At 41.7% G+C, this 72,089-nt stretch overlaps 1 protein-coding gene across 4 annotated transcripts; it reads left to right on the forward strand.

Moving 5' to 3' along the window:
• Window positions 1-19,511: 19,511 nt before the first annotated feature.
• CBFA2T2 (CBFA2/RUNX1 partner transcriptional co-repressor 2) lies at window positions 19,512-48,640 on the forward strand. 4 transcript variants are annotated; one of them, XM_075846725.1, is made up of 11 exons: window positions 19,512-19,690; window positions 39,255-39,398; window positions 41,435-41,676; window positions 42,061-42,150; window positions 42,241-42,419; window positions 42,522-42,784; window positions 42,878-42,975; window positions 43,769-43,961; window positions 45,010-45,078; window positions 45,241-45,470; window positions 46,185-48,640. In XM_075846725.1, exons 1-11 carry the CDS (start codon window positions 19,663-19,665, stop codon window positions 46,458-46,460), a joined length of 1,812 nt encoding a protein of 603 aa, XP_075702840.1. In that variant the 5' UTR covers window positions 19,512-19,662; the 3' UTR covers window positions 46,461-48,640. The 4 variants fall into 4 exon arrangements, with proteins under 4 accessions (XP_075702840.1, XP_075702842.1, XP_075702841.1 ...); XM_075846726.1 differs by having other exon boundaries at window positions 19,513-19,690; window positions 45,241-45,431; XM_075846728.1 differs by lacking the exon at window positions 19,512-19,690 and adding an exon at window positions 33,004-33,247.
• Window positions 48,641-72,089: the final 23,449 nt, after the last annotated feature.

Genomic DNA, 72,089 nt, shown 5'->3' on the forward strand with positions numbered 1-72,089 from the left:
AAATTCAACTGATCGCAAAATTGCCTCAAAAACGCCACAAACCAAAACGCAGTTGTGTGTAGTGCTTTTGATATTTTACTACAGACTTTACTGTAACATCTGGCCGCACGTAAAACTGCTTGAAAAAACACTGCAAAAAAAACACACACAGCGTTTTGGTGCATCCAGCCTGACAAAGTTACTTAATTTTTTTTATTTTACATGTATTAAAGCAATAAAAGAATATTGCAAAAGTATATATAACCTAGGGATGAATTCACACCTGCTAATTTGCTGCAAATTTTCAGTGCACATATCGTCAAAGTGACAGTACACAAAACAAGAAGCAGCGTTTCTTATTGAACCGATGCAAAGATGGATGTGGAAGTCTTTATTGCTGAAAGTCCAGTAAAAATGGGACTATACGTAACTTTTCGCATCCATAAATCCTGAAAAATGTCTGCACCACCAGTTTGATCACATGCACAAAACAGTACACAAACATACAGTGAAGGAAATAAGTATTTGATCCCTTGCTGATTTTGTAAGTTTGCCCACTGTCAAAGACATGAACAGTCTAGAATTTTTAGGCTAGGTTAATTTTACCAGTGAGAGATAGATTATATAAAAAAAAACACAGAAAATCACATAGTCAAAATTATATATATTTATTTGCATTGTGCACAGAGAAATAAGTATTTGATCCCTTTGGCAAACAAGACTTAATACTTGGTGGCTAAACCCTTGTTGGCAAGCACAGCAGTCAGATGATTTTTGTAGTTGATGATGAGGTTTGCACACATGTTAGATGGAATTTTGGCCCACTCCTCTTTGCAGATCATCTGTAAATCATTAAGATTTCGAGGCTGTCACTTGGCAACTCGGATCTTCAGCTCCCTCCATAAGTTTTTGATGGGATTAAGGTCTGGAGACTGGCTAGGCCACTCCATGACCTTAATGTGCTTCTTTTTGAGCCACTCCTTTGTTGCCTTGGCTGTATGTTTCGGGTAATTGTCGTGCTGGAAGACCGAGCCACGAGCCATTTTTAATGTCCTGGTGGAGGGAAGGAGGTTGTCACTCAGGATTTGACGGTACATGGCTCCATCCATTCTCCCATTGATGCGGTGAAGTAGTCCTGTGCCCTTAGCAGAGAAACACCCCCAAAACATAATGTTTCCATCTCCATGCTTGACAGTGGGGACGGTGTTCTTTGGGTCATAGGCAGCATTTCTCTTCCTCCAAACACGGCTGGTTGAGTTAATGTCAATTTTACTCTCATCTGACCACAGCACCTTCTCCCAAGCACTCTCAGAATCATCCAGATGTTCATTTGCAAACTTCAGATGGGCCCGTACATGTGCCTTCTTGAGCAGCGGGACCTTGCGGGCACTGCAGGATTTTAATCCATTATGGCGTAATGTGTTACCAATGGTTTTCTTGGTGACTGTGGTCCCAGCTGCCTTGAGATCATTAACAAGTTCCCCCCGTGTAGTTTTTGGCTGAGCTCTCACCTTCCTCAGGATCAAGGATATCCCACGAGGTGAGATTTTGCATGGAGCCCCAGATCGATGTCGATTGACAGTCATTTTGTATGTCTTCCATTTTCTTACTATTGCACCAACAGTTGTCTCCTTCTCACCCAGCGTCTTACTTATAGTTTTGTAGCCCATTCCAGCCTTGTGCAGGTCTATGATCTTGTCCCTGACATCCTTAGAAAGCTCTTTGGTCTTGCCCATGTTGTAGAGGTTAGAGTCAGACGGATTCATTGAGTCTGTGGACAGGAGTCTTTTATACAGGTGACCATGTAAGACAGCTGTCTTTAATGCAGGCACCAAGTTGATTTGGAGCGTGTAACTGGTCTGGAGGAGGCTGAACTCTTAATGGTTGGTAGGGGATCAAATACTTATTTCTCTGTGCACAATGCAAATAAATATATAGAATTTTGACTATGTGATTTTCTTTTTTTTTTTTTATATAATCTATCTCTCACTGGTAAAATTAACCTAGCCTAAAAATTCTAGACTGTTCATGACTTTGACAGTGGGTAAACTTACATAATCAGCAAGGGATCAAATACTTATTTCCTTCACTGTATACTGTAATGTACCCTTAGGCTTCTAGAAGTAAAACAAACCAAAAAGTGCCCTTTTTTGGTACATTTTTACAGTATATTTATAGAATAATGCAAAAAAAAAATACATTTTTTGGAGTGTAGACACGGCTGCAATGTCCATGTATGCTCTTAGGTTGCTGTATCTCAGACTGCATTCCCTCATGGAAGCACTGAATACGTCTCTTCTAGGAGAGAATATGGTCTGACATATGCACCCTGTTTAACAATACACACCACAAAATGTGTGAATATCTCCATAGAAATAAAGTGGCTGCACATACTGCACCTACTCCACATGTAAAGGATATAGATTCAACATTTACAAGTCTTCATGAGGCTCAAGAATCTCCTGGTCTATCAATGTTTTTTAGGGTAAAGTTTTTATTGAAGTCAAAGAAGTGGCAGAACAAATGTCAATAAGCGTCCATTGCAAAAAAAAGTTCACTAATGGGAAGAGAGCAGTACATCAGCCAAGGTGACAAAGTGACAATAGTTTCAGACCTATCTAGAGCCTGTGAAACAAGCTCCTCCATACAATAGATATTATTGAACTCTGCTACAAATTTACAGGTCTGTGGAGTAGTTGTTGATTTCTAATTCCTGGGAATAAATCTCTTTGCTGCTGACAGAAATGTGTCAGCAAGCCCTACTTAAAGCACAGTGGAAGAGAAGAGTAGTAGTCATGGAAGGAGATACATCAGAATGGGGGACTTTATTGTAAAGGTCAAACACAGCCAACCATAAAGGTTGGACCCATGTGAAATCCCACAAAATGTGAGCATATGTACCAATAGCCACATTCAATGCCAGCATAGCATAGAGCTTGTCTGGACATCTATAACACCTGAGAGAATCCTATAACTCTTGTCCTGAGTAAAACAAGGAATAGAGGATTTGTAAGTAAGACACAATATCTTTGAGCGATCCTCCACGGAAAGAGATCTATGAAGATCTTCCGATTCATAGAAGAATGGGACATCATGAGCGGAAGTCTGCCCTCCCTGAAACAGACCATAGAGAATTGACATGGAGGATTCTTTTGAAGACACAGACATTCAAATGGCGTATTCTATCTATTGTAACGTCCACGGCCGCGAACAGTCAATCTGACTCACCTCTCGATGGACGCGGCCAGAGGGTCTGTAAGTGCTGGCCCGCATCTCCTCCCCAGGAGACGTCAGCACTCACTTCCGCCCCGCTCTGCAGTGTCCCGTATGGTGCGCACGCACGCTCGTGCCCGGCTTTAAAGGGCCAGCGGGCGCACATGAAATATGTTACAAATTAGCCCTAATCACTCTGGACTATAAAAGGGGCTCTGCCCTTTCACTCCTTGCCTGAGCGTTGTTTGTATTCCTATGTTAGTCTTGCAAATGGTCTCTTAGTCGTATCCTGTTCCCATGTCCTGCTACCTGTATCCTGTGCTTTATTTATTCCTCTGCTATCTCTAGTGTTGGAGTCATGTTGTGCCATCTACTTCGCCTGCTGACTTACACCACGTCTGGTTTCATCCGCCACGTTTGGCATCTCCTGCCGCCAAGGACCCATCTGTGCCTGAACCGTTGCTACTGTCTGGACTACTACAGGTACCCTTGTGCTTGGACTGTATATTGACTTGGTACACTGCTGTTGGGCCAGCTGCTACTCCGCTATGGTGGTGCGGCCCAGTGGGTCCACATACCCACAGATCGTGACATCTATGAACACCAGTCAAGGAAGGACCTGTAAAAACTCTTTAATTGACGGTGAATATACTAGGCTGACATAGGAACAGGCATCCCTTGGTAAAGGGTAGATAGGGGTTTCAGGCCAGTGGGCAATAAGAGGTTCCATAAAACGGGTATAACCTGATGAGTAATGCCAAGGATATTTTGTTTTTCCATATTCGCCCTAAAGTGAGACATATCATACAATGGAGTAAGGCTCTATTCACATGACAGGGTCCAAGTGAAGGACGATAGAAACGTCCGTTTTGGTCCGTTTTTCTCAGCTGTTTTTCATCAGTTTTTTCCCCTGTCTGTTTTAAAAACTGATGAATTTCATTTGTCAATTTTTTTGCCCTTGTGATTGGACTTTGTATTGACTTGGTACACTATTGATGGGCCAGCTGCTACTCCGCTCTCTTCATACCGAGCATATTATATTTCTCGTCTTGCCCAAAGCCAAGGTGAAGAGTGGAAGACTGCATTTAACACTCGAGACGGGCACTATGAATACCTGGTGATGCCCTGCAGCCTGTGTAACGCTTCCGTGGTCTTCCAAGAATTTGTCAATGACATCTTCCGAGATCTCCTCTATGTCTGTGTTGTAGTCTATATTGATCTCCTCCCCAGTTCCAACGACACATCGGAGGCATGCTCGTCAAGACCTGCTGCGATTAAGGGAGAATCACCTGCATGCCAAGTTGAAGAAATATACTTTTGAAAAAAATTCTTTGCCCTCCCTGGGCTACATCATCTGGGGTTTTCAGGCCAGTGGGCAATAGGAAGTTCCATAAAACTGGTATAACCTGACGAGTAATGCCAAGGACATTGTGTTTTTCCATATTCGCCCTAAAGTGAGGGATATCATACAATGGGGGAAGGCTCTATTCACACGACAGGGTCCGAGTGTCGGCTGATAGAAACATCCGTTTTAGTCCGTTTTTCTTGGCCGTTTTGCATCAGTTTTTTCCCCTGTGTTTTAAAAACAGAGGAATTTAATTCGTAAATTTTTTTGCCACACACTTACCTCTGTAGATAATGCCCCACAGCTCCCTGTAGGTACTACCACAGCCCCCCTTTCGATAATGCCACACACTCCCCTGTAGATATTGTCACAGCCCCCCTGTAGATAATGCCACACACTGCCCTCTGTATATAATGCCAAACAGCCTCCTGTAGATACTGCCCCACAGCCCTCTTGTACATTGCACCCCCATAGATGGCACCCCCATAGATGGCACACCACCCGTAGATGGCACACTCCCCCGTAGATGGCACTCCTCCCCTTCCTGTAGATAGCGCCACTGTAGGGGATCGCTCCAGGAGAATTCCCTGACGTCACTGTCCATATATGAACAGTGAAGTCAGGGACTTCTGGAGCGGAATCACCAGTTGTTGTGGCCGGGGATTCCGCTTCTGGATTAGGGGACCTCTCCAGGAGAAGTCCCTGACATCACTGTACATATATGGACAGTGAAGTCAGGGACTTCTCCTGGAGCGGAATTCCCGGCCACAGCTTCATCAACGCTGGGGATTAGGGATTCCCCTTCTACAGGGAGCAAAAAAATCTCCTCATTCTCACATGCACTTTGCATTGAGAGCGAGCGGCAGAAAGCACGGCCGTCACTCGGATCACATCCAACTGACGGCCGTGCTTTACACGGCCCAATAGACTTCTATGGGAGCCATTTGGCCGGGAGAACGACCTTCACTCGGCCGAGAATCCCTGTCGTGTGAATAGGGCCTAAGGACGCCAGGTATTGAGGACAAATGAAGGATACCTCTAAAGACATCCCAAGTGCAGAGCATATAATGAGTGAGCAGGAGGACGTCAACTTACATGGGAGAGGTAAGAGGCCGCCACAAGGCTGCGTGGGGATCTATCAAAGATAAAGCTGATTCCAGTTGAACCCATCATTCAGTTAACGATGGTGGAAAAGATCCAGGATGCAAGTACCCATGGTGGTCCTGTGGTGAAGAGCAAAATCAGGTAACCCCACTCCCCTGCCAATTTAAGCCTATTGGAGAGCCTGGGGATCGGGGTATTAGTTAGAGGTTTGGGAATGTCATGCAAGACTCTAAATATTCCACCAGGTCAGGTATCCTGAAGATTTGTAGTCATCACTCGTAAAGGAGAATATCCCTAGTCAGAGCCAAAGTCCTATTAAAATCATTGGCAACAAAACAGTCAGTACAGGAAAAAGAACAGTGAGAACCTCAGGTACTTTACATGGTTCTTGGCTGTGTAATGGAGCATTTACATATTTTCTAGCAAACCACCTGATGCCAAGATTTCTGCAGAGGTGGGTCCAGAAAGCAGGGAGAAGAATGCCAATCTAGTAGGTACTCCTAGTTGATGACAATGTGCAGATTTCCATCGTTGTGAGCAAAGATCTAGAAAAGAATTCCCCAGCGGTAGGGTATATCTTTTTGAGGAGTGTGCAACATTTTTCAAATATGACTAACTAACAACACTTTTTTTTTCCCCCTTAAAGGGGCTGTTTTAACAGAGACAACCCCTTTCAGACTGGAGCAACTGATCTACCGGGGGAAGCTGCGGCCAGCGACATTACAAATTAATGGCCGTCTATGTAATGCATGGATGTCTTGAGTTCACTAAGGCAGGACCCCCTCTATGATATCAAAATAAAGCATATGGACAGGTGTTGCCTTTATGAGGCAACCACTTTAACACCTAGAGAACCAGACAGTTTTTGAAATTTTGTGCGTTTAACAGCTCTTACTTTTCTATCTGTTGGGCTATCAAAACCATTTATGTGTTGTTGTTTTTTATTGTTACTCGTGCTGTTTTTTTCATCCCATTTCTATACTATTTTTCTTCTTTTTTTTTTCATTAGGATAGTTATTTTTCTTAGGTTAATTGTACACAAAAAAATTAAACAAATATTCCTTTAATTTATATTTCTCATTTTTTTTACTTTTCATCTAATTGAGCCAGCATTACAAGGGAAAAGGACCACCTATGGTGACCGAGCGGATTTGGGTCCTAGCAGCTCTGCCATGCACGGAGCACTCAGAGATCACATGATTGCTGAATCCAATCTATTCCCTACACAATTCCTATTGAGCACAAAAAATATTATATAAAATTCTCTCCCTTCATCAGGACAAAGCAGCAGTCCTGAATCACAAAAATGTAGAAGCCAATCTAAATAATCAAAGTAACAATTAGCATGCACAAGGTCATAAAATTAGCTAACAGTTATAACCCCCTGCAGATGCTCACACCTCCACCTGCATAGATCCATGTTCTCAAGTCGAAGGGAGATAGACGACTAAGGTTTACTCACTGCTCCCCTGGTGTACGAAAACAAAATTACTTCTAAACCAGGCTGTCCCAAGGTACAATGATATCTTATTTCAGAAAGATTTGGTTCGATAAAGTAAAGGTGCCCATACACATTAAACAGATCAGCCAATAATCTAATGGGTATGGGTCAAATGAAGGACAGGGCATGTTTCATTTGAACATACCCAATCTTTTGTCGTGACGGAAGATAAGCTGCTGCCAGAAGTGCCTAACAATTGCTTATGCCCCTCTTCCCATTGAAATAAACATAGACGAGCCGAGCAAGAATATGTATGGGGGATTCTGGAAAATAACTGTTGGCCAAGAGTAATTTAATGTGTATTTCCACCCAGGGCCGCTTTTAGACAAAGTGTGGCCCAGGGCAATGTTAAATGTGGGGCCCCAAATGCTGCATTACTGTATCAATAATGCAGTCAATTCAGAAGGCGGTGTGCTGAGAACTGCATCCCTAACTTCTAGCGCATCCCGGAGTGTTGCAGGAACCAAAGCATATGTCCCCCCCTCACACAAAAGGATCTATATACAGTGAAGGAAATAAGTATTTGATCCCTTGCTGATTTTGTAAGTTTGCCCACTGTCAAAGTCATGAACAGTCTAGAATTTTTAGGCTAGGTTAATTTTACCAGTGAGAGATAGATTATATAAAATAAAAAAAACAGAAAATCACATAGTCAAAATTATATATATTTATTTGCATTGTGCACAGAGAAATAAGTATTTGATCCCCTACCAACCATTAAGAGTTCAGCCTCCTCCAGACCAGTTACACGCTCCAAATCAACTTGGTGCCTGCATTAAAGACATCTGTCTTACATGGTCACCTGTATAAAAGACTCCTGTCCACAGACTCAATGAATCAGTCTGACTCTAACCTCTACAACATGGGCAAGACCAAAGAGCTTTCTAAGGATGTCAGGGACAAGATCATAGACCTGCACAAGGCTGGAATGGGCTACAAAACCAAGAGTAAGATGCTGGGTGAGAAGGAGACAACTGTTGGTGCAATAGTAAGAAAATGGAAGACATACAAAATGACTGTCAATCGACATAGATCTGGGGCTCCATGCAAAATCTCACCTCGTGGGGTATCCTTGATCCTGAGGAAGGTGAGAGCTCAGCCGAAAACTACACGGGGGGAACTTGTTAATGATCTCAAGGCAGCTGGGACCACAGTCACCAAGAAAACCATTGGTAACACATTACGCCGTAATGGATTAAAATCCTGCAGTGCCCGCAAGGTCCCCCTGCTCAAGAAGGCACATGTACAGGCCCGTCTGAAGTTTGCAAATGAACATCTGGATGATTCTGAGAGTGATTGGGAGAAGGTGCTGTGGTCAGATGAGACTAAAATTGAGCTCTTTGGCATTAACTCAACTCGCCGTGTTTGGAGGAAGAGAAATGCTGCCTATAACCCAAAGAACACCGTCCCCACTGTCAAGCATGGAGGTGGAAACATTATGTTTTGGGGGTGTTTCTCTGCTAAGGGCACAGGACTACTTCACCGCATCAATGGGAGAATCGATGGAGCCATGTACCGTGAAATCCTGAGTGACAACCTCCTTCCCTCCACCAGGACATTAAAAATGGCTCGTGGCTGGGTCTTTCAGCACGACAATGACCCGAAACATACAGCCAAGGCAACAAAGGAGTGGCTCAAAAAGAAGCACATTAAGGTCATGGAGTGGCCTAGCCAGTCTCCAGACCTTAATCCCATCGAAAACTTATGGAGGGAGCTGAAGATCCAAGTTGCCAAGCGACAGCCTCGAAATCTTAATGATTTACAGATGATCTGCAAAGAGGAGTGGGCCAAAATTCCATCTAACATGTGTGCAAACCTCATCATCAACTACAAAAAACGTCTGACTGCTGTGCTTGCCAACAAGGGTTTTGCCACCAAGTATTAAGTCTTGTTTGCCAAAGGGATCAAATACTTATTTCTCTGCACAATGCAAATAAATATATATAATTTTGACTATGTGATTTTTTTTAAATATAATCTATCTCTCACTGGTAAAATTAACCTAGCCTAAAAATTCCAGACTGTTCATGTCTTTGACAGTGGGCAAACTTACAAAATCAAAAGGGATCAAATACTTATTTCCTTCACTGTACATATACAGTTATTAAATCATACCATTATACCAGATAAAATAATACACTCATACTGTTGCTGAACACAACTCACTATTATAAGACAAATAATACCAATAATAACACAATATAAGGTCCAAATAATACCACCACACCATAACCCCATAGTGACTGAATAATGCCCCCATACTGTTACTGAATAATACCGCCACACAATAACCACATAATGACTGAATATTACTCCCATACTGTAACTGAATAATACCGACACAACATAACCACACAGTGACTAAATAAAACCCCTATATTGTTACTGAATAATACTGCCACAATATAACCACACAGTGACTGAATAATACGCCTATACTGTTACTAAATAATACCACCACACCATAACCACATAATGACTGAATAATACCCTCATACTGTTACTGAATAATACCACCACACCATAACCACATATTAACTGAATAATACCGCCGCACCATAACTACAGTGACTAAATAATATCCCCATACTGTTACTGAATAATACTACCACACCATAACCACATAGTGACTGAATAATACCCCCATACTGTTACTGTATAATACCGCCACACCATAACCACATAGTGACTGGAAAATACCCCCATACAGTGACTGAATAATACCCCCATAATGTTACTGAATAATACCTCCACATCATAACCACAGTGACTGAATAATACCCCCATACTGTTACTGAATAATACCGCCACACCATAACCACAGTGACTGAATAATACCCCCATAATGTTACTGAATAATACCACCACGCCATAACCAAATAGTGACTGAATAATGCCCCCATACTGTTACTGTATAATACCGCCACACCATAACCACATAGTGACTGGAAAATACCCCCATACAGTGACTGAATAATACCCCCATAATGTTACTGATGGACATGTGTCTTTTTTCAGCCGTACTAACTATGTAACTATGTAACTATGTAATAATACCTCCACATCATAACCACAGTGACTGAATAATACCCCCATACTGTTACTGAATAATACCGCCACACCATAACCACAGTGACTGAATAATACCCCCATACTATTACTGAATAATACTGCCACACCATAACCACATAGTGACTGAATAATACCCCCATACTGTTACTGAATAATGCCACCACACCATAACCAAATAGTGACTGAATAATGCCCTCATACTGTTACTGAATAATACCGCCACACCATAACCACAAAGTGACTGAATAATACCCCCATACAGTGGCTGAATAATACCCCCATACTGTTACTGAATAATACAGCCACACCTTGACCTCATAGTGACTGAATAACATCCACATACTGTTACTGAATAATACTGCCACACCATAATCACATAGTGAATGAATAATACTCCCATACCATAATCACAAGGTGACTGAATAATACCTCCATACTGTTGAATGTGGCTGCCGCTAGCACCAGAGTTGAGTGGGCCCGTGCCGCCCGGCCCATATGTGCCGGGCGGTGTGGGCCGCCTCGAGCCCCGTATCAGCCGCTATGGCTGCTATACTGGGAAGGGGGCCCCGGGCAGTTGCCCCCCCTACTGCCAGCCCTGTTGCCACCTTAACCTCAGTCTATTTAAACCTTTGTAGCGTTTTTGTTATTTAATGTGTTTGTTGACATTTTTCTAAAAGACATTTATTAAAAGTGTTATCTAGCTTTAGCACCGCAACGGCTATGTATCCACTATACTTAGAAACTGCATAACACCGCTGTAAGACAATTCCATTAGTCTGCTGTACTGACAACTCGGCTGACAGTTGCTTATTTGTGCTTCTGACATAATATAGCCCGAACAAACTGGTGGATTTATGCATCTTCTATGTATAGTGGATACATAGATGATGTATCCCAAAAACTAAAGAACACTTTTAATAAATGTCTATTAGTTAAATGTTTATAAATATAAATATATATTAAAAAAAATATACAGCCCATGTAATACCACAATCCAAATAATATGTAGTATACAAATAAAAAGACCCCACATTATACTGCCATATAATACCCACATAATACTACAATTAAATTCCCAAATAACACCCCCATACACACTAAATGATAATGGATGGTTTTAGTTTGTTCCTTAGGGGACCCCACATAAACAGGGACCCTGTGCAATTGTCCACTTTGCTACCCCTAAAACCATCCCTTTGCAGATCACGCACTATCTTAAAAGAGTGAAAAGACATCACCTCCAGCCAGGACGCAATGTCTATTCACACTCCTGACACTTCGGTAAAGTTTGTGTGGGACTTAATCACAGCACAGCGAGATCACGCTGTGAATGACAGCACAGTGTGATCTCGCTGTGCTGTGTGAGTAAATCCCACACAAACTTTGCCGAAGTGTCGGGAGTATGAATAGACATCGCGTCCTGGCTGGAGGTGATATCTATTCACTCTCAAGATACTTCAGTAAAGTTAATGTGGGTGTATGTGACAGCACAACGTGATCTCGCGAGATCACACTGTGCTGAGTACAAATGGACATGAATGGAGAGAAGTGTATGACGCTGATTGGTCAATGCCATACACTTCTCTTTACAACGCCCACTTGGTCAAAAGTTAAAAAACGCCCAGTTGTCTATTAAGAAACAAATTATCATAAATCTAAAATTGCTCATAACTTGCTCAAAAATGATTGTTTTTCAAAATAAAACCCACTGTTGTTATCTACATTACAGCGCCGATCACATTATGTAGGAGATAGGGCACTTATCTGGTGACAGAGCCTCTTTAAGCCATAGAAAAGCAGATGTAGGAGGGAATAGCTGGATATAAGGTACAGTCAACTCTCCATAGGGAAAGCAACAATAGTTTATTACCTCCTCTGCCCTCCAGATCATTCAGTGATCATTGAGAATTGTGTATAGAATACTGTAACTGACAATTCAACACATGGCTGTATGTACGTTTATGGAGAGGATGGCAGAAATAGATGTCGGAAGAACGAACTCTCTCATGTGTATGGCCGGCTTAAATTATATTATGCAAAACACCCCTCTCCCCCATTGAGAAGCCACTTGCATCTTATAAACAACTAGTAAACAAGGCTTCCTGCCTCCTGCTGTGATCTAGCTGCAATAAAACACTTCATTGTCTCAGTAATCCACATTCTGGACATGCCCAGTGCAGTTTATTCACTGCTCCATCTAGAGGACAACCGATAATTAGCAATTTGACAGAATAGCACACCTTGAGGTTACTTGAAGTAATTAAAAAAAACAAAACCTTGGCAAAACGTTAGTACCATATTACGGGTCCAGCAAACACTTGTTCTTTGCATACTCAACTGTTTTTCCAATAAACTTTTTTTTATCAATTTCTCAGTATTTTCAAAATCTCTACTTGCTGTCATTCAAAAGGAGCCTTCGCTGTGTACTTCTAGTGGATACAAATATGTCCTGGTCATGTGACGGACACACAGAGGTGCACGGCTTGTTTCAGTACAGCTATCAGAGCTATGTCTTGTATGGAGCCGTGCACCTGTATTGCCATCACATGACCCATGCTAGTAATCAATGAAGGCTCCTATTGACTGCAAGTAGAGATCCTAAAAAGGAATTGATTCAGAGAGTGTATTGGAAAATTGTGTAACTTTTCATTATACAAAAAAATAACATTTATGTGCTGAAACGGGACAACCCCTTTAATAAGTTGTAATGCCTTACCGCACCAATGACGCATTAAGTTAACAACACAAAACATCAGATGACAAACCCAGCTTTGCTACAGCTGTATATCATCCATATGCCAGTCTATGTACATATGTTAATAAGCACAGTCCCTTCGCCACAGTCCCTGGAGATCCGTACTTGGGGACTGTACGTGTGCTCTTTTATTCACGTTCTATCCATACAAAGCTTTAGGTCCCCTTAAATTGGTTGTTTTCTATATAAGCATTGCACTTAGAAATGTTTGCTATCCAGCTGTCACTTTTCAGACTGCATAATGAAATATGCTAAATACTTGTACAGAGGAGCCTCAGGCGGACTAAGTCCTCTCCCCCCCATCCCGGCTGCTCAGCAGTCAGATGGCAAGTGTCCCCTGCTCATAGACAATAGGTCACTCTGCTGTTTGTCCCATTGTACTACCTGCCACGTGCCCCTAACGCTCTGACTGGGCCAGCTGCTGGTACAATCCTATTATACATAGGATTCAGGCGGGACCTGACCAGGACTGTGACCATCTGTTTCTTCATCAATTTCAGTCTGCACGACAACGGTCATCTGTGTCAAAGCTGTTGAGGCCTGGGGGGCAGGGGGAGCTGCACCATATTAGCTGTACGTTTCCAAAGAAATTGACATATGTGACTGTATGCACCAATAAAACGTGTAAAAACATAGAAAAAATAAAAAACCAATAGATTTATAAACAATACAATAAAATCCATGTTTAAAATGATGACAGGAAAAGTTCTTGAGTTGTCAGATTCTGCTAAACTGATATAAATGATATAACATTTTTGCCGTTTTCTGAATATGAACACTTTTATGTGAGGCTATACAAAAACTTTATCGCGCCTTGTGTCACTTTTGACTGGCACGCAACTTTTTTCCCCTTCAGGTTATATTGATATTTTAGTCGCGCAACAGTTGCATAAGAATCTCATGAACGTTCATGTACAAGTGAATGGCTGATGTCATACATGGACAGGCAGGGGATCCCCCATTTCTATGATGTCCATATGACCTAATGGCCATATGAACAGGGGTTGTCTTTATGCAGTTCATATTCTCTATACCAATACAACATCTACCATGTGTACCATCTTGTCCATGGCTGAGTACATGCCCATATTATGTTTTTATGAAACACTCGCAAACTATGATTTGACATCAGGAATATATTTGTAATTTTTTTATATTGTATTTTACATTGGTTTACATATGTATGGAGACGTATTACTTTCATACGTGAACATATCATTCAATGTCTACTTCGTGAAACCTTTTTTGATACTTCCAATGTATATGACCAAGTTACGATAAATTGGCATCTGTAGGACAATTGAATAAGCAGATTTTTCATCTTTCCTTGAGAGAATTTGGTGACATCTGCACCCGATAATTCTTCTCTTCCTGAAAGAATTATAGTAAGGGCTAATGCACATGGCCTTTTTATGGCTGCTTTTTGTGCGGTGCCGTACTAGGACTTTCACAGAGGTGTATGAGCTCTCTATTGTACCTCTAAAACCTCCAATATTTCGTCCAAATCCAACAGAATTTTTTTTTTGCAGCATTCTACATTGAACTTTGTGTGTATGAAGGTATTCTTCCCCCAAAGCATTTCTTCTAGGGGCGAATATCTCCATCCACAGAGTCAGACGGAGCCTCTAAGGCTGTGCACCAAGGTTGTATGGCACCCTACAAAGGAGAGTACAGACATGTTGTACCAGTACCATTTACAGTATTCCTATATGCATGAGACATTATGGTGATAAAAAGGTATAGTATTAACTATAGACCACAGGCTGATAAAAAGATACAAAGGGGCTTCAAATATTGAAACCTGACCTAATGGCCCATACTAACCAATTACAGTTCAGCTTTCAAAAGTAAACTCTGATTGGTTGCTGTGGAAGACAAAGACACTTTTTGAGTTGGGTTTTGAAACGTGAGGTCCAAAATGTCATGTCCGGACATGGAACTTTTCACACCTACCTGCTCCGTCATACTAGGAAATATCTTCTACAAATACAAGTCTGCCGATCTCCCTGCCCCCTTCCATGTACACCAGCTGTGAAATCCACACAATAGTATGCTGCCCACTATTAGCATTTGACAAATTGCTATCATTGATGGGATTTTCAATGGATAGATACAGTCAATTAGAGAACAAAAAATAACGCTGACTAATCAATATTAAAATTGAATTTCCAGCCATGTAGGCCATTGTTTTTATTGATTGATGGCCACAGGCTCTCAGACACAAGGAAGCAGGCATCATAAAAACCCCAAAAACGAAGATCTAAGATCAGTGCTCGGTGACCTTTTCTTTTTCTACCAGCCTCTCTTCCTTTTTTTTGTCATTGAACTGTTAATCTGACTCTTGCTTTCCCATGCTCTCCATCTTTTATTTTTCTGTATACCACCCTCTCCCCATGATGCCAAGTTATTTCCTTTTTCAGGTTTAGGCACTCCATTGTTTTAGTTATAAGTTTTTATTTTGATATGCAATATTATTAGGACTTAAACCAAATATGTTGACTATTTCATATATTTCAAACTTGGCCTTGCACTTGAGGCTGGGGACCACAAGGAATTGTAAAGCCAACCTGTCACCTCTCCTGACATGTCCGTTTTAGTGAATACTCATATTCCCCATGAAATTACAATTCTGATGCATATTTTTTTAGACCTTTCCTCCTAGAAGTTTATGAATAAATTGATAACTGGGTGTTACCATTTCTCATGTCAAATGGGTGTGTCGCTGCACCGTCCCACTCTGTCAGCACTGATTGGACAGTGTCAGGCTGTGTAGGGACACCCCCCCCCCCAACTGGTAACACCCAGTTGTCAATGTATTCATACATTTCTAGGAGGAATAACAGAGGAAAGGCACATCACAGAGTTCTAAAAAAAAGATGCTCCAGAATTGTTATTTCACAGGGAATAAAATTATTTACTAAAACAGACAAGTCCGGAGAGATGGCAGGTCCTTTTTACTATTAATTGTATGGCACATACTGTATATTAGAGCACTACATAATTTATTTAGATTACTTTATGCATGGATTACTTAATGCTGTTATGCAATCACTGTATCTTGGTATTATTTTATCACGGATTAGTAATAGGCATTGTGTGCCACTGCTACTTAGGCACTATACAGTATATAATATTTGCAGGATATGGTGGTGAAGGCACTGTATAGAATTCTTATTTAGAAAACTATCTGGAAATGTTATTTGGCAAATGTATGGTAGTGTTATTTTGGACCATACTGTATAACGTTGATAATTATGCACTGTATGGTAAGTTGTACACCTTATGAGGGAGGGGCAACAGAAGTTACTGCACAGGGCACCATCCAACGTAATGGCTGCTCTGGTACCTTTGACTATTAGTGCTCCTAAAAAAAAACAAAAAGTAGTAAAGGACCCTTATCAAATAGAACAGAGGACAAGACAGTGAAGATCAGGCAGCAGGGAGTACTCTGAGCAGAGAAAAGGTTGAAAATGGAAAGAAAGTTATGTAAGTAAGGTGAATATTGACTCTATAAAATGGAAAAAAAAAGAGTAATATAGTGGTGGTCCCGTCTGAAGAAGTGGAAGCAGTGTGAGAGGATTTACTGGAGGTATGCAACTTCAATGTGTCTATGATAAAGGAGCACCCTACTGTTCAGTTGGAGGAGGCACTGACCATAGAGACTAAAGGGATGCCAATGTTTCCTAATGGAGGTAGCGGAATTAAGGGGTAAACCCTAATCCCACCAGGGTACTGAGTATACTAAACTGCTATTAGGCGAAATTACATTTACGCCCCCAAGTCATATCCAGGTTCTCTATTCTCTGTATTTGAGTTTACTACTTGACAGAGGAAAACATGAAGTTGTCCACCCATACAGACGTCTAGGCAAAGTGACAGAAATAAAACGGTTATATCCATGGTACATGTCCAGTATGTATTTATACTGCGGGCGGGAACTGGAGCACCTGGAGAAAACCCACAAAAACACCTTTGGAACCATGATAGCCATTGCACCACCCTGCTGGAGATACTCACATATTTTTTATTGCTCTAATAGTTTTGCCATTAATAATAGATTTATAACTTTTACTAAGTGGTGGTGACTAAATTCTGAGACTTTAACAACTGCATGGGAAACTTTTTGCAGGGAGCTTCCAGAAAAGAGATGTGCGCCCCATCAATGCCACAAGCACAATTCGCACCCGGCATATTTTCTTCAAGTAACATAAGTTCCATTGTGGCTTCTTGTACAAAGCATTTTATTACTAGTAGAAAAACTTTTCAATGGCCGCACCCTGTGTTAAAAACATAGATGTAGCACATATTTGATTGTAGGAGAGTCCAAATAAATGTAACTGCATAAACAAGCCTGTAGGGTGGACATCCATGTGAATACAAAGTTCTGTCATGTAAATCAGCTGTTTGGCATATAAAAGGCACACACGCTGTCTCCACCAACAGTGAAGTGGCCTTCAGCCTGCCACCTGCCCTGCTGACACTGGATACTTGATGAACATGCGATGTGACAGCCCGAAAAGGACATGTCCTCAGGAAGTCAACCCACGTGTGCAAACACAGACCCGCGATGGATATTTACATTACATAGCAAACATCAGTGTCATTCAGCTGTCATGGTCAGGGTTGCAGATGGTTGCAGGTTAATATTGGACTTGGCATTGGATTATAAGAAGTTAATGACCCTTTTAAGGAATATTTTAAACAGCAGGTATATCGACTTGGATCCGTGTATAAAAACTATAAAAATATATTATGGTGATTTGTGTGTTTATGTATATGTGAGTTTGTGTAGTGCATTTGTTATGTACTTTGAGCCATTTTCGATGTTGCAGCCAGAGTAAACAACTAGTTCTTGGGTGCCTCCTTCATGCGGATTTGGCCGTAAGTTTCACCCATTCCGAGTCTGTGTCTAATTTTTGGGCTGCTTCGTCCCTTGTTAAGAATTGATCCAAGTAGGTAAAAGTTGTCGATTACTTCTATGTCTTCTCCATTAACTACAGCTAGCTGCATTGCCCGTCGATATAACTTTTTCCGTTTTCTTCATATTTAGCTGCAGGTTTATCTTTTCACTCTGTTCTTTAATTAAAGACTATGTTTCAGATTTTTTTTTTTATAAAAACATCTGTGTGTTTGGTGCAACTTTCTAAATACTTTTTACAAATGCTTTGTGTCCTGTATACAGAGCAGCTGTATTGTGCGCTAAAACCTGTATCTGTCAGGTCCGTGGCGCTGTCGGGTTCAGTGACAGCGGGTCCTGCGTATCTCTGACACGCGGGATCGAGCTGTTACCACTCACATCCAAGTTCATAACTTAGATGTGATTGATAACAGGTGGATCTTAAAGGTATACATAACCTTTAAGAGTCTTTAGGTCTTCTTCATTTTCAGCTATGAGTGTGGTATCGTCGACGTATCGAAGATTGTTGATGTCCCTTCTCCAAATCTTGAATCCTGGATTGTCTTCCTCCAGTCGTGGCCCCCTCATTATGTGCATACAGGGTGAATAAGTATGGTGATAGTATGAAGCCATGGGCAGATTTTCTGCCGGTAACGAGTGCTGATCGGCAACAGCATAGAGATCGGCACTTGTTTGCCCCATTTACATCGAACAATGTTCATGAGTATGGGGTCAAAAGATAGTTAATACAATTGTTTGCCCCCTTGCCTTTTGCATCTTGTCTGCAGCACATCCCCTGTTTACACAGGGAGGTATCCTGCCGATGTGCCGCCATACCATGCTGAGTCTGGTACCATATGTATGGAGCAATTCTCCCCTAGAAGCAAAGGTTTTAGAGGCCCATGCATATCTATATCAGCCCTGTAACGGCTCCATACAAAACAGAGCTGAAGGCCAGCATCACACACAATGTTTTAATGCAGATTTTGGTGCAATTTTTGGCTCAGCTTTTTTAGCCAAAGCCAGAAATAGATCCAAATGGAAGGAAAGGTATAAAGAAAAGACTGATGCATTTCCTTGCTTTTGTGCCGACTCCTATGTTTGGCTGAAAACGGCATCAAAACAGTGTATGCATGAGGCGTAAGGCTAAGCTGATAGTCCTACAGTTTAGTCCTCCAGTTTTTAACAGCACCACTATAAGGCCAGGATCATACACACAAAAAAACCACAGCAAGCGCCTTGTTCGGTCACATTCCTCGCTTCAATCATGGAGTGTTTTTGTCTCAGATTTCTGTTGCTTTTTCTTTCAGTCTCTTTTTATTTCGGATATATTGTTCCTTAATTTTCACAAAAAGGTAATCAAAATAAAAATATATGCAGCAAGACGTATTGTTTTATGGTCATTCTGAAAGGACTGGAACGTCACGTTTTATTGTGTGAGAAATCCTTCCCTAAATTGAATATTTACTGGTTTCTATAGCTTTTTTTAAAAATATCTTTTGTATAGAAAATGATGGCATCCTGGCGTTCTAACATGGCCTCACTAGAGCAGCTCAGCTATGTGGACATGTAATGCTATGTACTATGAGAGGGAGGTGTTTCCTGTTGAGTGGAAGGTCCACCCCAGTAACTGGGAAGGAGAAGTAGTTCCCTGCCCCCTTTTCCTTGTCTCCTTCCCAGCCCCCTATCCTCAGCCCTCCAGGCTCCTCCAGCAGAGGCCCTGTAACCTCCAGTGTGGTAAGGAGCTATCGCAGGAGGGTACCGAGTATTTTGTCATTCTATAAAGGATATATAAGATGGTCGGAATCCCAGGATCATTCCAGTGTAAGTACCATATTCTTCATTGTCTCATTTTCACTTGTTGGTTGGAGTTACTGTTACCTTTTTAGCCGTGTGGTCTGGAAATGATAGTGTTAAAAAAATCTAAATCCTGCAGATAGTAAGAGCACTTATTCAGGGTGGCCACTTCATTACAATACTTTTTTAGGCCTTTCCTTTTTGATAACGTTGATAACATTCTTAAAGGACCCCTACACTTTGTTGATATAAACATGTACGTCACTGCTCTTTAGATGACTTGTAGTGACCTGCTGGAGATAAGCTTTGGTTGTGAATGGGTTATCACTGTTATAGTTAGGACATGGGTGCGTTATGTCATAGTTAGCTGAATTTCCCTGGTGATGACATCACAACACTATATGTGATATGGGTAGCTCAGAGGTTGTTAGATGGGTCTGAGCAAGGGGGTCACATGAGATATATATATATACACACATGCTTGATATTTGTGGGGCTGAAGGTGTTAATATAATGCATGGTGGAAGACGAGAAGATGTTTCGGGCAATCCGACTGATTTAGAAGATTGAGACATAATCTTCGACTTTTGATTGCGTCATGATCTGATTGTTAAGACTAAATTGTAGACGTTATTAATCATTTCTGTTCAGCATGGTCTATGGTCTATGAACCCTTTTTTTCCTTGGGAATATCAGATCGCAGCAGTATCTTTTCATGTGTGGTATTATTGGACCATTCCGATATCGATTACATATTGAATCCTTCCTCTGTTTTGGGGAAAGTCTTCATCTATGATAACATGTTGGCTCTGATGCGATCTGTGCTGGCTCCAAACTGTTGCTGAATGGGCAGATATTCTTACAAGAGGATCGTCTGATGGCATGTGGTGATGGCGAGCGGGTACTGCTCCCTATAGTGTATATATATTCTTTGTTAGTACTAATCCGTGCGCTGTTCTATAAATATTATGTCTCCACTTGGTGTTCTGTTTATCTCAACATAAAATGTACTGGGTCTATACAGTCTAGCAGAAGATCTATCCTTTATACACAGTAGCACAAGGTATATCCTTTTTTGGTTTATGGGCCAGATCGTGCCTTCCATACTTCATTGTATTTACTTTTCAGTGGCGGCATTTCTCGAAATCGTAGGTAAGACCCCTTTAAAGTTTAGTTCCGGAGCCCAGCTTAATATAGTCATGTTTATAGGATTTAATTGTACTGTAAATCTGCTGAAAAATCTGCGCGTCCAGATCTAGATGATAAAGTTAAAGGAATTTTCCACTTTAATGATATATATGGAGATACAGAGCACTTGGGGACAAACCTTGTAATGTAAACTCTATTCTAGTCAGCACAGCTATAGAGACTTGAGTTCTTTGAGGTGTCAAAAAGATGTCTTATTTCTAAGCTTCATGGTTTTTATGGTGTTGATATTGATATGAGTGGTGATTGACATCCACGGAATATCCATATGGTAAGACTGAATTGCCAGGCCACAGAATAGGAAGTGTTGTCATGGGGATACTGAAATAGAGTAGATGTAGGGTTCAGGCCTGTATCTTCAATCACAGATATCCCCCCCCCCCCCCCCCAAGTAAAGATAGTTAAGAGTGTTTCATATCTTTAATGTGCAATAAAGGGGCTTTTAAATCTTTTCTGCAGCTGCAAATGGCGGCTGTATATACATATGCATATGTACGGAGCATCGGAACGGATTCCTTTGGATGTAGCCCATCTCTATGGACTAATTTATATATATATATATATATATATATATATATATATATATATATATATATAGCATCTTGTAGGGTGTTGTAATAAATAACTACAAACGTGTTTCCATGTCCCCATTGTATACAGTGAAATAAATAAGATTTCCTCTGATATATGAGAAATAGAAATTCAACTTTGATATTGGCCAATCACATATTTTCTTTAATTTTGTAACCTGAATTTCATTGGTTGGTATTGGGCACTACACATATGTCAAATGACCTAATTGGGTTGTCCAGGATTAGAAAAAAAACTAAATTTCAAAAAATCGGCATTTTCCCCTGTAACAGCGCCACTCTTGTCAATGAGCTGTGTGTGGTATTGTATCTCATCCCAATTAAAGTAAATGGGGCTAAACTGCAATACCAGACAAAGCCAATAAACAATAGTGGCGCCATTTCTGGAAAAATCAGACTCTTTAAAGCAACACGAAATAAAAGTGACAAGTAGCCAAGCAAAGGGAATATTGAATTCTGGATTCTCTGTGGACATTATCAGGGTTCATGCCTGGCTTGCGTTATGGTGTGTGAGGTTTCCCAGAGCCAGCCCGTCTCTGAGAGCAGCTGCTATAGATTAACGTCCGAGACGCCATTGATTAGACAGACACAACGCCCCTACATATAAATAGAATTTTTCTTAAAGCAGCTTTTTCTTTTTTTTTCTTTAAAGGGAAATCAAACTGTTTGGTGTTCGAGGATCCGTCCATATGGTTGTGGTTATGGCCATACACATATGTAACGCACATGTGTGCAGGTAGCGGAGATTCATGCTAGCAATACATCTCTGGAGCCAGACTGTCTAGCTTCCAGATTTTACCTCAGGCTCCAGGGTTTCTAGGGAATTATTTGTATAAATATCTCCGTTAATGAGTTCCTCCACTCTTCAACCTGTACTTATTCCATCTGTCTCTTACTCTCTTTATGTAATTTTTTTATATAATGGGGGGGAAAAACTGCAAACCGCAGAATACTCTAAAAACCATGTGGTTTTCAGACGCTTTGTATGAATACGATTTTATTAACTACGGCGTAACATCTGGCTACTGCGGTAAAATACGTGTGAACATATCCTAAAGCCAGCCATACAAATAACATGGTTATTGCCTTGTTCTGCCAAAAGTTATTACCTCCATAAGGAAAGGACTAGACGGCGACTTCTGTCTGCACAACATAACATCGCAATGTCGCGCTGCATCATCGAAACGAATGACAGTGAATGTGGTCGCGTTGTGCCCCACAAATTACCGTGACGATAACACGACAGTCGGCAGAAATCCAAACCTTTTGGATTTCTGCACGACTACATTCGCTGGCATAAGTTGCGATTTTAGCTGCACGCCATTGTAATATTATGTCAAGTGGCCACAAGTAGCCATATAGCCTGGCCAAGTATACATGTTTACTCGGGGATAAGCCAATTAACATGCCGTATTCTCCTTTTTTTTTTTTCAGCCCAAAGTGGACTGAATTCCTGCGTTTTTCAAAGGAGATGTCACCATCTCACAGACTTGAATAAAATGTAGTCAAATCTGCACTATTTCTGCAGTAAACGCAGGAAATGGGGCGTTTTTTCCACAGCGGAATGTCTGCTAGTTTAAGCATTAATTGGGTTACGCGTGGACAAGCCCTAAGACTTAGGCAGTGTAAACTTAGACAAGGCACTCAGAAGATGCGCCAAATTTATCACAGTAGTAAACGCTGTATGATAAATTTGGGGCATCTTAGTTGACCTGCTAGACACTATTCCCCTTCTTATACCTCCATTGAATTGACAGTTTTTTGGGGGCGTGCGGTGGTGCCCTCTTTAATTTAAGCCATGCCTCTTTGTCAGTACACTTTTAAAAAGTGTCTAGTGAGGCACAAACATCTGGTTTAACAAGAAATGCTCCAAACTGCACCAAGATGTGGCTGATTTTTGCACAATTTACAACACATTCGAGCTGCAAACATATTGGTACATCTGCCCCCAATGTATGCATGTATATTCATATACAGTACTATGGAAAAGTTTTAGTCAGTTGTGGAAAAATGCTGTAAAGTAAGAATGCTTTCAAAAATAGACGTGTTAATAGATTTTTTTTTATCAAATAACAAAATACAAAGGGAATGAACAGAAGAGACATCTCAATAAAATCAACATTTGGTGTGACCCCCCTTTGCCTTAAAAACATTATCAATTTTTCTAGGTACACTTACACACAATTTTTGAAGGACCTCAGCAGGGAGGCTGTTCCAAACATCTTGGAGAACTAACCACAGATCTTCCGTGGATGTAGACTTTCTCAAATCCTTCTATCTCTTCATGTTATCCCATGATGTTGAGATCAGGGCTCTGTGGGGTCATATCATCACTTCCAGGGCTCCTTTTTTACGCTGGAGATAGTTCTTAATGACATTGGCTGCATGTTTGGGGTCGTTGTCCTGCTGCAGAATAAATTTGGAGCCGATGAGACGCCTCCCTGATGGTATTACATGATGGATAAGTATCTGCCTGTATTTCTCAGCATTGAAGACACCATTAATCCTGACCAAATCCACAACTCCATTTGCTGAAATGCAGCCCCAAATTTGTAAGGAACCTCCACCATGCTTCACTGTTGCCTGCAGACACCCATTATTGTTCCGCTCTTTAGCTCTTCGGTGAAAAAATGTCTTAATATTTCACATGTTTGACTCATCAGTCCACTCATCAGCACTTGCTGCCATTTTTCTGCACACCAGTTCCTTTGCCTTTGTGCATAGTTGAGTCGCTTGGCCCTGTTTCCACGTTGAAGGTTTGACTTTTTGGCCGCAATTTGTCCATGAAGGCCACTTCTGGCCAGACTTCTCTGAACAGTAGATGGGTGTACCTTTGTCCCACTGGTTTCTGCCAGTTCTGAGTTGATGGCACTGCGGGACATCAAACAATTTTGAAGGGAAGTAAGCATGATGTGTCTTTGATCAGCTGCACTTGCTTTCCTTGGTCGACCACTGCGTCTATGGTACTTAATGTTGCCCGTTTCTTTTTGCTTCAAAAGAGCTTGAACAGCACATCTTGAAACCTCAGTCTGCTTTCCAATCTGTGCCTGGGAGAGACCTTGCTGATGCAATATAAATACCTTATGTTCTGTTGCTGTGCTAAGTCTTGCCATAGTAGGCTTGTGACATGAAACGGTCTTCCACAACCCCATCTTTGTAGCAGAGTTTGGCTGTTTCTCATCCAGTTTTAAGCCTCCTACACAGCTGTTTCTGTTACAGTTAATGACTGTTTCAACCTACATATGAAAATGATGACCATTATCACCTGTTTGGTATAATTGGTTGATCATACACCAGACTACAATCCTGCAAAATCCATGACGTGCAAGTGTACCTAGAAAAATTGCTGTTTTGTAGATATATTGATTTGAATTAAATTTCTCTTCCGTTCATTCACTTTGTATTTTGTTATTTGATAAAAAAAAAAAAAAACAATTTGCAAAATACAATTAACACTTCTATTTTTGGAAGCAATCTTACTTTGCAGCCTTTTTCCACAACTGCCTAAAACTTTTGCACAGTACTTTATATTATTATTACTAATGTTTTAAATAGTCCTAATGGTTGTCATAGACATTAGAGATAGGCCCCATTCACACGAGCGTGAATCACGTCCGTGTGCTGTGCGTTGAAACAACGCACAGCAAATGGACCCATTGATTTCAATGGGGCCAATCACACATGCGTGGAACTCACTGCATATCCTATATTGGTGCGTTATCACGCACCTACACGCCCATTGAAGTCAATGGGTGTGTGAAAACCACGCACTGCACACGGATGCACATGCGTGTCCAGTGCGTGATTTGCACATCAATTCAGTTGAAAATATTTTTTTTTTTTAGAAAGATGTGCTTTGCGAGTGCGTGAATAAGGCATGCCCCTCGCAAAGCACACTGATGCATAACGCAAGAATCGGATACGCTCGTGTGAATGAGGCAATAGACAGAGATATTTGTTGGCAGATCTGAGCAATTTTGATGGGCTCTGCAGTTTAACGTTAACAATGGGCCACAGACATTGGGGCAGATTTACTATTGTTGTTGCGCCGGAATACTTTTTTTTTTTTTTTTTTACGGTAATCAGTTTAAATTTATTATTGTTTTGGTTTTTTTTTGCAAAAAGGACCCTTGTTTGCACCTCACTAAACACAGTTCAAAAGTATCTGGAAAAGGAAGTGTGTCCTAATGGAAAGGGTTAAAATGTGCCGACATGCGCCAAAGACCTGGCGGAGATTAAACCAACCAAGAGGAGGAGTAGAAAGAACATGTCTAGCAAGATGCGCCAAATTTTTGATACAGCGTGCGCCAGTGTGATTAATTTGGCATATCTTCAGACTACCTGGACTAAGTTTAACTGTCTAAGGCTGGGTTCACACAACCTATTTTCAGGCGTAAACGAGGCGTATTATGCCTCGTTTTACGCCTGAAAATACGCCTACAATACGTTGGCAAACATCTGCCCATTCATTTGAATGGGTTTGCCGACGTATTGTGCAGACGACCTGTAATTTACGCGTCGTCGTTTGACAGCTGTCAAACGACGACGCGTAAATTGACTGCCTCGGCAAAGAAGTGCAGGGCACTTCTTTGCCACGTAATTTGAGCCGTTCTTCATTGAAGTCAATGAAGAGCAGTATATTACGAGCGTATATTACGAGGAGGAGCATTTACGGCATTAGTAAATCTGCCCAATTATGTTGCTGGCAGAGCCCACTAAAAATAGTAGAATCTGCTACCAAATATCTCATGTCTGTGGTAGGTTTGTATAGATTTACAGACTAGGCCATACACATAAGATAGTCAAGGCTCCCCATATGTATAGATGTTCGCCGGATCCGTTAACATTCATCTAATGGATATATGGGCAGCTTGAGCCTCTGGATGTATTCAGATGGTGAGGAATTAAAAGGGGATATAGACTACACTAGTCTTAATAAAAAAACAAGCCAGTAGGATGCCACAGATTTATTAAGAACAACACGTCTTTTAATACATTTTTTGTATCTTTGGCAGTCGGTGCGCCATTGAATGAAATCTACGCCAGCTAGGAGCTGGCGTAAATTTCTGCTATAATTCACACCAGTTTCTGGCGTAAATTAAAGTAAATGTGGGGGGTCCACGGATGGCCACGCACCTATCAGCTACTGGGACGGTTTGCAACTTTTTTTGTGCCAGAAAACTGGTGTAGGAACGTTGTTAACTTCCCCCAAAGTCTATTAGAAAGTTTCTGAACTTTTCATTTAACAATATCATTAAGCTTTATTTACATAAATCCGATAAATCCCTATAATTCTGTTCGTAGCCGGCAGTGAGAGGACGGTAGCCGCTTACCATGGTTTGGAGGGGGTCAAGGGTGACCTTGGCTGTAGATTTTCTTCAAACAATTATCTTCTTATCGACAAAAGAAGGCAAGTGTGATCCTAGCCTGACACGTCTAGTCCAGAAATAACATGTACAGATGTAGCCGTCTTTATCTTGACTTTTAACGCATTAAATACACAGTGGCAAGATCCTTTATCTTGACTTTTTCAATGGCTTTTGTTGTGTGATAACTTGCTGCAGCGTGATATCAGTCAAGATAAAGATGGCTACATCCATATGGATGAGCATACGTAAACAGCGATGCTCCCTTCACGCCTGCAGAGATCAGTACTAGTTTTAATGTGTATATTGACACCACTACCCATGCGCTTTGTTCATATCCTCATAGCACCCCCTTTAATGGTTTGTATGTTAGTGTAGTCATTAACTGAATAATATATGTAATTTGTATATATAACAACTGCCGTCAGGCTGTCACTTCTGGAGCAGCGACAATACATGCAGCCTGTGGGTGTGGGAGCAGCCAGGTGTGTAGGGGACCGAGCAGGTGTGTTACTCCTATAGCACCTGGGTCTCACTTCTTCGTTTCCCACCAGGTGTCCAGATCTCAGGTACCTCAGGCCGGACAGTGGGGGATGTGCATGAAGTAATTAACCCTTTGTCTGCTATCACACAGCATGATCTGAAAGATAGACCTATCTCGCCTATCATGCGGATGCAAGAAACCCTGTATCTCTAACTGCATCTTATCCCTGCCGTCCATATGTCTTTCCTTTTCCCCTCGGAAATGGAATTTTATTTGAGCCAGATGCAGAGTTTTATGAATAGACGCAGCCCTGTATTTATATGTTAACAGCCCACTCAGCTGGGTGACAAAACATTTCCTTCATGGAGTAAGCAGCCTTTGTGCGGCTAATGACCCCTCCCAGAGTCCTTTGCAGAAAGCTGCCTATTAGCTGACTTACTGATGTGGTCGCAACGCACAAAGAAATCTCTCTATGCTTCCAGTTCACTTCCAAACACATTCTGCTCATACTAATGACTTGGGCTTATTTACTACACTATTTCTTCACTGATGGGTAATAATGGGAAAATTCCGATTTATATTTCCTAAAATTGCTCAACCTGCAGGGGTATGGGATTTACACGGGGGGAGGCCATCTTTGTCTTGCACCAAGTAATTCATGTTACGCCAATATGCCTACACTACACAACGTACATCCAGTGTATACGGCAGGAGAAAGCTGCAGGGAAGGGTAAGAAATTCATCGTTCCCGCTACCCTGTCGCTTATTATTGGAATGCCCCTGCAGCTAAAAGGAGTGGTTTTAATAAGTATATTGTATTGTGGGACTAGGGAATTGTTGTTTATTGAAGAAAACATGGCGACTTGTTGTATGTACCGACCTGTAGCTTGGTTTTTTTTTTGTCTCATGTGGCAGAGGGACCATTGGGCCCCCTCAGGTGCCACTGCAACATCTGCACCCTTTTTAGTTATGCATCAGGGCAAGTTCATAAATTATTGCACCACATGTGTTTTCTGATAAGGACAACGAAATGTTAAAGGATTGTCCATGAATAAAAAATACATGGCTGCTTTCTTTCAAAAATAGTGCCAACCTATCCATGGGTTGTGTTTGCTATTGCAGCTTAACGCTATTGAAGAAAGTAGGGCTGAACTGTAATACTACACACAAGACAGATATGGCGCTGTTTTTGCAAGAAGGCAACCATGTTTTTCTAATTCTGGACAACATGCCACTGTCATGTTGCGATGTGACGACGTCAGATCTTGTTGGCCAACTGACGTTACTGTGTTGCCATCCTTACTGACTGTGCAGTCTCGGGGTCGCCCTTATTCTCATTGAGATGTTAGTGGTGCTGTAATAGTGGGGGAAGTTGTGTTCTAAAAATATTGTTTTACAAAACAATTTGTCCGTGGAAGATTGTCCAGATAGTAACCAGACTTTGGATATATCTGTATCCTGACATTCACTGCTCCAGTGAAGAAGTTGTAAGCCTGCAGCTGGAACTTGTAACTCTCCCTATTAAATATTTATCCGTTCTTACTCTTGCAGCACCAACAGAATTTAGGTTTGTTCCTTTCTTCTGAAGCGATGACATTTTGTTTTGCTTCCAAGGTTATGAACAAGTAGTATGTCCATGCTGACCCCTTGTACAGTGCACACATGGTATGGTCCACCCCTGGGGCTATGTAGTAATGGCATGCTGTGTAACGGAGGTGGGTGGGTGGCTGACTTCCTTGTGAAATGAATAGCTGGGAGCAGCTCAGTCTCCATCAGACATCCTGGAGCCGTAGGCTGCTCCTCTGGAATGCAAGCAAAACCTCACTCTGCTCCGTTCTGAGGGGGGAACATTTAATGGTTGTAGGATCTGCGGCCATGGGAACCTTTTAACAGAATATCGCACAAATCAAATGCTAGATATCTCTAATCCATCCGTACTTTATCCATAATCAAAGGGATGTAACATGACATTAGAAGACGCACAAGAATGTTATTTTGCAATAATAATAATTAAGATTTTGTTGATAATTGGTCTGTATAAGGCTTTGTTCACATCTGCGTCTGGTTTTTCGTTGTTCTGTCCCGCTATAGGGACAAACAATGAGAAAAAACCGAAAGTGCTGGATCCCTCACATGTTGGACACCATTGTCACTGAAGGAACCCATTGACTTTAACAGACTCCGTCAGGTTTCTGTCACATCATTTTAGCAGAAAAAAAAGCTATTTTTTTTCCCGCCATTGTTGATCGGATCTAACGGAGCCTCCAATACCAATGAGAGTACAGCCTACAGCTGGCCGTACATTAGTGATGTCAGACGGCATTTTCTGAACGACTTGTCATTCATGATTGGTCTGTGAGGGTGGTCGCTTTGGTTGATAACGTCATTGTTTAAATAACAAATCGGCGATTGACCTCTGCTTAGATCTGTGGCCTGGTCTGGACATGAATGAGTGTAGAGGACTGCAATCAACACCACGCGGAACAATCCAACACGGCTGATGAAAGTTTCCACTGATTTGTCTCCAGTCGGCTTCTGTGACGTTCGTGTCACGAAAGCGCGCAGTAGTATTATCTCATGAGTAGTGATCACTATAAGGGTATGTTCACACGCAGTGGTTTCAGACATAATTCGGGCATTTTACGCCTCGAATTACGCCTGAAAAAACGCCCCTAATACATCTGCCCATTGCATGCAATGTTTTTTTTTACGATGTTCTGTTCCCACGAGCCTTTATTTTTTGCGTCGCTGTCAAAATACGGCGCGTAAAATGACGGCTCGTCAAAAGAAGCGCAGGACGTTTTTAGAGGCGTTTTTCATTGACTCCATTGAAAAACAGCTCCAAAAACGGCCGTAAAAAACGCAGCGAAAAACAGGAGTTATTTAAAACACGTCTGAAAATCAGGAGCCGTTTTTGCTCTCTGCGTGTGAACATACCCTCAGGCAAATGCAGTCATTCGACTTCTGGACTGTACCCAGCAGACTAGTGTGAGGCTGAATTCACATGTGCAGTTTTGATCCAGATTTTCATGCCAAAGCCAGGACAAGATATAAAAGGAAGGGAAAGTATAGGGGAAAGACTAGTACATCTCCTCTCTTTTGCATCCACTCGGCTTTGGCTTTAAAAACTGCATCAAAAACCTCAATAAAATTAAATGTGTGACTATAACATTAAGCTTTTATTTACTTGAGAATATAATTTCCTAAAGTGGCTGAGGGCATAATTTTTATTTATAGACCGCCACCATAGTCCGTATGCTTAAAGGGGTTTTCCGGGAATATGTAAATAACTGAACACTAAAAATGCTGTAACTTTATAAGTTCTCATGCACATGGCAGAGCCGTGGGCACAGAGGGTATACTGAGACTCATGGCGATTCACCTGCAAACCTGTATGTTGTTGTATGGTGCTCTGTACAGCATCGTAATATGGAATTATTCCCCTCTAGAAGCATTGGTACTGGGGGGAATTAGCTCGTGGCATGCCTAGGTACAGTAGGGTCCTATAGAAGTCCACGGGTGCCGAATGAATGCTCCGTGAAACGCAGATGTTGTACATAGTCACGTACATTTGTGTACATGAGCACTTACTATAAAATGTGTTACTGAATGGTGTTCTGGGGATTGTAGCTAAAAGAGTGCAGGGGAGGGGTGCTCAGTGTTTGTTTTAAGTGTTCTCCTCCATGGACGTATGATACATCCATGGGGATTTCTGCATATATCCAATGTCTATGGAGAAGTATTCATTTGTTACTTAAATGTGATTTCAGTATTGTAGGATGACCGCAGCTAAGAGAAATAATAATTTTATATGTGGTTACTAAAGAACGAAACAAGACCTGTAATAAGGGCTCTTGCACACGACTGTGTGTGCCGCCCGAGTCCCGGTTGTGATCCGTGGAAAGATAGGACATGTTCTATCTTTCCACGGATCGGAGAGTTGGGTTCGTTTTCACAGACCTGTTTCAGCCACTGAAGTGAAAGGGTCTATGAAAACTGTCGGGTGCCACTCGGATGCCGTGAAAAACATTGTGTGCAAGAGGCTTAGGATATTCTAAAGATACAGGGAAGACTTTTTTTCTTATTAATGACTTCAGTAGAAATTGTCATCCATTGTTTCCTTAACTACTATGGATATAAAAGAAATTAGGCTCTGTGCACACCACTTTTTTTTTTTCTATTTTTGTTATACTGTAAAAATCAAATTAGGAAAATGATGTATGACTATTCTTAACAGATCAACAAGACAAACTAGAATTTTGCACTTATTAGACTTTAAGAAAAGTCTCTTATTTAACAGTAAATATTGGCAAAGTTATAGTGTGTTGCTAAGGAGCAACTGACAAAATGTTTCATTGCAAGGATCTGACAGGTTCCAGAGGTGTCTGACAGCTGCTTATCTCCTCCCTCTAGTGGAATAACACGCATGTTCAACCAAGCCAAACCTGCGCGCTAATGGTCCTGGGTGACCGCTTTCACCAGCGATCTGAGGTCTCTAGACAGCTTTATCCTGGGCAGAAGACCTTTCCATCAGAAGGTTAAATGTGGCACTTTGCTGCACAGTATCATGATATTCAGTTTCAAGACCAGTTTCATGATATTAAGTAACAAAGATTTGTGGAATCGGGATCCTATAAGCCTCGAGATTCACGGTGACATCTGCAGTGTGGGGCCTCGCACAAGAGGGTTGCACAATTCGAAGAATATTAGTCATATAACTTTCTCAACTTTTTGTGTACGGTCATGAGATTGTATAACCCAAAATTGGTTGGGACCTAATTGTTTCACCTTAGTTGTGACCAAAAACTATATGTAGGGCTAATGAGCTAGTAAGTTCAGTGACAGGATTGAGCCGGATGCACAACGAACTGGCCTGTTTCGGTAATTTCCGGCCAACTTTCTATTGACTCTCCGCCTGGATGTCACAGCAAGGGGTTGGGGTTGGAGAACTCCCGTTCTGGATATAGGTGCAGGTACCAGAGGTGGGAAATGTATCTATCAGACATTTATAACACATCCTTCAGCAAAATGCAAAAAAACAAAATGAACCTCAACTGTGTATATACCTTTACGTAGAATAAATATATTGCAATGTAGTCATCTCACACATATGGAACATGTGATGCACACGAGAATGGTATTAATTGGTGCATCTGAGCCTAAGGATGGCCATATGCATTAGATAAATGCCGGGCGGTCCAAATATTGTCCGAGAATCAATTGACAACCTGATATGTATGAGGACAGCCAGACTGTGCCCTGACTTAGGGGTCAGGGGGAGAAGGATCGGTCATGTTGGTTTTCATCATACTCAACCTTTTTGTTTACCAGGAGATAAGCACTGCTTAGAGCTCTTACCTATTGATATAAACATGCATGCTAGGCCGAACTTAGTGTACATGTCTACAGGGGAGGCGGTTGACAGAGCTGTTGCCAACATACGGTAGATATATTTTTCTCCATTGCTCCTCTGCAATGTATTGCTGGGTTTAGTAACAGCAGAGCATATTGTGCCCTTCTCTCTATCACCCCAATGTGCGTTGCTCTTGGCCAGGAAATGTCACCGCTGGTGCACCCAGCCATGAACAAGCCCTGCGTATATTAAGGACTTCCAGTCCTATTGGCTCTGAGCCAGCGGTAGGTGTATATCTAGTGACACAGAAATGCAGAAAGCCCTAGTAACAGCTAGAGAGAGTGAGAGCGCCAGGCAGATATAGACAGGACGGGGTGTCTCTTTCTCTCTCCCTGGCAGAAGGGGGGAGGATAATTCAGTTTGACAACACATCTGCAGTCCATCTGCGCCAGAACAGTCCTGCTTCTTCCAACACACTGAGGAATCACAGATGTGTTAAACACACGCAGGGGCGGAGGGGTATCCCACTCAAGTCAACCCAAGAAAATATCCTATTTAATATTCCACGCCCGCAGATCCCAGACGGTAAGTCGCTCGCGTTTTAGCGCACTCCCCGCTGCTACCTCCCTATGTCCTTGAATACAGATCAATAATCTTATCCCTACTGCAGATATTTTTCAGACGTTGCAGAAAGGGTTAACGGCGAGCCTTAACACAACCATGATAATAAAAAGTGTAACGTATTTAAGAGAACGTCTTGTTAACAGCTTTGGTTATCATGGTGAAATCCGGCTTATTAAGCGGAGATTTTTAGATGTAATTGGTTTCATATTTGCACAGATCAATGATAATCCGTTCTATCCTCATTCGTGCTGTGATGGATACAGACAAATAAAATAGGATTCCCTTGGTTTATGTTCGTCTTCAGAAATGGCCTGTACCTAATATGTATGTGTGTATAGCTGCAGTATACTATAGAACTATGTGTGTGTATATAAGATAGATAGATAGATAGATAGATAGATAGATAGATAGATAGGATAGATAGGATAGATAGATAATCTTTTTAAAGTGAGAATTTACTCAAAATGTGAACATTCAGGCCTGTGACTACTGTTAACCCCAATATCCTATCACCTCCACCCTTCCCCGTACATCACCCCACATCACACTCACAGCTGAAATATGAGGATTTTTTTTTTGTCAGTAGGGTCCGTAGATTGGCGTGCATGGCGTAGATGGTTTGCAAGGATCTTAATTCCCTGGCTAACAAAATAGTTTCTCTAAGGGGTAAACAAAAAAAATAATAATGTTTTCATCCTTAACACTGCAGAACCAATTGTTGGTGAGGGAAACAAAATTACCAGTGACCCTCACAAGGAACCCCCTATATCTCAGCCCCCAGACCCCTGTGAGTGTGACATGGAGCGTAGTGTGGGATACTGGTGTTAATGGCCAGACCAGGACCTGTAATTGTCTGACACTAAATATTTCCATGTAGACTCTGTAACTTATATTAAAGGATTTGAGAGGTTTTTCAAATGATTTTGTTTCCTTTTAATCGATTTTGTCGTTTCTTTTTGGAATTCTTTTGGAATTCCAGTTACTTAATTGTTTTAAATGCTTTTCTTTAAGTATTGCAGCACGATTGTCCTGAGCAGCAGAGTAAATGTCTCCACATACTCCATATCATGACTGGTGTATGTGAAAGTCAATAATAAATTTGGTGCAACCATCACACCATGTGGTGGTGTCGCAGAAGTCTTTCATAAATATATAGCATGTCACTCAGCACCATTGTAATAATACATTATTATTACATTAGAAACATCCCCAAGGTTGTCTCAGGATAGACATTGGGGGCATATCACTAGGATATACCAACTATATCCAATCAGCGATGGTCCAACTATCCGCTGCGCCAATTCACTTCATCTCCTGCCAGCTTTGCTCAGCTTTCCTCAGAGGACGCGCTGTTGTCCGATTACAGTGAATGGCCCACCACAAAAATCCCTTCTTTTAACTGTATAAGCCGTATTGGGATTTTCCAGTTATTTCTGTAACCTGGGGACTGCTGAGGTGCCAGATTATCGGATATTCTAAACCATCAGGTAGATAATAAATAAGCAAACCCAGTATATATATCTATTGTGAAACTCCAGGTTATCTTAAAGAGGCTCTGTCACCAGATTTTGCAACCCCTATCTGCTATTGCAGCAGATAGGCGCTGCAATGTAGATTACAGTAACGGTTTTATTTTTAAAAAACGAGCATATTTGGCCAAGTTATGACCATTTTTGTATTTATGCAAATGAGGCTTGCAAAAGTACAACTGGGCGTGTTGAAAAGTAAAAGTACAACTGGGCGTGTATTATGTGCGTACATCGGGGCGTTTTTACTACTTTTACTAGCTGGGCTTTCTGACGAGAAGTATCATCCACTTCTCTTCAGAACGCCCAGCTTCTGGCAGTGCAGACACGGCCGTGTTCTCGAGAGATCACGCTGTGTCGTCACTCACAGGTCCTGCATCGTGTCAGACGAGCGAGGACATATCGGCACCAGAGGCTACAGATGATTCTGCAGCAGCATCGGCGTTTGCAGGTAAATCGATGTAGCTACTTACCTGCAAATGCTGATGCTGCTGCAGAATCAACTGTAGCCTCTGGTGCCGATGTGGCCGACACGATGCAGGACCTGTGAGTGACGTCACAGATCTGCACTGCCAGAAGCTGGGCGTTGTGAAGAGAAGTGGATGATACTTCTCATCAGAACGCCCAGCTAGTAAAAGTAGTAAACACGCCCCGATGTACGCACATAATACACGCCCAGTTCTACTTTTACTTTTCAACACGCCCACTTGTACTTTTGCAAGCCTCATTTGCATAAATACGAAAATGGTCATAACTTGGCCAAAAATGCTCGTTTTTTAAAAATAAAAACGTTACTGTAATCTACATTGCAGCGCCTGTCTGCTGCAATAGCAGATAGGGGTTGCAAAATCTGGTGACAGAGCCTCTTTAAAGTTCTACATATAGGGAGAGATTTATTTTTATTTTTTTAAACTACCACAACGGGATAGTGGAATAGTTGCCCACAGCAACCAATCAGATTGCTTCTTTCATTTCCAAAAGGGCCTCTGAAAATGAAAGCTTGAAACTGATTTGTTGCTATGGGCAACTACTCCACTTTTCCTTTGCACCAGCTGTGATAAATCTCCTCTATTCTGCACGCAAAAGTACAACTTGAAGCTTCCGGGCCCAATGCAAAATCTGTAAAATCACCCCCCCCCCCCAAACTACCATATGCCATTTTATAATACTGGTGTCTTAACTGGCAGAGGGACCTCTGCCCTCCAGACACCTGGGCCAGGGTGCGAGTGTTTCCTTTACACCATCTCATAGCTATATCCCTGCCTATACTTTAGAAACGTGACAATATGGCCACCATGGCATTACAGCTCTGCCTAGTTATGCAGCGATACGTCACCTGCTCCCATATCTAGATAGGCAAGCCATTTAGAAGTCTGGAAAAGCTGGACGCGACCCCTGTGGGAGCAGGATAGATGTTATATTGGCCGTCGTCCATCTTTCTCAAAAACATAAGAGAGTTTTTAACTGGACAGAAGAAGTCAACTCAGCGGCTTGGTGTAACACTAAATACGTTACCAAATTTGAAGAAAAGACAATCCAACCGGTTGCATGTGCCGACGACCACCTGAGACCCCTCTACATTATATGAGGAAGGAGGGAAAGTGGCACTTTGTATTGTACGGTGACAGATGTGTATCAGGCCTCCCAGCACGTGTCCCAACCCCCCTCTGATACCCACACCAGGTGCACCAGTCACTAACGTTCATCTGTTTCCATTGTTTCGGATGGAAATTTGCATTGAATTCTGGCCTCCCCTACGGCTGCAGGTGACTGTCATAGTATCAGCTGTTGTTCTTGACTCCTGTGTATGACAGACATGTGCGGGAGGGGGAGGGGAGGTCTGTCTATGTGTCAACAAGACCTTCCCCAGGAACTGAATGCTTCCACTCTGCACAATGGAAGTCGTAAAGTGAGATAATAGTCGTCCTCCAGTCAGAGGTTCCCAATACATTCCTGTTATACTGGAAATTGCTTTCTTTACGACTGCGTTAGGCTTCGTTAACATCTGCGTCGAGGTTCCGCTCATGGGTTCCGTCTGAGCTGAACGTCATGGAAACCATAGTTTTCCGTTTGCATCACCATTGACTTCAATGGTGACAGATCCGATACAAATGGAGTCCGTTTTGCCGGAATCAATACAGTAGTTATCTGCGCTATTCATTCCGTCAAAAGGATGGAGCCTTTAAACAACGGTGACAAACGGAAAACTATGGTTTCCGTTGTTTCAGTTTGGATTCCGTAGCCTAAGGCTACATGCACACGTTGCATAATTTGATGCGGAAAATCCGCACCAAAACCGAAAGTGTACGCACACAATTCCGTTGCTAAAATGGTGCGTTATTCTAATGGTAATATAATGGTGCGTTTTTTAATGAGTTTTTAGGTGCGGTATTTACATTTTGATGGGGAAATAGGTGCGGTTTTATGCTGTGTATTTTGGTGCATTTTTCTTTAAAACCAGTCAGATACAATTCACAAGCGGAAACGCAGGATAAATTGACATGCTGCGGATTCTAAAATACGCATCGCAGGTCAATTTACGCACAGAAAAAATCTGCAGTGTAGAGGAGATTTCTTGAAACCTCATTTACTTCGCTGGTAGTGCATTACGCTGCAGATTTGCGGCAAATCCGTACGTAGTTAGCAACATGTGCACTAATCCCAAAGCGATATCTAACCTCCATCTACTAATTTCTAATTAATTATCACTGTTATCAGCCAGTCAAAAAAAAAAATGCATCTCCCATCTGCAGGTCTGAGAACTTAGTGACTGATAATAAGCAGCTCTCCCTTAATAAATTAGAGTATTGAGTAAGTGGCATTTCATGATTAGTGTTGTAGAGATCTGTAGAGATGCTGGAATGGCATATAAACTGGCATACGTGGCTATTCTGCGACCTTTTTGCATTTGTAGAATCTTTTCCGCTTTCGAAACTGCTATATTTTATTTGGCACTATAGAGGTTAATGTCAGAGGAAAACCTCAGCCTGGCAGAAACAGGAAACAGATGGAAAGTGGTTTTACCACTGTGCTCAGGGAAAAACACAGAGAGGATTCTGGGAAAGTCAGAGCGAGAGAATTTTATTTTGTGTCTTTTAATTCAGTGTTATTTGTGTAGGCGTAGCTCTATCTATTTACAGATGTAGCAGAGCTGAGTCTCTTTGGAGATGTATTGTTGGTGCACCGTTTTAATCACAATAAGGCAGCAGATTGAGCTGCACGGCAATGTAACACCACAGATAATACATTGATAAAGGAGTTGTGCTAAATGACAAACTCGACTATACTACATCTATCAAAATTGGTACTGCTACATTTGTATGCAGTAGCTTATCATGAAATTTGCATACGTATTTGCCAGCATTCTGAATTGAGTATTCTGATTATATTGCCTTGTGACCTACCCTTTTCAGGCATGCCCACACAATTATTCCTGTAGACCACATTATAAGGCTTTGTTCACATCTGCGTTGGGGTCCCGTTCTGGCGTTCCGTCGGAGCTTCCCGTCAGAACGGGACCCTGAACAGACACAAACTGACACAGACGGAAACCAGAAGTTTTCCGTTTCCATCACCATTGATTTCAGTGGTGACGGATCCAGTGCCCATGGTTTTCGTTTGTCTCTGTTGTCGTTTGTCTCTGTTGTGCACCGGACCCGTTGTTTTGCCGGAAGCAATAACGTAGCCGACTATGCTATTGCTTCCGGCAAAACTATGGGTCCGGTGCACAACAGAGACAAATGTAAACCATGGGCACCAGATCCGTCACCATTAAAATCAATGGGGATGGAAATGGAAACTTGTGGTTTCCGTCGGTGTCTGTTCGGGGTCCCGTTCTGACGGAAAGCTCAGACGGAACGTTAGAATGGGACCCCAACGCAGATGTGAACAGAACCTTAGTTTGGACTGGCAACATTTATGTGGATAGAAATGTCACATACTTTTGCTGCTATCCTAAAATTCTCCTCAAATATTTTATTAAGTGCAGGGGATGTTTATGATGGAAGATCTAAATATTTTGTGTTACTTTTACTTTGTAGAGTGTAGAAAAAAAGACCTGAGACTGGAAACCGTCAACAAGCTCCTGTCGATAGACCTGTTATTTGTATTATGTGTCTTTCTTTCGTTCTTTTGATGCATAGTGATGTACTGTTGTAATCGGCTTTCTTACTTATCCACCTCCTGACTAACATGGCAGTGTGAGGTGGGTTATGGTCAGAGTAATCTTTACTATGAGTGCCCACCTTGTGGGGTACATGGAAATGACATATAGAAATTGCGTATTCACATAGGTTGAGTCTCCTGGTAGAACCACAGCACTGGATAAACTATACAGATTTGTCTAAACAATTTGGTCTAATTTTTGGATTCACGTACACTGCAAACGTATGATATTCACAGGATATCTGTACTTATACTATGCAATGTTTGTTAATTTGTAGTCACTGGAGACAGGAGGGTGCCTTCAATGCCCGGGTCTCCCATGGAAGTAAAGATTCATTCTCGATCTTCACCTCCTACCATGGCACCATTGCCACCTGTGAACCCAAGTGGTCCGCGGCCCGTATCCTTCCCACCCTCATCACGTATGTATCATGAAAACACAATAGTTTATATTATATATTAGTGTTTTTCACTACAGCCGAGTTATCATTCATGAAAAGTGACATTTTCCCTTTTTTCTATTCACAAATTTTTTAGTTACATATCTTCCTGGGAAAGCTGGGTGACAACCAACATGGCGTCCTTTACAGCTCCCACATGCAGGGTTAGACTTTTCAGACTCCTTCCTAGTTACACAACAATTTGTGTCTTCTACACCCACTATCAATACGTAGCTATGCCCTTCAGGAGTCTGGGAAAGCCCTCCATGGGAGTTGTAATTGTAGCCACATTGGTTGTCACCCATCTGTCCCAGAAACTGCTATAACTAAGAAATGGTTAAATATGAATGCAAATACTTAGCCTACATTTATTTATTTTATTTGGGGTATATGCTATTTCAAGGGGTATTCTAGGTGATAAATATTCGATCAATGGGGGTCTGACTGTTGGGCCCCACATTGATCAGTAGAACGGAGACCTAAATTATCACCCCCCCTTCCCCTCGTTCAGCATGAACGTGGTCTGTGTGGTGTGTTTTCGCTACTCCAAGTGAGTTGTATGGCATGGCGGGGCACATGCTGGACTGGTGCTCCATACAATCTCCTCCTTATCGTGTCGTGTTATTGGGGGGACCCCTTTTCCGGCAGAACTGTATTACTAATATAAATCCTGCCGGTCAGTTTGCTGTAGAATATGAGTCTCGTTCTCTTTAGTATTCATATAACATTTTTAATATTTGGATTGTCTTTTGGGGGTCTGACTGAGATCACTTCTGCACCTGCCCAGAAATCCTTAGATAGACAATATAAAGGGATATCCCTCTATTGCGGATGTTTTTGTACTCAATTTGACCTTTGGGAAACAGGATCCTTAGGAAGGTGTTCTGCCCCCCTTTGTAATGCTGTGAATGAATGGGCATGTTTATATAACATCTGGGCATTAATAAGGTGAAACCCCCCTAGGGTTTTTCAATTGTTGTGCTGTAATACCTAACAGTAGGAGCTTTTTCTTGTTATTTTTGCATGCATTTTGTGGTGCAATGGAGTGTTGTGACACAACCTGTTGCTTGTGTCCTGTAGATCCACTAAGAGCTTATGCCACAACACAAAAGGTCTCCATCTTCATAAAAAAAATGGCGACATGAGCCTCCGGCTAGATTTTTAATCCCTTGTGAACTTTTGGACAGGTTGAGCCCTGCACAAAGTCGAAATTACCGATGGGGAAGGAGGATGTGGCCAATTTGAGCGGAGCCCTGGTCCCATTTCTCCACTGTTTCCTCTTTGGTACATAATGCTCTTGCTTACAGGTGGTGGTACTGTCTATCCCTCAGTGATACATAGTCAACAGCAGATAAGTGCAGGTCAAGCAGCCCATGACAAGCCTTTGGATGAGGAACCGTTGTTTGTCTATCCAATATTTATTCTGGATGGTCCACAAATAGTACCGGCTGTATCCGCTTTGTGTTATATTGGCAGACGTGCACTCTTTATTATAATCAATATATCAATATGGGTGTCAACTAACACTAAGTGCCATGAGGCAGCACCCCACTGGTGAATAGAACTACACCCAGGTGTACATCCACAAGGTGTTTAGGGTTTGCCTGCAGGCAGATGCTTCATTTAGCTATTTTTTCCTTTTGTAAAATGTGGGCTGTTTTTTGTATTTGCCTCCAGTCGTACAAATGCAATTTCCTGTTACAAAGGATCGGGGTAGGACAATGGTGCCATATATTTCCTTTTATTATTACTTAAAACTAGAAATCTTACAGCCTGGCATTATTAGATTCTAGATGTATATGATTCTTTTGTGGCCCTCCATCAATTTTTACGACCTATTTGGAAATCCTTCCTTTTTGCTCCGAGCTCCATCTGCCCTCTGTGCCCACGTGTCTTACTCTTCACTTCCAATCTAGAACTTAGCACTTGTTATTGTACACGTCCATCTCCATATCATGTTATTTCTGAACACTCGTCCCTTATCACACTAAATAAATGTCACTTTTATTACTCTGCAGTTTCCAATGGAATGAACCATTCTCCGCCCTCCCTGAACGGAGCTCCATCTCCACCGCAGCGCTCCAGCAATGGTCCTTCATCATCTTCTTCCTCATCTCTAGCCAATCAGCAGCTCCCTGCCACATGTGGAGTAAGGCAGCTCAGCAAACTGAAGAGGTTCCTCACCACATTACAACAGTTTGGCAATGATATCTCTCCAGAGATTGGAGAGAAGGTCCGAACCCTTGTCCTTGCTCTGGTGGTAAGTTGACGTTCACATCTGACCATAGTAGTAAAGACATGCTTGTTTAATGATTGAAGGAATTAATGTAGATGAAAAAAAAAAATGAATAATACTTCTAGAAAATAAATTAAGTCTAAAAATGATGTAGTGAAGGACCATTCCCCCCCCCCCTCCCCTACATTTTTCAATAAATCAGGTAAAGGCAAATGCATAGTAATGGTCAGTCCACTAGGTAGTAGTAATGCAGAAACAAGGTAATAAAAATAAAAACCCGCTGTGGGGGCATTAATAGATAATAGGAAACCATTGCAATCCATTACAGGCCTGAGGTCTGACCTGAAATATCATCCAATGCTTCCATTGACCTGTGTGGTCATTTTTAACCTTTTGTTTGTTCTACAGAATTCCACTGTGACCATAGAGGAATTTCACTGCAAGCTCCAGGAAGCCACCAACTTCCCTCTCCGACCATTTGTCATTCCATTCCTCAAGGTGACATTTTTAGCTGCATCCTCCACTAACCTATGCTGAATCTCAATTTACTTATTGGGTTAATATAATCTGGATGCTGATTATTTTCAGGCCAACTTGCCGCTTCTCCAGAGGGAGTTGCTGCACTGTGCGCGTGCTGCCAAGCAAACTCCCTCACAGTACTTGGCGCAACATGAACACATCCTTCTCAATACCACTTCTTCCCCTTCTGATTCCTCTGAGCTGCTCATGGAAGTCAATGGGAATGGAAAGCGACATAGCCCAGAAAGGTAAAGGGTTAAGAGCATGCACAACATGATGTCTGAGGCAGTGTGAAACTATAGAGCTAGTCGAAGAATATTTCAAATCAAACTATCTTATCTTGTTTGTAGGAGAGAAGATCATGGCTTTGAGAGGGAGCCTTTACCACCAGAGCCACCAGTCAAGAGGGTGTGCACGATCAGCCCGGCCCCCCGACACAGCCCAGCTCTTTCTTTGCCCCTCCTGAACCCTTCCAGCCAGTTTCACCCTACCCCTCCACCTCTGCAACACTACTCATTGGATGATATACCAGGATCGCAGTTGTACAGGGAACCAGTAGGCAAGATTGTGGAATGCAGGGACGGGAGAGAGCGCCACCACGCTATAACTGCAGGTAACCACCACCCTGCCTTTATTATACGTCTGATGAGAAATGTATGATAGTATGATCTGCAGTCACTCATAGTGTAACATTTTCTGTCTGTAGGAATCAATGGCAGCTTAAACAATGGTTACCAAGAAGAACATGTAGATCACCGGCTGACGGAGCGAGAATGGGCAGAGGAATGGAAACATTTGGATCATGTAATAATTTATTCATTTCTTTTAAAGTTTCTTTTATTTCTCTTTTTGGGACAGTAATTATAATAGTTTTATTATACCGCATGCGAAAAACGCGAGTTGTTAAAAAAAACGTCTGAAAATCAGGAGCTGTTTTCGCCTGAAAACAGCTCTGTATTTTCAGACGTTTCTAGTCACTGCGTGTGAACATACCCCTACCGTTAACTCCTTCACTTTTATGTGTCTTATAGTGGAAGTATATGTACCCTGAATGGCAGTATTTTGTGGGAAATAATTGTTAGTGTTATATGGGCACTAGAATTATTTGAATACTGTATGAAGGTATTATTTAGGCATTGTATGGCGGGATTATTTGGGTACTGAGAGACAGTATTGTGTTGGTACTAATGTAAATATTTGGCATTATATGGCAGTATTCGGGTAAAATACAACTGTCTAAAAATGGTGAGCAGAGGGTACTACTTTGCAGACTACCCTTCCCCATTTTCTATATATCCTGCTCTCAGTGACATCATTTTGATACAGGATATATTATAAAGAATGCACATTACATAATTACTCCCATTCTTTAAGGTGATTTGTTATTAACATACGCTGCCTTTAACTGTGACTAAGTTATTAACTAATATTGGCATTTTTTTTCTTGTTCTCATCTCTACCTTTTCTGAAGCTAGAACTGGGTCATACTTTTGTAAATCGGTGCTTTCAACATTACATTTGCACATTCACTGACTGTTATACAGACAGCGCCCTCTAGTGTTTTAGAAGACATATTTAATGTTTTTGGTTTTTATAGGCCCTGAATTGCATCATGGAGATGGTGGAAAAGACAAAGCGTTCTATGGCAGTACTGCGCAGGTGTCAAGAAGTGGACAGGGATGAGCTGAATTACTGGAAGAGACGTTACAGCGAATCCTCCGAGCTTAGGAAAGGAAGCGAACACTTAAGCAGACAGCATAGTCCAACTTCTACTGACTCAGGCACCAGTGGTGAGAAAATGTCATTGCAGTGTTGTATATATATATACTTTTGTTGGTAATAATAGTGTAGTAGGGTCAGGTTAATGCTTTTGTACCTTGTTACTTACACTGATTGGAATACTAAAGGCAATGGGAGCAGCCAGTTGGGAGAGGAGGCCCCCTAGCAATGATTAAACTGGGAACCCTTTAAGATGCAGGGTTTTGTCACCCAGGATAAAATGGTCTGGTGTTTGTTTCCCCCTCTACGCTGTTTCCATGACTCTTGGGCTAATTCTTCACTTGTTTGCTCACAATGTAAGCCTTCTGGAGATGGGATTCCTGCCCAAGTTCTTGCCATCCAATATTGGAGAGGCTGGGCACCCTCTTGCTAAGGGCACCATAGAAACCACATGGGCTGCATGCAAGATATGTACACCCCTGAAGGTTGCTATACTAATGTTCATGAGAACGCAAACTTTCATGTTCTAAAATTCTTTATAAAGCGCTGTTCACACTTGCGGTGGTGGGTTACAACATAGCACGGCATTCAGTTCTATTTCTGCAGTCAAAATTGTCAGGAATCTGAATGGATAGCTCAATGGTCAATAAGAGCCATCAGGCGGCAGATCCGTCACAGCAGCTAGTCTTCCATCATAAACGGAAGTTAAAATGTTGTGAACATAGCCTAACTATATTGTAAAAATAATAATAGAAGAATATTATCTATGTATTCAGGGCTGCCTTCAAGTCATTACAGGTGGTACTACTGTTAGGGGACCAGACAAATAAGTCCAAAAAAGGGGCTCATGCTCAGCAGTCGGTTGCTGCCCACCGCCCACTAGTCACTTCATGGTTTAGCAAGCCTCACTAAATGAAGGACGCGCATTTAATAGGCATTAACATGTCAATATGTTGTCCGTTCATTGCACATGAATGCAAGTGCACAGACTTCAAATATATGGTAGGAACATGAAGATCAGGGGTCTCTGGCCATTTGACTGTATGGAGAATGATGTTCTACACAAAAAATAATATAAAATAATAATATATATAATTTCCTAAACTTTCTTCCTTGCAGACACTCAGAGGGACTTTGGAAACCGAACTGGGGGAAACTACGTTACTGAAGAAATCTGGCGGAAAGCAGGTATTGAGCAACGCCTACTGTGCTGTTCTTCCGGTGTTCAGTAAAAATGTTTTTTTGGGGTGAAATATTTTTGATATTTATATAAATATTTGAATTATACCATTTACATTGTCAATACAGTAAATGTGACTTTTCACTTCAATCTCCGTCCTCCCCACTCAGAAGAAGCGGTTAATGAGGTAAAGCGGCAGGCCATGTCTGAGGTACAAAAGGCTGTATCTGAGGCCGAACAGAAAGCGTTTGAGATGATTGCATCGGAGAGAGCCAGGATGGAACAGACTATTGCCGATACCAAGAGGAGGGCGACTGAAGACGCCTTCCTTGTAGTAAATGAGCAGGAGGAGTCCACTGAGGTACGGAATGGACTTTATTGTGTTCCTGATCCTTCAACGGTAATTATCTCTATGGATTGAAAAGTGGATAACCTACTGTAGTTAGTTGTGTCATATAAGACCAGTACTGTAACAAGCTGTGATATAGCTCAAACTATTAAAGCCTCCATTAAAACCAGGGGCGGTCAGGTTTGGGACTCGCTCATCCTAAGGATCGGTGGGTGTCCCAGCCTGACCGTGCATTCTTATTGACCATCTTGGCAGTTATTGGATTATCCACAGGATATGCCATAAATGTCTGATAGATGAAGGACTTCCCCTCCTTTTCTTTTTACCAGCGCAAGAAACCATTCCATCATTTGATAATAATGTAAGCCAAGGCGGGGATTGTCCAGGCTTCTCTTACGCCGTCTCTGGTGTCGGCCTCAGTCCAGCTCTGATCTGAACACACGGATGCTACGTATAAAATACCGGACAACAACAGCCTTGTCAATAGGGTTGTCAGGCAGCGCTTCTCTAAATACCAGTCTGCCTCGATTGCTAAAGTCTTCAGTTTTAAGACTAAATTGGCACTGAGCTCAGGACAAAGAGCAAGGTGGAAAGGGCAAATGATCTGTCATTTATAGAAATCTGTTTTATGATTAGTTATCTTTACTTAGTCATAACCCAACCACCACCCTATTCAGCTGTATCATAGAACAAGTTATATTTTTCTCTTATTGCACCTAACCCTTGTAGTTTTATAAACTTATAATACTTTTGACTTCTTTGCAGAGCTGTTGGAACTGTGGTCGTAAAGCCAGCGAGACCTGCAGCGGCTGCAACATTGCTCGATACTGTGGATCATTCTGCCAGCACAAGGACTGGGAAAAACATCATCGTATCTGTGGGCAGAGCCTACATGGCCCTGCCAAGGCACTAACGCCTATCCGCTCCTTAGTACCCAAACCATCAGACCCCATTTTGCTTAGCCCTGCTGTTGAAAGGTCATCCAGTGCCACCTCCCGTTCCTCCACTCCTGCATCGGTCACCGCTGTTGAAAACTTGTGAATGAGGAACTGTATCTGCGTTGTCTTGTGTCTTTTGTTACTTCTCCCACCTACAAGGACTTTGGATTACACTATAAGAATATATATATAAAAACGTTCCTTTCAGATGTGGATTTTATATAGTCTTTATTTTCATGTACGTAATGGACCAAACCATACACATAAGAGTTGCACAAGACATAAGAAACATGGAAGAACTGCTGTCACAACCAAATATTCTTATAGTTCTCTGCCCATTGGTAACCAGAGAAGGCTTCAGTGGGTACATGGCCACATACAGTCTTCTGCTGGTCCAATCTTGGTCCTGAAGATGGAAACCATAAGAACTTCTTGGCATGGCTCAGACCGTTCTACACCAAAGTGGCAGTACAAGAAATCACATTGTTACTGTGCATGTTGTTGTTTTTTTAATGCTTTTTCCCCTGTTGTACATTAGTCTTTATTTTGGTTATTTACTTTAAATGTGTACCTGTGAAAAATGGCTGCTAAGCCCCTTCACTTAGAGATAACTGAGGATACTAGATCAGAAATAAAGGAAAACCAACTGGCTCAGGTAGAAACACTCACTTACAATAGGGATAAGGCAAAGCTATGGAGGCACTGCACTGTGGTCACTGGGCAGCCACAGGTACTATACATTGCTGCATGTTGGGTGACCCGACCAGTCATGTAAATATGGACGGAAAGGAAAAACTAGATGTTACTATGCAAATGGTTCTCATACATGTTTCAAACTTTAGCATTACTGTTTATAGTCATACCGGCAAGTATGTGACTTGTTGTGTGACTAGTTTTCTATTATAAGGTATGTTTAAAAGAGGGTTTTTTTTATTGCTCCAATGCATCTAAAATAACAAAAAATTCTGCAATTTTGCAAATAGTCTTAAAGAAAAATATCCTGTTTTGTGTATACAGCTCCTATGCATACCTGTGTCTCCATGGTGACACATTATATGTGTAGTCTTATCCTGCAGTCATGTGTTACACTCTTCCATTTGAACCCACTTAACAAAAAAACAAAAAATAAAAATTCCTAGCAATTTATTTTGACCCTAATCTTTCCCATATTGCAATTAAAACGGAAATATGTAAAAAAAATAAAAATATTTACGTGTCCCAGGAGATTACGCTCACTTTCCTCCCCTCCTGATACTCACAATCCTGTCTGTCTGTAATACAACTAGCTGCAGACAATGGAAGAGATCAGCAGGAATTTAACCCCTTGTGCAGAATTTCTCCAAGACCGTTTCAGGAATAAGCAGATGACTACACTACTCTTTGCTAGGATTTGTTTGTAGTCTTTAGATGCACTGGAGTAATATAAAATTGGTTGCAAAAATAGCACGTATTCTTTTAGTTTCAGCATCTTGGACACGTCTAAATAATATAGTGTTCGGGTCCAGGAATCTCACCAATCGAGGGGTCCTAGAACCCAAAAAATGCACATGCTGGTATACCAAGGAAGTCAATGTCTTTTTTTTCTGGTGATTTCTGAAAATGCAGAGCCGAAGAGGTCCCACCACATCTCTCAGGGTATTGGTGGGGGTCCCCCCTTCTAGACCTTCAACATACTAACCTAGAGATTTTATTATTATAGGGGAGTTATCAAAACCAGTGTAGCCCATAGGCATTTTCCAGAACGAGGTTGGTAACTATGAACAGCATAACATGTAGCAGAGTCGTATTGCTAATGCACTGTGATAGGATAATGCAGTTGGTTTAACCACAGCCATGGATAACACATCATGAGGAGCTGAGGTAAATGATAAATTCAGCTCTGCTATATCGGTACAAGACCAACCATTAGCTGATTAGCTTGCAGCAACCTGGTCCAGTTATGACATATTGTGTATGTTAAGCAGCCATTCATAAATCCTGCGTCCTCCCCCCTCTCTGTGTCAGTTGTAATAGAAAAACTCCCTCTCATGTCCAAAGACCAACGCACCACCAAATGCAAACCTCCTTGTGTCCGTCTTGGAGTTGTCGATTTTTTTTCTACGCAAATGTAAGTGGTCCTATTTAAATTTGTTTTGGTTTGCTTCACAGCTGCATCCTTAAAAGAAGCCTACATTTTATATATTATCAGATATTTCATAAATAAGCTATGTAAATGTGTATCCTGTATGGATAAGCTAGGCATTTATTACCAAGTTTATTCAATAAATTCTGTTTTATCCACGACTATGGAATAGTGACTCTTTATACTCAATACAGGTTTTTTTTCTTGCACCACTTAAAGGGGATGTCCACCTTTTGAACACTGTTTTACAGTTTATTTAAAGATATCCTCTACATAAAAATGAGTCACTTTGTCACTATATTACTTATCTTGCACTGATCCAGAGGTACAGGCTGTGTTATAGCCCAGAGCTGCATTCACAATTCTGCTGATTAGAAACAGTCAGTAAACTTGTCAACAGACCTAACCCTCACATCTTAGAAATGCTCCTATAATGCAATGGAAATGTTAATTATTACAGTACTTTGTGTACCATGTACATCACTAGAGAAAGTTATGTGCAGACATTGAATCAGAAAGGAATGACAGCAGATTTCAGCTCTGAAGCCTGCAGAATTGTAAAATCAACTCTGGACGATAATACAGATGAAAACTATGGATCGGTACAAGATAAGTAATGCAATGTATTTACAAAGTTATTGGAACTTTTTATGCATAATTCTACATATAAAATTGTGTTCAACTTTGAAAATGTAATTGAGAAATACAGAATAAAATCATCTTTATATCAAAGTGACCAGTCAGATGATACCCTGCTGTTTTCCTAATTATAGTAGGAGCAAGAGTGTCCAAACACCTACACAGAGTGTCAAACATTTCATACTACTTTAGTACTCTTAGTGGATTGGAGGAGGTTTAAAGTTTACGGACACCAACCAAACACTTACATATACGAAGATCAATGATCACTGGGTCCTCCATGACTCGGTAAATAACATTTATTTAATATAATACAGGACATGCTCGAACTTAACATGCAATGTTTCTTATCATCCCCCAAGCGTTGCAGCATGTGATACATTACACAGTCGAGTCACATTATTATGACCACCAGCTAATATACGGAGTAACCGCCGTGTGCAGCACAGACAGCTGCTAGACGGGCTGGGAGTGACATAATAAGGTGCTGGCAGGTTGTCTCAGGTATCTGGCGCTGTGCTGACTGCAGAGCATCTCACATTTGCTGGAGGGTGCGTGGGGGAGGATCCATAGAGCGAACAAGACGATCGAGGTGGTCCCACAGATGATCAATTGGGTTAAAGTCTGGCAAATTAGGGGGCCAGGGAAGTACCTGGAAGTCTTTGTACTGAGTATTTTGACCCCATGTGTATCTTCATTAAAAATGAGCGCTCAGTGGATGATATGCCATTTTAGTGCACAATATGTTGAGTGCAGTTTGTGCCACTGAACACAAATACCTAAAACTGTTAAGCAGGTTCTCCCGGGGACGGCGAATCTCTAATTATAATAGCATCATACACTGTGTCCCACACACACACACACACACACACACACACACACACACACACACACACACACACACACACACACACACACCGTGCCCCCTGTAGATAGTGCCTGCCATAGAGCCCCCTGTAGATAGTGCCCCTACATATATCTCCCCCTATAAATAGTGCTCCACAGATAGCCCACCCCTGTATATAGCCCCCCTGTAGATATAGCGCTCCACATATAGCCCACCCCTGTATATAGTGCTCCACATATAGCCCACCCCTGTATATAGTGCTCCACATATAGCCCAACCCTGTATATAGCCCCCTGTAGATATAGCCCACCCCTGTATATAGTGCTCCACATATAGCCCACCCCTGTATATAGTGCTCCACAGATAGCCCACCCCTGTATATAGACCCCCCTGTAGATATAGCGCACCCCTGTATATAGTGCTCCACATATAGCCCACCTCTGTATATAGTGCTCCACATATAACCCACCCCAGCATATAGCCCCCCTGTAAATATAGCCCCCCCATAGATAAAGCCCCCCCGTAGATAAAGCCACCCCCCGGAGATAAATCCACTCCCCGGAGATAAAACCACACCACCCACCCCCCCCCCCCCCCCCCCCCCCGGTAGATAATGCCAGACACTTTTTTATTAGGATAAAAAAACAAACTATACAAACTCACCTTAATCCCGCTCCCGCACCGTCCGGCGGCAATGGAGACCTGCTGTCTACTGCGCCGGTCACCTGGGGTTGAGCGATGCAAGCAGCGCGATGAAGTGATTGCGTGACTTGCGTCTATTAAAGGCGCTGATTGGAAGGGCAGAATGACTTGCGCAGCTTCACTCGTAGAAAGTCGCTGAATGGCCCCCCTCAAAGTTGCGCCCGGGGCACATGCCCCATCTGCCCTCCCCCTACGCCCCTGCATAATAAGAGGGTATAATAATGGGGTAAATAAATAATAATCTGCAGATGTGTGGCCAGTGTCGCACTGATAAATGGTGCCAGATCTTATCCCACTTTTGGAACATACTCTGCACATTTTGTGTCGCCATATTCTGAGAGCCATAACTACTTTTTTTGTGACGGAGCGGTGTAAAGGCTTAATTTTTGCAGGACAATCTGTAATTTTTTTTGGTACCATTTTGGGGTACATTCAGGTTTTTGATCACTTTTTATTCTAGTTTTTGAGTGACCAAAAAACAGCAATTCTGCTAGTTTTTTATCCTTTTTTTTTACGGCGTTCACCGTGCGCTATAAATGACATATTTAATTTATTCTGCGGGTTGATGCGATTACGGCGATACCATATGTATATAGTTTTTTTTTATGTTTTACAGTGTTTGCATAATAAAATCACTTTTTAAAAAAAAATCATTTTGTTTTTGTGTTGTGATATTCTAAGAGCCAGAACTTTTTATTTTTCCATCAAGAAAGCCGTGTAAGAGCTTGTTTTTTTTGCGGAACAAACAAGTTTTCAATCGTACAATCTTTGGGTACATGCAACTTTTTTATCCCTATTTATTCAATTTTTTGGGAGGTGAAGTTACTAAAAAAAACAAATGATTCCGGTATTTTTTTTTTTTTTACGCCATCCACCTAGCGGGATAAATAACATTATATTTTTATTGTTCAGGCCGCTATGGACGTGGCGATGCCAATTATGCATAGCCTATTTATTTTTTCATTTTTTTTCAATATCTTTATCTAATTTCTATTTTATAACTTGAAACTTTTACTCTACTATTTTTGTACTACATTTTGTACAACATTTGTATAGGGGCTATCCTAATTTTATTTCAATGCGGCATCTGAAACTTGGTCTTATCAGTAGCGGGCTGCAGCTGATGTATTTGTTCACTTTTGTAGTGTGGTTAAATCGACTGCATTATATGCACGCTGTAGGGGGACCTTACAGACAAAGATTCATATCCTACTACAACTTAGACCATCAGACTGTGTTGTAATTTTAATTGTTCGTCTGTCTTTTGCTCCTAAAAATAAAATAAATAAAAGTTACATTTTAGAATTAGTTTAGTACCTAATGGGTATATGGGAAACATGGGCTATTTCATTTGCCATTGGCAATTTGGTATTTTGTCCTTAATCTTTGCCCACCAGCTACCTGGGTCCTTCAAGTGTATATGTGCAATCAGAGAAGACGTCACCTGTGAGTCACTGGATATAATTGTACAGTAATCACTCATATGGTCTGCAGAGCACCTGTGTAGAGCTGATATCTACCACTATATGGTCACTGTATACTGGTATTATTGGCCTTTGTAGATTGTTTTTTATTCAGTAACAGTATGGGGGTATTATTCAGTCACTATGTGTTATGATGTGGTGGTATTATTTGGACCTTGTATAGTGTTATTTATAATATTGCTCTTTATATAGTGAGTTATGTTCTATAACAGTATGCAGGTAATATCTAATCTCTGTACGGTGTAAATATTTTGTCCTGGTATAGTGGTATGATTTAATTACTGTATATACATAATTTCTGTGTGTCTGAGATGGGGGACATAGGCTTTGGGTCTGGTAACACTTCTGGACTCCGTAAAAATCAGCGCTACAGGTTTTTGTATACCACCTTCTGAATTGACTGCAATGTTGATACAATAATTCAGCATTTGGTGCCCCACTTTAACTTTTGCCCAGGGCCACGCTTTGTCTAAAATCGGCCCTGATCGCCCCACAATTTTAGATTCAGATACTAGCAAGGTTGCTACTCCCTAAACCTTATCTACGCATGGAAAAAGTCTAAGTAACTAATAGACAACAAACTTCTATAATTTTAAAGACCATGGTCAACTTACATGAATTATCTGGTCCATTATAAAGTATCATAAAATTACAGTGCTATACTACATGACCAAATGTATGTGGAACCCCTCCTAATTATTAAGTTAAGGGGTTTAAGCCACCACCATTGTAAACAGGTATATGAAATCAAGCACAAAGGCACGGAATCTCCATAGACAAAAATTGGTGGTAGTAGGGGTCTTACTGAAAAGCTGACTTAGGGTGTGGAGCAGCCCCTTCCTAAAAAGACGCTACTGTTTCTTTAAAGAGTGACATGAAATTGATGGCCTATCCTCAGGATAGGCTATCAATATCTGTTCGCGGTATGTCCAAATCTCGGCAACCCCACCAGTCAGCTGTTTGAAGGGGCAGCGGTGCACCGGCGAGCGCTGCTTCTCCTTGAATGCGTACAAAGCTCAGCACTTCATTCATCAATCCCAAATGTCCCTGAACCTGTGGGATAGTCCTAGATTTTAGGAACTGTCCTAAGTGTCTTCTTCCCTTTTCTATCAAGTCTCCAAGCTGGGAGGTGCTTTAATTAGAAAGAGATACCAATGGGACATTATTAGCTTTACTAGCTTCTGCCAACATAGGACAGCAATTCTCACCTAAACAGTGAGGGTGAGTTAAGTCAGTACTGGGGTGTAAATGATAGGTTGCACCATGATGGGGCACTGTGTCATTGGGGACTGTGATCTCTTAAGGCACTAAATGAGCACTATAATGCACTATATATCTGGGCAAAGTATGCCACTCTCTGGGCACTGTTTGATACTATGTAAGCAGCACTATATGACATTATCTCGGCACTGTTTGGTACTATATAGATCTATGTGGGCACTGTTTACTATTAACTGTTTATCTGGGAAAAATATGCCACTTTCTGGGTACTGTTTCACACTATGTAAGCACTATATGACATTATCTAGACACTATGTAGGCAAAGAATGCCACTCTCTGGGCACTTTTTCACACTATGTAAGCACTCTATGACACTATCTAGGTACTGTTTCTTTCTGAGTAGGCAAGGTTTGCCACTCTTTGGGCATTAATGGCTCTAAGTGAGACCAGTATAGTACTGTGTGGGCACTACTAGACTCTATATGCGCACTATTTAGCTATACGTGGTAAAAGTATGGTGCTATGTGGCTATTGTTTGGATTTATGTGAATACTCTATTTCACAATTTGGGAAAAGTATATACAGTATACAGTAAATGAGTCTGTGTGACACTGGACACTGCATGGCAATAAATGCTCTAGAATTTACCTGGCCATTATACAGCACTGATTATGCAGGGACTGTATGACATTGCTTTACATTTACATTTATTTATATAGGGTGGTACAAAATTCAAAAGTAAAAACTTTCCCTGCGGCACGTTGCTGTTCCTCTTTAAGAAACTTTGTGCTTTAACTCTGCAGAATGTTTTGTCTGCCACTAGATGTCCCTCGGATCCTATTATTCTTCACTAAAATTTTGTTACAAGCCCATAATACATAGTATTTACTTTTATTATATATTAGAAATATTGCATATTAGTCCCTAAGTACTATTTCCTGGTGATATCACTAATGCATTTAGATGTGATGTTTTATAATAAGCGCGATCAGTGATGTTACATGCCTCAACCAGTGACAAATGATGGTGTGCGCTTCACCTACCAATTACTGCTACTTTACTGTAAAACTTTAGGCTACTGTGATGACCTTTGAGTGGAATAAAGCATGGATGATCTATGCATGATCTGGCAGAGATGTACCAGACCATCTATTAATTGCAGCGGCATAACCATAGCGGCTGCTACGGGGCTTGCATACTCATATGGGGACCTGGTAGGACACTGATGAGGGGGTGCATATATACAGTCTACCACACTGGTCTATCAAGAATCCGTAGATTCCTTACTTTTAGCCTTCATTATTTTAACTTTTATCTGGTAAATGCTCGGGGGCATTCAAAAGTTTGCTATGGGGCCCAGCATTTTCTAGCTTCATGGTTGCACATCTAGAATCTACACAATGCCCCTATTAATAAGGGTGGACTGACAGACATTTGCCTGAGGGCTCATGGCTGAACTATAAGGCCACTTCAGTCATTTTCTTCAGGGTGCTATCCATTATTTTAACGGATCACACACTGACACATTCATTTCTATGAAGCCATGCACACTCCCGTTGTTTTAACGGTTCCGAGCATCCGTTGCGTCAAAAGTAGAACATGTCCTACTTCTGTCCGTTGTTCAGTGTCCATCTCGACTATTGAAGCCTATGGGTATATTAAAACAACGAACGGCACACGGAAGGCATGTGTGTGCCGTCCGTTTTTCACGGATCCGTTGCCAAGAAACGGCAGGGTGTGCCACAGTCCCATGCATTCAACACACAAGATGGATTTTAACGGAAGCACAACGCCTGTTTAAATGGAACGGATGCGGAGTGACAATGGAAACCACACGGATGTCGCAACGGACACACGGATTTGTTTTCAACGGACGTGAAAATGTAAAGCATGTGTGTATGAGCCCTAAGTGTGATGCTTTAAAATCAGTGTGCGGTCCATTTGCAATTTGGGAGTTGCACGTAACCACAGGACTCCATAGAAAACTTGAAATGGGGCCACCACTCCACCATGACCACCTACAGCGTCAAGTGAGTTGAGATGATGAAAAACATATTATTTTGGTTGTAATTTCAAGCCATACATATTTCCCTAATGCACGGGACTAATGTACACAGTTATGTCACAGTGCAGAGATAATACACACAGTGATGTCACAGTACTGAGACAAGTGGCACACAGTGACATCACAGGGATAATTTACTAAATCAAATGATAGTAGAGGATTTATTTAAATAGGGATGTCAGAGAAGAGGGATAATTCACTGAGAGGTTTTGCAGAATACTGCACACAATGATGTCTCAGTAAATACATAAAGCACATAGTGCTAACACAGCACAGGAATAATGCACATAGTGATGTCACTGTAAACAGATACTGCATGTAGCGATGATGACACAGCGCAGAGATAATGCACATGGCAGGAGTGTAACAAGTAACCTTAAGATCCTATTACACCTTGCAAGGGAATTCAGAACTTCTAAAGCTTCTGTTCGCGGTATGTCCAAATCTCGGCAATTAATTTGGTCTCCACTACGTCTTACGTGTTATGTCTTACGTGTCTTTCCCACCTTTCCCTGGCCTCCAAGATATCTGCACAAACTTCAAAAGAATAGCCACCCTTGAACACCATTTTGATTTGTTTTGTTATATATTTATAGCAGTAAGAACTTAATTTTTATTATTCAGAGGACCAAATCCCCTGCATAGACATTGAGTAAAGCCACCACTAGAGGGCGGTTAGGAGCTTACTGTGCATTGTTTATACATTGAATGTAGTAAGCTCCCTCTAGTGGTGGTTGCAGGCAGTCAGAATGTTATCTTTTACATCTATGTGTATGCAGGGAATTTATAGCTCTGTATCAGAAAAATGCAGCTCAAATGCGAACATATTTTAGGAAAATTTTCAGTACAGAATTTGACACCTAATAATTACATGGTATTAAAAGGCGTTTACTTTGAGATCTAAAAGCAAAGCTAAAGATGAACTTGGATTCTTCTCAGAATAAGTCATATGACTATTTTAGAGGATAGTTTAATCTAAAATGGGGAAATCACTGACCTTTGTGGTACCAATGTCCAGTTTTAAACCTTTTCCAAGATGATCACTGCCAAAATCAATACAACGTGAGAAGTGATTGTGGTAAGAATTCATTTACAAGACTTATTGGCTGAACAATCAAGACAACTTAGCAACTGGAGCTGATGACCTAAATAATCACAATCGAAGCAGCGTACAGCATACAGACACACCACGTACTGCTCACACCTTTTACACATAAGTGGATGTCATTCCAGTAGGCTTAACCCTTTAGTGACCAACCTATTTTCAGCCTAAAATGGGTTATCCCACCACAAGAACTTATCACCTGACCACAGGATTGATTGCTGGGGATCAACTGCTGGGACCGCTACAATCAAGAGAACGGGGGGCACGAGTCCCCGGAATTAATGATGCTGTACATGTTTATCTCCAGCAGTCCCATAGAGAATGAATGGAACAGGACTTAGGACCGCCATTTTCCTGATCGATGGGGGTCCCAGCAGTGGTACCTCCAACAATCAAACAATTATCACTTATCCTGGGGCTAGGACACCTATTCAGGGATTATGACACAACACCGTAAAAAGGCGGCGATGTGGCATAAATACCCTTAATTACTGCCGCAAAAGGCGTATTGGCGGTTACTAGAGGTTTAATAAACATACATTTGAAGTAACACAGTAGTGAAGCAGGATACTGAAGATGGTGCTCCCGAACAGTGGTCAGATATAATACTTCCTTCCATTATACACCCACGCTCTACAACTCATGGTTCCAGCATTGGCTGGATGAAGAATAAATGTCCTTTTACACGGGCCAATTATCGAGCAAACGAGCGTTCACAGGACGCTCGTTCCCGATCATTGCCCTGTGTAAACAGAGCAACGATCAGTCCATGAACGAGTAAACGCTGATTGTATGATTTATGCATCCGAAAATATTATTGTTTTCGGCAGCCCATCTCGCTGTAAACAGGGGGACATGCGCCGACATGATAGAAATGAATGGGGACAAGCGATCATAGTCTCATACCCATACATTAATAATCATAGCTCCTTGTGGAAGGAGCAAACGAGCACCGATCAACGAGCTGTCTCGTTAAATAGCGCTCGTTTATACGGTCCACGTCAGGCCATGTAAGAGGTCCGTAAGTAGTATATTACAAGTAGTATTACTAGATAGTCAATTAAAAGTGAACTCCGGTGACTTCAGGACAAGCATACTATGACATTCCTACATGATCACAACCAAATAAACCACACCATTCTTGACCTTTTAAAGATACACATCATAAGAAACCAAGGGCTATACAGAAGACTAGGTATTATCATTAACTCATCAATATATAAAGGGACACGAACACCCAAAGGTTGAGTTTGTCACAGGTTTAGTTTTTTAAGCCAGAACCCAACCCATACTAATGTCTTAAGACCTAAAAGTACCCAGTCATCTCTACCCATACCTTTACCTGTTCTATGCAGTGTATGCCAAAGATCCAACCAGAACCCAGAATTTGCCTAGTCCCTTATAAATTATAGATCACGTCATGCTCCACCCCCTCCGGCGCTGCATCAGACATAACACAATATGACAGTTCTGCCAAGAGTGTTCCTTTAAAAGAATTCTTTCACTATTGAATTACAGTATACTCAGTGCATATACAAAGTGCTTACTTTCCTGGATACTTTCAGATCTACTTTTACCAAATTTGTGACAGTTTAGAAGTTATAAGACTGGGAAAAGGAATCTGGGACTATTGTTGATCTCCGAAATGAAGGGGAACGGTATTCAAGCATGAATTTCCTATAGTCTTAAGGTCCAGAGCAAAAGACTGGGTTGACCTTTGGCTAATCTAGTTTTGCCCAGCACTAATAACTAAACTAAGAAGGGCATAAATGACTGAAATATTTATATTTAGAATAAATTATTAACATATTATTAATACGTACACAGTCGAGCCACATTATTATGACAACCTCCTACTTTCGACGTTGGCAGCGCGTAGCCCATGAAGGAAGTGATGTGACGTGGGCTGGCTTGGTGGATATATAGGGTGTGCGAGTTGCAAAAAGGGATGATTATTGGTTTTCGGGCCAAGGGTGGCAGTATTTCTCAAACAGACATTTTGTGAACTGTTCGCGTGCTGCTGTGGTGAAAGTGTATCAAAAGTGGACAAATTGCACCATTGGGAATAACCGACGTCGAAACTGCAGAGTACCACGTGCCATGCAACACGCCATGAGTAAGGACAAGCGATTTGTCTGAAATGCATAGGCCAGCTATCTGATGCATCCACTCCTTTGTATATGGACTTTTTAGTATATTTGGAATAAAGTTAGAATAATACTTCCTTTTAAACCCAGCGCTGGATCAAGTTTCTCTTTTTCTGCTTTGATCTTAGAGGTGAACATCGGCTACGAAGGTGCGCGAGGTATGAACGACACACTACAGTGGAGCAGCTCACTGTGAAAATCAACCAGGAAGTTACCAGACGTGTGTCTAAAACAGGTCAGCGAACCCAACTGCGTATGGGGCGCCGAAACAGACGGATGGTCACTGATCTTATGCTAACAAAGGTGCATCAAAAAAAGGCTTCAATTTGCACGCCAGTATTGGAATTGGACAACCGACAATTGGCAAAGGGTTGCCTTCTCTGATGAGTCACATTTTTTGCTTCATCGAACGGATGGACTTTGGCGTTGCAGGCGTGAAACATCAGAGAACGAACACCCGCAACCATTGCTGGAAGGCGGCAGTGTTATGGTCTGGGGAGTTTTTTCATGGCATTCTCTGGGCCACTCATCCATGTGGAAGTCACTCTGAACCGATTTGGGTATGAATCCATCGTTGCAGATCACGTCCACCCATACATGCCATTTGTCTTCCCAGGGGCAGATGGGATCTTCCAGCAAGATAATGCGACATGTCACACGGCTAGAAATGTCCAACAGTTGTTGGAAGAGCACGACCAAGACTTCCAAGAAAATCCCTGGCCCCCTAATTTGCCAGACTTGAACCTAATTGAGCATCTGTGGGACCTTGATCGTCTTGTTTGCTCTATGGATTCTCCCCAAGCACCCTCCAGCAAATGTGGGATGCACTGCAGTCAGCATGGCTCAAGTTACCCGAGACAACCCACCAGCACCTTATTGAGTCACTCCGAGCCCGTCTAGCTGCTGTCCGTGCTGCACTCTGGATATTAGCTGGTGGTCATAATAATGTGACTTGACTGTGTATATGTTAGCAACACTCATACACGGGTGGATACTTCTGACAGACAAATACAGTATAAGCCAATGCTAGTCAGTAACAGCAATTATTCTTATATCGGTCTTTTATTCAATAATACACTATGCTGTGATAGGCTGTTTTCAGCAACAATGAAAGTTTGACTTTTCACCTGAATCCTTATGTACAGTATATGCCCTTTTGCAGGGGCCGATGATTGGGGTAACAGAGTGCTCGTTCCCGAGCATCGGCGTGAATAAAAGGGCCCATTGATCAGCCGACTAAAGATTAAGAGCTCATTTGTTGGCTGATCACATCTTTAATGCAGCCGTAAAAATTCTCATTGTTGGCAACACATCTTGTCGTGTATATAGGGGATGTGCTGCTGACAATGATGCAAACTGTATGGGGATCAATGATTGTGTTAAAAGGACCTTTAAACCAGCTCCGATCGACTTGTTCAATTGGTGATCTGTGCTCGTTATGGGCAGAAATCTGCCTGTGTAAACTCACCTTTAAGAACTTAAAGGATTTGTCTACTATGGACTTTTTGCTAAAAGTGTGTCCTAACACAGTGACCCTTAGCAATCAGCTGTACTCTGCTGAGTAACCTGAATTCAATACCCTTGCAAAGCCAACATAGGGGAAGGGGGGAAATTATAATATGGTGCCCACTGAAATCAATGTTTGTCCCCATACAGTTTAATGCTTGCTCCATGTAAATGGAACTAAACGAGTGTTGATCGACATGATATGTCATCAATTGGCGCCCATTTACCAGAATATATATGCTAGTGTAAAAAGACCTTAACTCTGGTGCTCCAGACTTGTCTTGCCTTCACTATCTGTGATATAAACCAGCTGACTGACAGCTACTATTGTCAGCCATATTAGTTCTCATGGAACTAATTTCACAGTCACCTGGTCACCCAGAGGTTTTTCCAACTCCCTCTCCCAGCTATACCTGGCACTCTATCCTATGAGAGAACCATCTCACTTCTATCTCTTGCATTTTACAGAAACATGATTGAATCTATGCCCGTGTTATGTAATATCAATGACCAAATTTTACATAGATTGAAAAAAGACACCTGTCCAAGTTTAACCGTTCTCGAGTTATTATACATCATTCATGGCTAGATTTATTATCACCCTCAATACCATTTGTTCTTAGATAAGCATCTGGCCCTCTTATAAATGTTGACATAGTACCTGCCATTAATAGATCTTCGGGTAGGGCATTCCATAGTTTGACTACTTGTTTAACTACTCAAATTGTATACTATCCTATATTGATGTCTAAATCACATTTCCTCCACATGTAATGAATGTCCCCTGGTACCTGAAAATAATAAATCATGTGCCAGTGCTTTGTTTTGACTACCCAAACATACATGCATACAAACATACATGTTGTACAGTATGTTAGCAGAACAAGCACAATTTTTTTGGGCCCCTCATTATAAGAGAGACCTCCCATCCCATTTAATAGTCTAGTTGCCTGCTTTTGAACCCTCTCCAGCTCTCCTATACCCTTCTTACAATATGGAGGCTAAAACGGAATGCAATATTCGAGATGTCAACATATGTCTCATGGGACTATACAGTCTATGGGCTAAGTCACCAGCAAGTGCGGTTATATTTATTCAACTCCCCAGTAATGATAGAAACTCCAGATATCAGATAAAACACAAGAGAAAGAAAAAGAGTCAAAAATTATCAATAAATGTAGATTTGCCAATGGCATAGAAAAATATGTTTTATTGGACAATACAAATAACACGATTAAAAATAGACTACAAATCAAAATGAACTGTATATCTCCAAAAGGGTATGGGAGAGGGACGTGGGTCATGGAGGTAAAACAGTACAAACAATAGTTTATAACAGTAGTTCTAAGCGGTTTTGCCAGCAAATAGATACAGAGGAAGCAAGGGTTAGCTACAACCATATACAAGGTCAGTATATATCAGCAAGAACGATTAACCTAGTAACAGGCATGAAAAGTGTAAAGAGCTTAATAGTTAAGCAGAGAACGTCTCCATGTAACCAGACCTGCTGTCTAAATAGACGTAAATGTTTTGCAGCTAAACCTGTCGCAAGCTCAAAAGAGTAAATGTATCAATCAGTAGTCATCTATTTAACAGTTGCCAAAGAAAACACCGCTAGTACTGACCCATATCGTTCCAAGGATGTGGTGACTCCCAAAGGTGGAGAAACCCCAACGCGCGTTTCGCGTGGATGGCTTTTTCAAGGGGTATGTTCCTAATCATTTGAATTGCGCCTCTTATGCAATACGTCACAGGGTCAGCTGAGCTCATCAGCCAATAGGGGAATGATTTCAGCCGTGCGCGTCCAAAGAAAAGGCATCGCGATACTTAAACTCCGGGCCGTCAAGACACGACCACGCATGCGCGGCTCCGGAAACCGCGCAAGCGCAGATGCGTACAATGAACAATCCAGGCAAGTCCCGACGATGACAGAACTGACACACACGGATGAAAGACATGATAAGGTAAAGATAGGGGACTCAATATAGCACTAAAAAATATATAATAAACGGGCCAATATCAGTGCCATTTATCTAATTCACGGCCACATTCAGTAAGACTATCACACTAACTCAAGTATCGGAAATATTCGAGATGTGGTCTTACAAGGGATTTATAGAGGGGTAATATTACATTGGAATCACGGTTTTTATCTTTTTATAAACCCTAAAATGTTATTTGCTTTTGCAACTGCTGCTTGACATTGAATACTGCTGCTTAGCTTATTTGTAACCATAATTACCCCAGTCCTCCTTACTTTGTGGAATTATAAATACAATTATTAATGAAATAATTATCAGACTTCGCAAAACAGTTACTTCAATTGTCTTTAATACAACCATGATTAATAGGTTATATATAATAGATCAATTCTGGCGGTTCTCCTGCTCTCATATAGACATTGTACCACTATAGTAATATTACTTACCATCACCTGCAAAGTAGCTCACTTTAAGAAGTTGACTTTGAACAACGAGGTCTTTCCCAACACCTGAAAAAATGATGCACTTCTCTATTAACCCGGTTTGCTGCCATGTCTGTTCATCGGTACCTAAACAGGCACCTTGGTTGACTAGCAGCCATGGCCTCCATCAGTATAGGTGTTACTACTGTCAGGGCTCAAGGCAAATTAGTTTAAAAGGGGCCCACATGTCAGTTTTTACTTGCCACCTATTAGTCATCCCATGGGACCACCACATAATAATGTACAAAAATGGTGTGCATTTATTTCATAAAGGGTAACTGTACAAACGCCAATACGTTTTTTGGGCTCACACATCCATAAGCCACTGTGTGGGAAAGGGGATCATGTTAAGTATGAAATGTAAATAATAGGACCCAAGATCAGAGGACCAACTGATATTTGCTTGCATTTGCTTGTAATGACTGCTAGTTTATGATTTATGCAGAGATCATGGCACTGTTTACAAGAGAATTTTGGCAAAAACAGAAAATGAAAAACAGATTATAAACCACGGATTAATTGACGTTGTCTTTGGGAGGTGTAGGCCAGACCAATGAGACTATAGAACTACTGGTTGACAAGATTTTTTTTCTCTATTGTTTCATAAGTTATTTTTAGAGTAGCATTTAGATGATGAGCGCTGCCTCCAAATGCCAGGGGAAAATCATTTACATTTTTTTAATGGTGGTGTTGCACTACCTGGGGGTGCTGTATGGCACTACCTGGGAGGGGTGCTGTGTGGCATTATCTACAGAGGGCACTAAATTTATGGGGGTACAAACTGGGGGCCTAACTTCTATATGGGGTCATAAACAGGGCCTAACGTCTATATGCGGGCACAAAGTGACGTTTTCTGCCATTTTACTGTTGCCATGAGTTCCCCCGCAAAAGGGCCTACTAAGTCTGTGTAGCCCAAGGACCCACATAAACCTGGAGCCGGCCCTGCCTGCGTTACTCTCATTAGAAGTTCTGGGTGTTATACAACAGCGGGCTCTACCCAGATAAGCCTGATGAACATCCAGCTGTTTTGTATGCTTTGTCTGGTTCCTTACTTTTTTATATATTTTAATATGTATCTTTTGCACTCTCTCTATTCGATAGTGTGTGGACCTATTTATTCGCGCAATCTTTGAATTCGTTGTAAAACAGCACCATGTTAAACTGTCTGCCACTGAAAACAAGACTGGTATCTGTGGTGTCCAAGCTGGTGCCTAGATGCTCATCTATGTGAGATTATTAACAAGAATCTTACATGACAATTTATTAGCTGAACGCATTAAGGTGACTTGAGAAATGTTGAATTTGAGATCTAAAAAATTCTCTTTCTCCTAAATGGACATTTGATGAGTACGTTTATTTAAAGGCCACACTTGTATAGGAACTTTGCACTTGTCTGTAGCCACTGATCAGTGTAGAGTAACTTTTATGAGCCCTTTATTGCATTATACTTATCTGTGTACATGTTACATGATAAATTCAGTATTACACTAGAAACAGTCCAAGGGCAATGTCAGAGGGGCATTTGCACTAAGAATGTGGCACCTCCACAATGAGATACAACGTATAGAAATCTTGGTTCTTGACAGTGTATATTAGGTTTCCACGATATCGACATTGCTCACAAACTGAAGTGGTTCAAATAGGGCTGTAAAATAAGGAGGGGCTTTGGTGACCTCCAAAAAAAGATGTCACTACCCTTCCCTCATAAAATACGTAGACCAATCAAGGTCTTGAAGAAATAATAAGAGGATTGTCTAGATACAGGGACAATTGTTATGGTTTCCCAATTTGAAATGGTGAAATAGAGGTAGGGGAAGGGGGCAGATTTGTCCGGTTGCTATATGCACTGGAAAGCAAGAGGAAACTGACTTTTTGTCGTGATGCATGCACCAATGGTTATGTTTAGGGCAGCAACCAAATTGAAGGGTGAGGCCACTCAGAGGCTGTGGTCTATTTTATAGGGATAACTACTCTAGTCAGTAAAGCAGCGGTTGGTATAGTCCATATGTGAAAATATCAAGTGACCTTTTTGTGCAAGGTGATCATTTAAGGACATCCAGAAATTTCACCATAGTAATATTAAAGAACACATCATACGGTGGTGGTGGTGGTAATGGTGCAAAATAATAATATTAGGCCATGGTAATGATTAATGATGAACAAGAATTGCTAAGGACAAGTCAGGTCACTAAAAGTCAGGCAGGATAATGCACAAGCAAAAAATACCAACTTAACCAGTTGTTCAGGCAGGACAGACAACACATTGAGCAGGTTTTAGTGGTGCGGTGATTGACAGTATAGCATGCACGCACATTCACACTTACACATGAACTAGAACTGTCTAAACAGTGTATGCAATGTATCCCATATAGTATATGCTTTCACATGTGCGTCTATAGAGTTCTGGTCACACATAAGTGCAGCTCAGAAATAAGGAACATTTGGGCAGCGTCATTTAAAATGGCAGAAATACAAGGACAGAGGTACCATTACTGTTTGCTTAAATAGCGCTAACATATATCACAGTGCTGGACAGAAGTTGTCATTGCTCACTGTGCCAAGTGATGCTCACAATCCAAGTTCCATATCTGTATGTTTTTGGTTGTGAGAAGAAACCCACGCAAATACAAAGAGAACATACAAACTCCATGCAGATATTGCCCTTGGTCAGATTCAAAACCAGAACCCAACCAGGAGCCAACAGGATGCCCATACCCCAAGAAAGTCTAAATCTAATAAGATAAGAAGTATTGATCAAAGAGGATGCTTGGAAATTTAAATAATACATTACATTTTCGGAGTTGTCTCATGAAGAGCAGGGGGGGGTGAAGTATGGAGCGGACGCGCTGAGCCCACTCCATACGCTGCAGGTGTCAGCTGTGTAATACAGCTGACCCGCTGCTTTAACGGCCAGGAACAGAGATCACTCTGTTCCTGGCCGTTCAACTAATTAAATGCTACGGTCAATAGTGACAGTGGCATTTAAACTGTTAGAAGGAAGGGACAGCCTCTCTGACAGCCCAGCACCACCCCCTGCGATGCGATCACGGGGCGACGATGGTTGTCATGGCAGATTGGGGCCTAATGAAGGCCCCAGGTCTGCCTTCTGTCTGCCTCTGCTAAGCCCTGCCACAGGGCTTAGCAAGGCCTGTAAAAACAACAATATACTGCAATGCATTTGTATTATCTAACGATCGCTCGTTCAAGTCCCCTAGGGGGACTAGTAAATATTGTAAAAAAAAAAGTTAAATACATTTTTCAGGAGTGTAAAAAAAATCAAAAAGATATTAAAAGTTCAAAAAAACCTCCTTTTCCCATTTTTCCCCCAAGCACAATTTAAAAAATAAAAAAATAAACACAATTGGTATTGCCGCATCCATAAAAGTCTTATCTATTACAATATACTATTATTTCACTCACACGGTGAACTTCCTAAAAAAAATAAAATTTAAATCACCAGAATCGTTGTTTTTTGGTCACCTTAGCGTTCAACAAAATGAAATAATAAAAAGTGATCAAAAAATCGTTTGTACCAATAAAGACAGCTCGCCACTCAAAAAATATGCCCCCATACCGCTCAAACATGAAATAAGTTATGGCTCTCAGAATGTGGTGACACAAAACTATTTTTTTTTTTAACAAATAGTTCTTTCCTAGTAAAAGTAGTAAAATATAAAAAAAACTAAATATAAACTATAAATTCGGTATCACCATAATCGTATTGAGCCTCAGAATAAAGTTAAGTTGTAGTTTTTACCGCTCAGTGAAAGCTCTATAAACAAAACCAAAAAAACTACAGAGGAATTTAAGTTTCCTCAAATTCCACCCCACAAAGAATTTATTTTCAGTTTCCCAGTACATTATATGGTACTTTAAATGGTGGCAATAGAAATTACAACCCCCCCCCCCACAAAAAGTTAGCCCTCACACCACTCTATTGATGGAAAAACAAAAACGTTATGGAACTTCGAAGCCACGGAGTAAAAAACGAAAACGTAAAAACGAAAAATGTCTGGGTCGTCAAAGGGTTAAATAGAAGCTGCCTCAGTGATCCCAGTTATCTGTGGGGGAAGCCACGTCTGCCCATTTATTTCCCCAATGACCATTAGACATCTATATATATATATATATATATATATATATATATATATATATATATATATAATAAGAGACAAGTGATAGAACTGTGAGAAATGCTGCATGACTCAACGGAATCTACTAAAGATACTGTACATGATAGGTTGGCTGGTTTGCCCTGCATTGAAAAGGGGATGAGGTGGTGGTGATCAGAAGTTTTGTATTATAAATAAGAATGCTAGGGATTGGTGTGGCAGGAGGGGGTGATTAAATAATTCTGGTCTATCCAGCAGCAGCTAGTCCCACCCCTGGCCAGGACTGCTCTCGTACACGAAGTGCTGTGCCCAGCGATCAAAACTAGATAAACTGCCATCTGACCGCTCCTCTGTTTTCTCCTCCATTAGGGCCAGTTCACACTGAGTTTTTTTGACACTTTTTTTTTTTACATGCAGAAACCGCATCAGAAAACGCGTCAAAAAACGGTCGAAAATGCCTCCCTTTGATTTCTTTTTTTTCCTGCGAGCGGAAAAACCATCTTGCAGGAAAAAGCAGCAACATGCCCTATCTTTGGGTGTTTACGTCTCTTACCTCCCATTGACAAAGCGTATTTCACGTCGTTCTTTGCCGGAGGCGCTAAATGGCCACGGGCGAAAAACCCCGCTAAAATTGGCGTGCAGGCAGAGGAAAATCTGCCTCAAAATTCCAAATGGAGTGTGAACCCGGCCTTATAGGGCCACTGTGGTATCTTACCATTCTTCAAAAATTGGAGAGGTTTATGTGTATATATTTATATATTCACTGAGTCTCTGGCCTGTTTAGGGGATATATAAATTGTCAGTCAATGCTCCACTGCCAATGTTTGTATCATAAGGGTGTGTTCACACGCAGTGACCAAATACGTCTGAAAATACTAAGCTGTTTTCAGGCGTAAACAGCTCCTGATTTTCAGACGTTTTTGTAGCAACTCGTGTTTTTAGCGGCGTATTTTTCGGCCGTTATTGGAGCTGTTTTTCAATGGAGTAAATGAAAACCGCCTCCAAAAACGGCCCAAGAAGTGACATTTTTCGCAGGCGTCTTTTTACGCACCGTATTTTGACAGCGAACGGTAAAATTAACGCTCATGGGAACAGAACACCGTAAAACCCATTAAAAGCAATGGCCAGATGTTTGTAGGCGTATTAGGGGCGTTTTTTCAGGCGTAATTCAAGGCGTAAAAATGCGTGTGAGCTTATACAAGATAAATGATACAATGTATCAAGAATATGTGTCTGGTGCTTTCGCACTTTGCATTGACACAAAATAAATTAATCTAGTGTGGTCGGTAATCATGCTAATAAAATAACATATCACGTATATTCATGTCCAGTTTGTACCTTAGTTACTATCTATTTTTATATATGTTTGTAAACTGGACATAGAATATCAGCGATATAGGTGGGGCCCAATAGCCGCACCTATAGAGATCTGCACAAGGTAGAAAGATTCAATCCAAGTCCAGCACATCCAAGTTAGGTGCAAGGAATATTGTTCAAGTGCGAAGACCCTTAATTCCTATCCTACCCACTATTAGCCCTACACGTTTCTTTGCTGTCTATTTCAGCCGCAAATCTTCAGGGGCCACAGCAATCAATCTATTAGATCTTCTAGAAGTCTAAGTGTACAATGCACTGCCTGCAACAAAGGATGCTACAATGTGGACATAGTAAGCTAGCCACTGTTGGTGGCCAAACACTACATCTTATAAGGTGGAGGACACTCCCCCCCACATGAGCATATTGAACCAATGGAAAGGGCCCAGCACGTATTGGCAGTCACACCCACGTAGGTGGGGGCGCGTCCAGGTCAGCCAATCATAGTGCAGCGTAGTGCCGCCTCCCCTGAGATGACGTGTGGCGCTGTGATTGGAGACTATGCGCTGTCAATCAGCGCATGGAGCGTCCCCAGCAGTAGTGGGCTGAAACACTGTTCCAAAAACCCCTCCACGTCAGGGGAATGTGACAGGCAATGCTTTCTCTAAGTGTATATGCGCTGTGCCCACATTATGAACATTGGTAAGGGGGTAACATAAGGTGTGAGCAGGTATATCATAAAATAAAGGCTATGATGCTCTAGATTTATAATGATAGGCGCAAATAACAAAATCATGTTACAAAAATCCTAGCAGTAGCTCAGATCAATGGGTGGATCAGAGACAGTGGCTAGCTTACTATGTCCACATTGTAGTGCGATTTGTTGCATTCAGTGCATTGTACACTTAGGCTGGGTTCACACACCCTATTTACGGACGTAATTCTGGCGTTTTAGCCTCGAATTACATCCGAAAATACGGCTCCAAAGCGCCGGCAAACATCTGCCCATTCATTTGAATGGGTTTTACGATGTTCTGTGCCGACGGTCATTTTTTTTACGCCCCGCTGTCAAATGACGGCACGTAAAAAAGACGCCCGCGTCAAAGAAGTGCCTGTCACTTCTTGAGACATAAATGGAGCCGTTTTCCATTGACTCATGGAAAAACAGATCCAATTACGTCCGTAATGGACGCAGCGAAAAGCGCCTGCAACATGCCATTACGTCTGAAATTCCGGAGCTGTTTTCTCCTGAAAACAGCTCCGGAATTTCAGCCGTAACGGACGTGCACGTGTGAACTTTATCTAAGACATATAGAAGATCTAATAGATCGATTGCTGTAGCCCCTGAAGATTTGCAGCAGAAATAGATAGCAAAGAAACGTGTATAGTGGGGTAGGATAGGAATTAGGGCATGGCCAGACGTGGCGGATTTCCTCCGCAACTGACCGCATCAATGCCGCACAGAATCTGCGTTGCAGATTCTGTGGCGGATCTGTCCAAAATGTGCAGTAAATTTATGCGGATTAGCTGCTGCGGACTGCGGTAAAAGTGCTTCCCTTCTCTCTATCAGTGCAGGATAGAGAGAAGGGACAGCACTTTCCCTAGTGAAAGTAAACGAATTTCATACTTACCGGCCGTTGTCTTGGTGACGCGTCCCTCTTTCGGCATCCAGCCCGACCTCCCTGGATGACGCGGCAGTCCATGTGACCGCTGCAGCCTGTGATTGGCTGCAGCCGTCACTTAGACTGAAACGTCATCCTGGGAAGCCGGACTGGAGACAGAAGCAGGGAGTTCTCGGTAAGTATGAACTTCTATTTTTTTTACAGGTTGCTGTATATTGGGATCGGTAGTCACTGTCCAGGGTGCAGAAACAGTTACTGCCGATCGCTTAACTCTTTCAGCACCCTGGACAGTGACTATTTACTGACGTCTCCTAGCAACGCTCCCGTAATTACGGGAGCCCCATTGACTTCCTCAGTCTGGCTGTAGACCTAGAAATACATAGGTCCAGCCAGAATGGAGAAATGTCATGTCAAAAAAGCAAGACGCATCCGCAGCACACATAACATGTTCATGACAGCTGCGGACTTCATTGCGGAATTTAGAATCTCCATTGAAGTCAATGGAGAACTTCCGCAATGAGTCCACAACCAGTCCGCCACTGGTCCGCAACATCCATTGTATGCTGCGGACACCAAATTCCGCACCGCAGCCTATGCTCCGCAGCGGAATTTTCAGCCTCGTCTAAACGAAGCCTACTAAAAAGAAGTGGAAGGCAATGGAGAAACGGCTCCGCTGCGGATTAACGCTGCGGAGTGTCCGCAGCGGAATTCAAGAGCAATTCCGCCACGTGTGGCTTTGCCCTTAAGGGTCTTCGCACTTGAACAATATTCCTTGCACCTAACTTGGATGTGCTGGACTTGGATTGAATCTTTCTACCTTGTGCAGATCTCTATAGGTGCGGCTATTGGGCCCCACCTATATCTCTGATATTCTATGTCCAGTTTACAAACATATATAAAAACAAATAAAAATAGATAGTAACTAAGGTACAAACTGGACATAAATATACGTGATATGTTATTTTATTAGCATGATTACCGACCACACTAGATAAATTTATTTTGTGTCAATGCAAAGTGCAAAAGCACCAGACACATATTCTTGATACATTGTATCATTTATCTTGTATTATCTGACATCCTTATGATACAAACATTGGCAGTGAAGCGTTGACTGACAATTTATATATCCCCTAAACAGGTCAGAGACTCAGTGAAAATAATCTAGAGGGGTTGTCCGAGATACCATCATATTTTCAAAAACCCCTTTAATGCATGTAATTTATAAATATAAATACATTTGTAATATACTTACGTTTTCCAAAGTGGCCCCGTTTCCAGATCCTGCCGTCGGGAACCTGACTGTTGATGTCTCTCTCTGCTCTGGCTCTGCCGCTTTGTTGATCTTTAATTCTTTGCCGGGTATACGACACGTCACTTGTCACGTGGTGTATATCGGCTTGTTCTGTTGTAACGCGCATGAGCGGCTCCTGCTGTTATCTCGAGAACAGCAGGGACCGCGAGAACAGCATTGACAGCGCATGCGCGTTACGGGCTGTGAAGCAGAACAAGCCGATATACACCATGTCACAAGTGAAGGGTCGTATACCCGGCGAAGAATTCAAGATCAACAAAGCGGCCAGTGCAGAGAGTGACATCACCCGTCAAGTTCCCCATGGCAGGATCTGGAAACGGGGCCACTTTGGAAAACGTAAGTATATTACAAATGTATTTACATTTATAAATTACATGCAATAAAGGGGTTTTTGAAAGTATGATGACAGTGATTTAGTATATATTTATATATTTCTGTATTTGCAGTCTGGGTTGTCTCCATATATATTTTTCCAAAAACAGATTTATTTATATTTAAAAGAAAAAAGAAAAAGTGAAGGCTGTATGTGCGCCGACTGTGTGTGTGTGACAATCTAGCTGGCCAAGTCACAGTCAATACAAAGTCCATGCAAAGTTTCTCAGCCCAAGGGTACCTGAGAGAGTCCAGACAGTAGCAGAGGCATTGGCACAGATGGAACTTGACATGGAAGGTCGCGCCAGACGTGGCGGATGATACCAGCAGTGGCAGATCACACCAGACGTTGTGTATAACAGCAGGCGTGGCAGGTGACACAACACGACTCCAACACCAGAAAAGGCTCAGCAACAAACACAGCACGTGATACAGGATACAGGTAGCAGGGCATGGGAACACTGGGAGAAGGATACAACTAAGGGACCATTTGCAATACGAACATGGGTATACAACAACAACGCTCAGGCAAGGAGTGGAAGGGCTATTCCCTTTTTATAGTCCTGGTTAATCAGGGATAAATTAGGGAATTTTAATATGCGCAAACGCTGGCCCTTTAATGCAGGGAGCGAGCGCGCTCTCACACCCTAAGGGTATGTTCACACGGCGGGGGTCCGTAATGGCTGAAATTACGG

The sequence above is a fragment of the Rhinoderma darwinii genome, chromosome 13 (assembly GCF_050947455.1).
Source record: "Rhinoderma darwinii isolate aRhiDar2 chromosome 13, aRhiDar2.hap1, whole genome shotgun sequence".
NCBI lineage: Eukaryota > Metazoa > Chordata > Amphibia > Anura > Rhinodermatidae > Rhinoderma > Rhinoderma darwinii.

What these genes read in the sequence shown, in the direction of transcription:
- CBFA2T2 (XM_075846725.1), top strand. Translation starts at nt 19,663, where the DNA reads ATGGTCGGAATCCCAGGATCATTCCAGT. An exon ending in TTGTCATTCCATTCCTCAAG is followed by an intron (nt 42,151 to 42,240) that starts GTGACATTTTTA and finishes GATTATTTTCAG; the next exon opens with GCCAACTTGCCGCTTCTCCA. An exon ending in TACTGACTCAGGCACCAGTG is followed by an intron (nt 43,962 to 45,009) that starts GTGAGAAAATGT and finishes TCTTCCTTGCAG; the next exon opens with ACACTCAGAGGGACTTTGGA.